The sequence below is a fragment of the Lepus europaeus genome, chromosome 3 (assembly GCF_033115175.1).
Source record: "Lepus europaeus isolate LE1 chromosome 3, mLepTim1.pri, whole genome shotgun sequence".
Lineage (NCBI taxonomy): Eukaryota > Metazoa > Chordata > Mammalia > Lagomorpha > Leporidae > Lepus > Lepus europaeus.
Window position 1 is genome coordinate 34,020,428 of NC_084829.1, and position 68,737 is coordinate 34,089,164.

The window sequence follows — 68,737 nt, forward strand, 5'->3', positions numbered from 1 at the left end:
TGTGCTGCTTGGATTAGGGTGTGTGTGTGTGTGTGTGAGAGAGCCCCATTTTCCCCCTCCCTCCGCTCTCCTTCCCTTCCTCTTACCTTTCTGGCTCTCCAACCTGCTTCTCAGTCCCCTCTCCTGGAGTCCATCCCCCGTGACCGCTCTCATATTGCGGTGACTGTTCCTCGCCACCGCCGGAGAATCAGGCAGGCTGCCCGCAGCTTGCCTAGACCGAGGAGGGGAAGTGCGCCACCCGCCACTCAGCCTTCCCCAAACCTGGGGGACAATCAGGCGCGGTGTGGAGCCCAGTCGAAGCAGGGCCTCACTTTATTGTAAAAGGGAGGTGTGTATACAGCTGAGGTACAGAGCGGATGGTACAGAGGGATGAGCGGATGCGGGCAAGGGGTGGGGTGTTGTGATGCAAAAGGTCTTAGCCACTCCTATCATACCACCTTAACGACCCTAACACAAAAGCGCCCTGGGGCTGGGGTGTTTGCCACCAGGGATTTGAAACTTAAAGACAGGTTTTCAAATTCCAGGCAGGCTCAGGAAGTTTCCTCTTTGCCTCTCCCGATTCAGCCTCCCCCACATGGTATCTTTCTTCCAGGCACCCTGGCGCTTTGTGTAATGACAAATGTGCTCTCTTTTCTACCCATACTAATCTGGCTCCCAAGATTCTGGGACACCCTATAGCACTTTTTCCTGTTCCTTGCCTGGAAGGGGACAGCTTTCCCTGTAAAACAAAAGAATCTACAAAGTCAGAGCAGAGCAAAGTTGACACGGGCAATCTCCAGAGTGAGAACTGGAAACGGCTCTGTCGCCTGACTCTCTCCTTCTTCCCCTGGGTTCCTGTCCCCTTGATCCCCACTGCTATGATGAGATCCAGCCCTTCAGATGTGTGGATTCCCCTTCAAAACCGCCCAGGTGTAGACCAGAAGCCCCATGCTCAGACCCGACTGGACTTTCAAAAGAAATGTGCATTGTCAAACATGCAAATCCAAACACAAGCACAGTGAATGAAAATGAAATATAAAACTGGTAAAAATTGTAGCCATTCATTTCTGATCCTACATTTACCAACTAGTTTCCCTAACACACAGTATGCTTCTTCCTGTCATCTACGGGCTTGCCCAGAGAACAGCCATTTGAATTCACGAACAGTGTCTCTGTGACTGCTCCTGTAAATTCTTCCCAGGAGGGATCCTTCCAGAAAAGCCATGGATATGGTGGAGACCAATTCATGGGTTGGACAAACAATGAGCACTTACTTTAGGCATCAAGTTTACATGAACAAGGTTACCCCTGCCTTCTCCAGACCCCTATCCATTCAGCAACAGTTTAGGGACGGGGGATTCTAGCCCTGATGACCACCCCTCCTTCCCACCCACAGCTACCTTGGATAGGAGCCCACACAAAGATCAACACACAATCTGTCTTCTGACCCCTGCCCCCAGCTCAACGAAGCTGACCCTGACCTTCCGTGTTCCTACACAAATACCCCCACACAGACCCACATCCAAAGCCTTTGTTCTCCCTCCACAGTCCTGTTCAGTTAGGCTCCTGCAGGACTTGTCTTCATTTATTTTCCGTCTTTGCCTGCAGTTAAGTACCCAACTCTAATTCCACGATTTCACAACCTAACTTTCTGTGTCCAGCAGGTGTCTCCCCTCTCTAGAAAACAAGCAGGGTAAGATGGTGTCCTCTCTCTACAGTGTGAAATCTACTCCCCAGCAGTGGGTGCCCCTTAGGATTTACATGCAAGAGAATCAAGGAGTGGCCCTCTAAGGAGGGTGATCACCAGCATGAGGGTCTTCAGAACAAAGAAATCTACTTATTTCCAACCCAGGTAGTCAAACACCCTACTGAGAATTTGTTCTTGGACCTTGGATCTTGCTTCCTTCATCTGTGACACACAGGCAACAATCAGTTCCTTACAGAAAAGAAGAGGATGCAAACATAAAGTATTTGGCCCAATGCTGAGTAAAGGATAAGCACTCAAAATATGTCCCTAGGGTTTGGAAGATATAGCTTTCTAGAACACAAATCTGGAGGCAAACTCTGAATCCTGACTATCTCAGAGTCTGGTTCAAAGTTGTGAAGAGGAGCAAATAAAATAATAAAGCAGGGCATCTGGCCCCAACGTCCGGCTCAGAACACTGAATAACTGATACTAGCTAGTGTCACTACTGCAGGCTTGCTGCTATGTGTCTTCCCCATTGACAAGTAGAACTCACTGAACACTCAAAAGACTTCCTAAAGGTGAAGTAACTATTGGTTCCCTTCATCTCTCTCACTCCATGACTCCATCTAATCACAGTTTTCTGCTTGTAAATGACAAATCCAAAAAGGGTCCCCAGTTTTGCTATGTCCAGATGGGAAAATGAGAGGAGGCACTGACTCCTCCACTCGAGTGAGAAAGAATCAACCTCAGCCCTGGCTCTGTAGGATTCCTCCCCCAGGACTCCTGGAAAAAGATACAAAGCATAAAATATGCACCGGAGTTTATTCCCCAGAGACAGTCACCAGTGACTCATCACTCTCTGTGGCACACGGGGAACCCAGGAGGGCCTTAAACTTCCCTCTCCAGATTACATTTACCAAAGAAATACAATTTTGGATGATAAGTGGGTACGGAACATTCCCAGGAATTAGTTTCCTCAAGCTACAAGGTTTACACTGGAGGTGGGGCTGGCACACTCAAAGAACTTGGCGGGCAGGAATCCAAGAAAACTTGGAGGTGTGACGATTTCGGGGGTGGTCACGGTGTCACCTTCAGGAGTTTGCACGTACAGAAGTCTGCCTCTAGGTAATGTGCCGTCCTGTAAAAGAAATACAAAGAAGTCAGTGAGGCTTCAGACCAACTGCCCCCAACCCCCTCTGCGCATTGAGAATTTTAGGTCACCAGCTGAGACGAAGAAACCTCCTTCAGTCCCTGCCCATAGACACCCTGTTGAGTAGAAGAGGAGGATGGCGCCTAATCCCAAAAACAGCAGTTTAAAGCATGCCCTTGGCCACATCTTCATGCAAGCTCACTCCTATTAAGCACCATTGACCAAACCCAACAAGGACCCCCACCCTGTAACTTCCACCCCTCTAAAGGACCCCCAACCAAAGAGACCAAAAGAGGTGTTACCTTCCGGATAATTGAACCCAGGGAGGGGAGTGTAGCCTAGGAGAGAAACACACTTGATTAAACCAGTCTTTGTGGATCAGAGTATCTAGCGTTGTTCAGAGCAATCAGAGGAGGAAGGAGACCATCAGCCACCATCAGAAGGTGAGCAGAGACTGGGAGCAGGAGTGGGGCCAGGAGCTCAAGAGGCACTCACTAGAGAAGCCGTACTTCCGCCAGCAGATCAAACCAAGGGAGAAGACGATGAAGCCCACACCCAGAGTCACTACCGACACAGCAACCTTCACCGTCAGCGTGGGGGACAGCCCAGGTGCTGCAAAAAATAGAAAATTACTAGGACTCACTCTCAGAGAAACTTAATTTGCTGCAATCCCCACACAGAAGATTCAAAGCTCCTTTACCCCAGTTCAAAGGGTCTAGTTCACACCAACCTACTCCAAGAAAATGACCTTTCTTCAAACTCCTACCCTGCAGACCTCCACACCAAGAACAACTGTGAGAAGCAAGCACCCCAACTTCCAGTGCCTCTCTATGAAAGTGAGGCATCTCAAGACATCTTTCTTGGGGCCAATGCTGTGGTGTAGCAGGTAAAAGCTGCCACCTGCAACACCTCAATCTCATACAGGCACTGGTTCGTGTCCTGGCTGCTCCACTTCCAATCCAGCTGCCTGCAGCAGAGGATGCTTGAACCCCTGCCATCCATTGGGAGACCTGGATGAAGCTCCTGGCTTCAACCTGGCTCAGCTCTGGCTGTTGCTGCCAGCTGGGGAGTGAACCAGCAGATGGAAAACTTCTCTCTTCCTCTCACTCTTTCAAATAAATAATAAATCTCTGTTTTTTTTTTTTTTCAATTCTCTGGTTTTTAAAAGACATCTTTTCCCAAGGGCATCCACACTGGGATAAGGGGTTCCTCAGTCGCCTCTCCATTGCCACTGGTTTTGTTTGTCCCCTTACTTGCTCCAGTTGAGCAGTTTCCTATCCAGTGTTTTTCCATGTTTCCTGATCTCCATCGGTTCCATTTCATGACTTATCCTAGTTATTGTGTGTCTTCTATATCAAAATTTCCCATTTATCTTCAGGACTCATCTCTAGCCAACCACCCTCCCAAACGTCTTAGAGCTGATCCTAATCTGAATCGTGTCCCACTCCAACACCAAGGGAGACTCCTGGTGTACCCTTATTGGAGCCTTTCCCCCCAGGAGAGCTCAAGTGAACGTAAGAGTTTCAATCTCTTCTCTGTTCCCTGTTTTCTGGCCAGCTGCCCAGGAAGCTGTGACTCCCCCACAGAGTCTGGGACACTGTGCCCTAGTCCTTTGTGGACAAAACCCTTCTTCTTCCTCATTTCTTCCTCTTTCACTGGGAGAATTCTCTCCCAAGAATCCTCACATCCATATATAACTTCTCCCATGATCTTTAATCCTGGGGTTCAGTGATAATTAGTTCCTTACCTATTATCTCCCAAGCACACACAGCCAAGTATCTACTATCCAGTATTATTACCCCAATGTGCTTGAAAGAGCAGCCCACATTCAGGACTGCCCCATGCCAGGATAAAGTCTCCCTTCTTCTTCAACCTTCATGATTTCTTCATCTCTCATTCTTGGCCTGACCATAGAAAAGTGGAAATCTGAGGAGCCTTGATAGCAGATCACAACTCTGAGTTCTGAAAATGAGCTTACCAAATCTACATCCTCTTTGTGGTCAATCATGTTCCTCTCCCACCCTCAAACACAGACATAGCAACAGCAGCCACAACACAAAAACAGTAACTTCCCACTGCTCCATCTCACTGCCCCTTCTCTGCTCAAAATTACTCCCCTCTCCCACCTCCTCCAGACTCACTGTGCATGGTCAGCATCTCCCTCTCTATCGGGAAGTTATCCATATCTCATTCCCTCTGCCAAAATATTGATGCACAGGGATGTTTCATCCACCAGCTTCCAGCATCTGCCTGCTTTAACTCTACTTCCTCCCACACACTTACTCCAGTTCTGTAGGATGGGCTCAGGTGCCCCAATGTGCTCCACCACACAGGTGTATGTATCCCCGTAAGAGGGAGTGAGGGCTAAATGAGAGAGGGTCTGGTATGTCCAGTCTCCATTGGGCTGCGCAGTCTTCTCCATACTGCTATGAGGGATGACAAGTTGCCCGTTCTTCATCCATGTGATGGTCACATCTGCTGGGTAGAAGCCCCACACGTAGCAAGCCAGCATCACGGGCTCCCTTGTGTTAAAAGGAGTAGTTTGGGCTACTTGTACAGTTGGTGGTCCTACACAAGAGAAAAAAAAAAAAAAGACATGATCAGGAAGGAAGCTGGCCTTTTGGCCTTTTCTCCAACCTGACTTCTCTTCTATTACAACTGTTCACTGACTCTGCCAACCTACTTCCCGGCATGCACATGACTGTCATTACTTGAAAGTGAGAACTTGGAATTTATTCCTGTTTCAACTCTTTCTCTTTCACATTCCTTCACTGCCCTTTTATATCTCTTCTCCTTCAAAATCATGTTTGATCACAATTCATAAAAGCCATATATAAACTTGAAGTTGTTTCAGAAGTCACTGTATTTATTCCTGGGGTGAGCACTTGGCATGCTTGGGATGCACACATCCCATATGAGAGTACTTGAGTTGGAGTCCTGGTTCTGCTCCTGATTCCAGCTTCCTGCTAATGCAGACCCTGGGAGGCAGCAGGTGATGGCTCAGGTAGCTGGTCCTCACCACCTATGTTGGGGATCCAGATTGAGTCTCCAGCTCCTGGCTTTGGCCAGGACCCACCCTGGCTGGTATTCCTGGCTGCTGCGGGTATTGGGGGAGTGAACCAGCAAATGAGAATCTATGTCTTTCCTGTCTTCTCTCTCTCTCTCTCCCTCTCATCTATCTACCTTTCAAATAAATAAATAAATTTTCAAAGAAAATAAGTCATTGTATTTATGTCAAGTGCTTAAGCCTGAAAATGTATAACCTAGGGGCCGGCGCTGTGGCATAGCAGGCAAGGCCACTGCTTACAGTGCCAGCATCCCATATGGATGCTAATGCTAATACAGTTACAAATTGGGATTTATAAAGGTAGGGAAAAAATTTCCCAGCTATTTTTTAACAAATTAATTTGCTAAATAAAGCCTTTTCTCCTTGGATAGTTTAAGGAAACAAACCTAACTCAGAACCATTAAATTGGTGATTAGAATCATCCAAATCAATGAGATTGCTAATTTATTCTCCTAGATGACCATCCTTCTAATTAATACCTTAGTATACTTCAGACAAAATCTCAAATAAAGATTCCAGGAAATTATGTGGAAATGCAGGTTTTCCAGCCTGTATCCCCCGATGTTTTCGTTGAATGGCTCTGGAGTGGTGCCCAGGGGCTTACATTTTTAACAGGCCCCTCCCCGTTCAGAAATCATGACTGAAGTCTCACTGCTCTCCCCACAGAGAGCTTCCAGTTTGTTTTCACAAACCTCAAGCCATTCTCAGTGCAAAGGATTCAGAATCAAAGCGAATGTATGTCAAGCATTCCCACGCTTGGATCCACCCAGATCCAGAACACCAGCAACTGGGATAAAGAGCCACAAACACTAGGAAAAGCCACTTGGCTCCTCTGACACGAGCTCAGTGAACCTGGATCTGCATCCTGGCTGCTCCGGCCTCTGCCTACTCTTCCCCCAGAAGCTTCTCACAGGTGCACACATCACCTCCTCTTTACTCCCGGTCTGTCTCCCTCCACCACCTGGGTGCCCTTGAGCTTCAACCCTTCCTCTTTCAACATTCCAGGTTCCCACACTTTCTTCCCTGCCCAAACCTCAACCCTGTTCCTGCTGAGGACTCTTCCCCGGCCTCCCTCTCCTAAATGTGCTCCCCAACCGCCCCTCTGCGTCCATCCCTCCTCACGTGTTCTGTGGGTCAGTGATTTCCAGAAAGGCTGAGTGTGTGTGCCACAGTTCTTGAGCCCATTGCGCAGGCGCTGCAGCAGGGTATCACTTTGGTTAAGGTACTCTGAGATGCTTCTGGCCAAGGGATTCAGTACCCCAAATTCAACAGGGGTTAGTTGGTCCTTCTGTGGATCCCAGCAGGTTAGCAGATCCTTGTTGAAGGAGATACAATATGTGAAATCCCTTGGAGTCCCATCATCATCCAACAAACAAGTGCTTTCCACGTGAGCCACAAAGCCACCTGGAGGTGTGAGAAAAGGGAGGGCAGGTCAGCGACATAATAAAAAATACCAATCTGGGGACAGGGGTTTGACACAGTATTTAAGTTACTGCTTGGGATGCCTGCATCCATATCAGAAACGCTGGGTTAGAATCCTGGCTCTGCTCTCAGCTCCAGCTTCCTATTCATGTACACCAAGGGACCAGCAGATGATAACCAAAGTATTGGGTATATGTCACCCAGTCCTGGTTGGAGACCTGGATTGAGTTCCTGACTGAAGCATGCATTTGGGGGAGTGAACCAGCAGGGATGGGATTCTCTCTCTCTCTCTCTCTCTCTCTCTCTCTCTCTCTCTCTCTCTCCCTCCCTCCCTCTCTCTCTCTCTCTTTCTCTTTCTCTCTCTCAGATAAATAAATACAAATTTAACATATATTTAGTCTCTGCACAGAGCTCCTAGACCCTAGTAATTTCCTGAGTGATAGGGTGTTAAGCACATCATTTTTCTAGTCTTCTGTTTTTGTTTTCACCTGGGTTCCAGATACAGAACTCCTAGTCCCTTGGAATTCCCTGGTGACAGGCGCATCTTCCATCCTAATGAGGTGACTCCTGGTAAGCTCCTGATGGGAGCTAGTCACCAGGAAAATCAACTCCATGATTCCATGTTCTCCGGGAAGGGGAGAGGGCTGGATGTTGAGGGAATATCAGTCGTGTTTCTGGAATGAAGCCTCCACTAACATCCCTGAACTACTGAGTCTGGAGACCCCAGTCCACGTGCACGTGCTGGGAGCGTGGTGCACCCTGACTCCGTGGGGACAGAATCTCGCACCTGTGGCCCCTCCAGACCTTGCCTATGCACCACTTCCTCTGACTCTTCATCTGTGTCCTTTAAAAATAGCTTTTTGCAATAAGTCAGCAATAATAAGTAAGCCATTTGGGGAGGAGGGTTCTATGAATGTCTAGCAAGTTATCAAACCCCAGGAGGGGGTCATGGGGACAGACCCCAAGGCCACCTTGGGAACAAGTTGTACAAAAGTGGGCTGCTTCTGCTTGTGACTGGTGTCTGAAGTGAGAACAGCCTCCTGGGATTCGGCCCTTCACCCTTTGGGCCTGTGTTAACTCCAGTTCGTGTCATTGGATTGAACTGTCGGCTACCCAGCTACATAGGAGAATCAAGCAGCATGGGAGTAAAGCTTCCACATCTGGTGGCAGACATGTGGAGCAAGAACGTACAAAAGAGAAAAGCATTGGTTTTTCCTGTATGCAGCTGGCGACCCAGGCCTCAGCTATGCCTGGTGAATCTGGCACAGATTTCCCGCCCCGAGCAGGTTTACTGACGCGGCTCACAAGCCACAGTCTCTGAGACCCTCGGCTAAGGAAACAGGTGGCAGTGGCAGAGAAATCGTTAGAACTGGTTTCCTTCTGAAGTGAGACTCAGCGTGGTAGGAAATTGTCCGGGGTTATTTGCATGTTTAAACAGGACAGTTGACCCAGAACCCAGACCTTTGTCAAGCCAAGTTGCTGGGAAGGAGAAAGGGCTCCACCAGGCAGTGCCAGCCTCGCTCAGTGCTGGAAATGGCATGAAATAGTTCACCCCGCGCGCATTCACAAAGTGCCTGCGCTGCGCCGGGAGCTAGGGACCAAGCAGTGAACAAGACCAGCGCTGTCTTGGCTACGTGCCAAGACGGGGAGCTCCATCAGTCAAATCATTACACTGCTGAAGTTCTACTAACATCGCTCCAAAGAAAGGTTGCAAAGTGCTGTGAGAATATACAACAGGGAGACAAACTAGTCTCGGGTGTTCAAGTCCAGTAACAAAACTGAACGCCCTCCGCGCCGAAGCAGACGCAGGGGAAGAGAGGGGCCGGGAGGAAACAGTGCTTACCTGCTCCGGTGCAGCCCAGGCTGAAGCCCAGCAGCAGCGGCAGAAGGGGGCTCATGCTCTGTGAAGATGTGGGGAGCCCAGTCCCCCGGACCAGCGCTTCCAGGGGCCGGGGGTCCTCTCCTGCCCCGGAAGCCCCAGCCTGGGTGACGATCGCCAGACGCACAGCAGAATACGGCACTCCCCAGGTCCCTTGGTCTCCGTCAGATGAATGAGTCGGCCCTACCCAGCTCCTGTTCCCACGGGCTCGGGGTCCACTGTCCCAAACCGAGTTGCCAGCTCGGTAGGTAGGCGGGGAAAGACGCAAGGACAAATCATCGAGTGCCTTAGTGCAGCATCATCGGTTACTAGGTAAACCTCACCCTGCCTTCGCCTTAGACAACAGGCCTCCTGATCCCTTTCTTCATTCTTTGTGAAGCAGCCGTTCTGCAGGTGGATTTCTCTAGGTCGGCAGAGAGAATACACTGAACATTCCCAAGTGCACGCAGCCCCTCTGCTCTGGTTTACCCTTGCACTCCCACATGGCTAGGGCCACACAGCCTCCCTTGTTCCTTTAAGGGAGGATTCCTAGGCCATTCCGTGAGTCCTGGCTCTGTCCTGTCACCCGGAGGTGGGAGGACACGGGGAGCTTCCCGGGCAGGTCAAAGAGGCTTCTGGGCGGAAGGAGTGATCTGGCCTCAAAGCAAGACTAAAGGAAGCCGTTCTACCTCGGCGACCAGGGCCAGGGGCCTGGAAAATCCCCCCAGGGCCTCCATCACTTCTGTTCTAACCAGTCGAGCTTCATTCCCTCTCAGCTATCATAGCTGCTCTCTGGAGCCGGGAAACCCTGTCCTTCCACGCTGAGTGGCCTGGGGGGGAGGCCAGGGGTAACTCCACTGAAATCCTTTGACAAACAGCTTGTGATGGGCCAGTGCCCCAAAGCTCACCTTCTTCCCCACACAAAACTCCCTGTGTGCTTCCCCCGTGGTCTCCTTTGTCCAGGGCCCATCCACTAGAAGAATGAAATGAAGTTTCCCTCCCATTGCTCCCCTGGAGAGACTGATTTTTTTAAGTGGCAACTCTTCTGTGCTATCATGGGCTACCCAATGGATGGACGTCATTAACTTAAATTGGTTTTCTTAAATTGGCTTTCTCGGGCTGGCATTGTGGTGCAGCGGGCTAAGCTGCCACCTGTGATGTCCACATCCCAGGGCTGGTTCAAGCTCCAGTTGCTCTGCTTCTGGTCCAGTTCCCTGCTAACTTGCCTGGGAAGAAGACGTAGCCTGAGTCCTTGAGACCACATGGGAGACCTGCCTGGAATTCCTGGCTCCTGTCTTCAGCCTGCCCCAGCCCTGGCTGTTGAGCCATTCAGGAAGTGAACCAGAAGATGGAAAATCTCTGTCTCCCTCTCTCTCTCTCCCTCTCTCTGTTGTTCTCCCTTTAAAGTCAATTTTTTAAAAATGGACTCCTTCTGCTCTCCAATAGGCTTTGGGTTGCCTTTTCTCACCTTAGTTTCTGTAAGCTCTTGGATTTGACTCAACAGGGAGTTGGGCAAAAGAGGGTTGAGGGGAGAAGCCCACATTTGCTTGTCCTCCCCCAAAGTCCTTGACCCCCAGAGAAGCTGATATTTATGAAGGAAAGAGGAGGGAGAACACATGTGCCAAAAGCTAACACAAAAATCAATATCAGAACCAGAAGACTTGTGTGGTGTGACTCACTGATGTGGCCTGACTCTCTGCTCCTGTTCCTCAGCCCCCTACCCCTCACCCTCATCTGCTCATCATACGAGCAAACTTCAAAAAGTTCCTGGAAAATGGAATTAAAATATAAGTTTATTTTGGTGCAAAACAAAATAGAAATCTATGCACACTAGGGGTCTTCACAAAACTCATGGTAAATGAGTATTGTGAAAAAACTATGCATAGGGGCTGGCGCTGTGGCATAGCCGGTTAACGCCCTGGCCTGAAGTGCCAGTATCCCATATGGACACCGATTTGAGATCTGGCTACTCCACTTCCAATCCAGCTCTCTGCTATGGCCTGGGAAAGCCATAGAGGATGGCCCAAATCCTTGGGCCCCTGCACCCATGTGGGAGTCATCGAGGAGGCTCCTGGCTGCGGATCGGCGCAGCTCTGGCCATTGCGGCCAACTGGGGAGTGAGCCAACGAATGGAAGACCTCTCTCTCTCTCTCTCTCTCTCTCTCTCTCTCCTCTCTGTGTAATTCTGACTCGAAAATAAATAAATACTTAAATCTTTTTTTTAAAAAAAAGAAAAAACTATGCATGAATTTCAAAAATTCTATACCAAAATAAGTCCATCTTTTAATTCCATTTCCCATGAACTTTTGAAGTGCCCTTATATACTTTGTCTCTTCTAATGAACCATCAAGGGTGCTGGAGTGGGCAGAACATGGTGTACACTACAAAATTTGCTCAGTTTCAATTTTGTAACAGACCTTGTTTTGTTGTTGTTGTAACAGACCAATTTTGTAAATAGACCCTTTATAGGCCATCTCATGTCATCTTAAGACACAAGTTAATTGTCCTCATTTTACAGATTTGAAAACAGGTCCAGGGGCCAATGTTGTGGCACAGCAGGTTAAGCCACTGGCTGAGATGCCAGAGTCCTGTATGCATGCTAGATCAAGTCCCAGCTGTTCCACTTCCAATCCAGCTCACTGCTAATGCAACCTTGGAAAGCTGCAGAAAATGGCCCAAGTGCTTGGGCCTCTACACCTATGTGGGATACTGGATGGAGTTCCAGGTTCTTGGTTTTGTTGCTTTTATTTGGGGAGTGAACTAGTGGATGGAAGAGCTCTCTCTTTTAAGAAAGAAAGATTGATTGATTGATTTGAAAGGCTCAGTTAACAGAGAGAGGGAGAGAGAAAGAGAGAGAGATCCTCCATCTGCTGGTTTACTCCCCAGGTGGCTGCAATGGCCAGAGCTAAGTGGGTCTGAAGCCAGGAGCCAGGAGTTCTATCCAGGTCTCCCATGTGGGTGTCAGGGGCCCAAGGACTTAGGTCATTTTCTACTGACTTCCCAGACACGTTAGCAGGGATCTGGATCAGAGGTGAAGCAGCTGGGACTCAAACCAGCACCCATATGGTACACTGGTGTCATAATTGGTGGCTCACCTGCTACACCACAGCACTGACCCAAATCAGTCAACCTTAAAAAGAAAAGAGGTCCAAAGATTCACATCCAAGGTCCAGAGGCCTTAACTCTTTTTCTTATACAACTACACACACACACACACACACACACCGCATGCTACAGTGTGCCCCCATACATACTTGCTACAGTGTACACAGACACACACACGTGCTACAGCATGCCCACACACACACACACACACTACATTCTACATCTTGAGACTGAGAGAAACCAGTTAGTGAGGTTTCTATTAAAAAGAAGAGAAACAGAAAGGCCACAATCTACCACCCAATCCATCCAAGATTCATCTTTGCTGTTCTGAAAGTTCCTTCCTCTCTTAGACTCTCTGTCCCTTCCACTTTCTGTTTGGACAGCTTCTAAACCTGTGACTTCTCGGTTCCCCAGAACCACAGCAGCACACGCACACACACACACGCACACACACACTTCCCCTCACATTCCTCCCCACCTGCCTGGGCAGGCAGCGATCCTAGGCTGCTGGAGCCAGGCCTTGGGGCCCCTTCTCAATGCCGGCACAGCCTGGGCCTGGCAGGGGGCTGCTGCAGTCCTGTGCCAGCACCGGCGGTTAGGGTTCCCTCTTGCATCTTTCTGCCCTGGCAGTCAAAAGAGAAGTGAAACCTCCTATAAGGCGGCAACAGGAAGCGGTGGGAGAAGATTCACTTCTCTGTTATTGCGGGAGATTTTAGAATAGAGAAAACCCAGACCTGTGTTCAGCGAAGCAGGGTCTTCCTTCCTCTCCCCCTGCCAACCACACTGCTTTCACAGAGGTCTGTCTTCCCACCTCTGCCCAGTTCAAGAGAATGTGTCAACTGCTCTGTCCGTGGTTGCTTACCCGATAATTATGTATGCGGCACCAAGGCTGAAGAAGTTATGGACCCCAGCCAGCCAGGGTCCCCCTGCCACTGCCACTGCACAAGGACCCAAGGCGTGAGTCCTCTCCCGTCCCACAGCCTCTTCCCCAGCTGGCCGCCACGCACCTGCAGAGAGCTGAGCCCTGGGCAATCCCGTAGCCCCCACCTGCCTCCAATCAGAAACACAGCCTCTGCCCCCTCGTCACTTCGTCACTTCGCTTGAAGGTCAGCTGGGGAGAACAAAGCCCTGTAAGGAGAAGAGTGCGTGTTAAAGCAAGAGAGCAGCGAGACTCAGGGCAGAACAATTGGAGCCAGCAGGATGCATGGAGCTGAGCCTCGGATCCTGGCCGGAAGCACGTTGGAGCAGAGGGAGGCAGGGAGCCTCACAGAGCCAGCACGTGGCTCCCCAAGCCTGGCAGTGATGTGAGGTGTTAGCCGAGGGGTGCGCGGAGCCCAGGTCAGCTAAAACAAAAACGAGATGTGACAGCATCGCTGCGGCACATTACAGGAAGTCACACAGGTGATCTCATGCTTGCCCTGAGAGAACAGCTACGGCAATACATCACTCCTAGGCACTTCCCTAAGCCGCTCTGTGCAAGCTCTCAGGTTCTCTTCTGGCCAGAGGCTTTTAACTTAAGCCTTCATTTTCTAAATACAAAAATTGCTCAGGCAGTCAATCATTTGGAATCTAAAACCAGTAGCATGCGACCACACTTATGACTTCCTTCGGTGTCTTTTTAAAACTACATGTACCGGCCGGCGCCGCGGCTCTCTTGGCTAATCCTCCGCCTGTGGCGCCGGCACCCTGGGTTCTAGTCCCGGTTAGGGCGCTGGATTCTGTCCCGGTTGCCCCTCTTCCAATCCAGCTCTCTGCTGTGGCCTGGGAAGGCAGTGCACCCGCATGGGAGACCAGGAGGAAGCGCCTGACTCCTGGCTTTGGAATCGACGCAGCGGCCATTTGGGGGGTGAACCAATGGAAGGAAGACCTTTCTCTCTGTCTCTCTCTCTCTCACTGTCTGTAACTCTGCCCGTCAAATAAATAAATAAATAAAAACCACACGTACCTATAGCCTCACTTGCTGAGTCTGCTCAGTACACACACACACACACTCAGCCCCACCTCACCTATCTCCACACACACCCCTTCCCCATCAGGATTCTTGCTGTGTCTGATTCACCATCCTTCTATCCTTCAGCCAGATTATGGAACTGCGAGGAAACATTCCACCTAGTTTGCTGTCACAGCTCACAAATGTTATCCCTGTCCTACCCAGGAGGAAACAGAGGCAGACGGAGGTTAAGGGATTGCACAGTTTCACACAGACACTAAGTAATAGAGCCATGATTTGAAGTCAGGATTTATGATTCTTTTTTTAAAATATTCATTTTATTTATTTGAAAGATAGAGTTACAGAGAGGTAGAAAGAGAGAGAGAGGTCTTCCATCTGCTGGTTCACTCCTCAAATGGCCACAACGGCCAGAGCCATGCCAATCTGAAGCCAGGAGCCAGGAGCTTCCCCCAGGTCTCTCATGTGGGTGCAGGGGCCCAAGAACCCGGGCCATCCTCCACTGCTATCCCAGGCCACAGCAGAGAGCCGGATCAGAAGAGCAGCAGCTGGGACCAGAACCAGCGCCCATATGGGATGCCAGCACTTCAGGCCAGGGTGTCAACCCGCTGTGCCACAGCGCCAACCCCTAGGATTTATGATTCTAAATCTTGTACTCCTACTAAGCAATTAGAAAATAACTTGCCATTTATAATAGCAATAAAAACCATAGCATATTTAGGAATTAACATGTGAAAGTATAAGAACTTTATTAAAAAAGAGAGAGAGAGAGAAAGCCTTACTAAAGTATATAAATGAAGATCTGAGAAGTGGAAAGATACCTCTGGTTCATGGATGGGGAATCCTAACATATTGAGAAACACAATAACACAATAGCGTCTCACACCTGTAACATAAATCATAGCAGGATTTGAGGAGAATTTAACACATTGATTCTAAAATGCACAAGAAAATGAAGTCTATGGTGTCTCTGACAATTTTGATTTGAAAAAAAGCAATATGAGTTTTTTGGAAGGTTGGCTGGTAAAGGAATGGAGACTAGCTCTACCAAATTCTAACACATAAGAAAGAGCCATAACAATTAAAATGCTATGACACTGACATAGAAACTGGCAAAGCAACAGAACTGAATAATCCAAAGGCAAATACATGCATCAAGGGGAGCTCAGGATAGAACTCTTGAGAATAAATATAATATTTGATGAACGGCATTATGAAGATCAATTTTTTGGGTAAAGGAAATGTGTACCTTTTCTCCCTTCATATTTAAAAAATTAAAAGTCATAACTTCCTGTTAATTTGCCTGGGATGGCAGCAGAGGATGACCTAAGTACTTGGGTCCCTGCCACCTGTGGGGGAGACTCAGATGGAGTTCCTAGCTCCTGGCTTCAGCCTGGTTAAGACCTAGATATGTGGCTACTTTGGGACTTTGGGAGTGAGCCAGCAGATGGAAGATTCTCTCTCTCTCTCTCTCTCTCTCTCTCTCTCTCTCTCTCTCTCTCCCTTTCTCCTTCTCCTCCTCCTCCTCCTTCTCCTCCTCCTCCTCTTCCTCCTCTTCCTTCTTCTTCTTCTTCCTCTTCCTTGTCTTTCAAATAAATATTTTTTTTAAAAATTACAAATCAATAAAGATCTAACTGTGAAAGAAAAACAATGCTAATAGAAGAAAGCATTGTAGAATATTATAAATAGGCAGATAAATGTGAAGTAAGGCTTTTTACCTAAAATTATTCATTGGGAAAGAGGGAATTACCTTAAGTATAAGTCCTTTTTTTTTTTCCAAATTATGGGCCCTCTACCAAAGTTATTTGGGGAAGATGCATTATCCAAAAATGATCTCAGTGATTAAATATATGAAAAGAATTAGAATAAAATGAGTTTATGATATGCGGAGGTAGAAATGGAAATGTGTGCTCACAAACATTTTATGTTATACTTGTAAAATGTGATTTTAAATTTTTGAGCTGCGGACTAATAAAGGTAGTGAGCAGACAATTTTCTTGTCACTTCTATACTCCTAGAACTTTACATTTGAAGCTGACCAAAAACTTTTAAGATGTTCTCATTGAGAAAGTAGAGAATTACTCTATCCCATTTTATATTCCACCAAAAACAATTTAAAAATAACTCGACTGTTTGGGGATAGAATTTCCTAAGTTCAAAAAAACACAATCCATAGGGGTTTTGACTATAAAACTAAGTAATTCTACTCAGGGAAGGAATTTATATAAATTTTAACTGTCGAGCAGAAAACTAGAAGGCATTTGCAAAATCCACCTGACACAAGACTTCTGTATAGAATTCTCAAGAAAATGACAGAAATTGTACTTTCACGCTAGGCAAGAGAAGGGCAGGTTTTTGGCACGATGGTTAAGACACTTGCGTTTCATATCAGAGTGTCTGGGTTCAAATCCCACCTCCACTTCTAATTCCATCTTCTTGCTGATATGCATCACGGAGGCAGCAGTGAGGACTCAAGTACCTGGGCCCCTGCCAACTGTGTGGGAGGCTTGGATTGAGTTCCTGGCTCCTGGTTTCTGCAGGGCCCAGCCGTGCCTGTTGCAAGCATTTGGTGAATGAGCCAAATACCTCTGTGTGTGTGTGTGTCTGTCTGTCTCTGCCCTTCAAATAAACTTAAGAATAAATAAAAATTTAAAAATAAACTAGACAAAATATATTAATCAGCAATCCACAGAGCAAGAAACGTGAAAAGATGCCTAGGAGAGGCAGGCACGCGAAAACCACGAGATGCCGCCCTGCATCTGCATTGGGCAGCATTTGAACATCAGTTTCAAATGTGAACTCGAAAGGAAAGGAAACCCCTGCTCTCTCGGTGGGAGTGTAAGCTGCTTACGAGTCCTGAAGGACAGCAATTACAAGCTGGCTGCGTGAAAAAAAATTAGCGTGGGAAAGGAGCATATCCTTGAGGGCAAAGCCGGTCAGTTAGAGCCCGGGGACTAGGGGCAGGTCCGTGGAGGAGGCTGAATGTGAGTTGGATCCAAAGAGCTGGGGAAGAGGGGAAGGAGAAAGCCTCTTCAAGAGGAAGGAGCCCGAGCTGGCACCCAGAGGCAAAGGCAGACAGGCTACCATGCAGGAAGAGTGGGACCCTGCAGCTCAGCCAAGAGCGGGTCTCCTGGGAGCAGGGAGTAACAGCCTCCACTAGAAGAGAGCCCCAGTCCTGAGGGTCTCCGTGCTTCTGGAGTGCTCAAGTGACGGCACCACAGACCAGAGGGCAGCTAGTCCAAGCCCAGTATTTCAGAGGCGGGGACATGCTGGGGGAATGTCTTTCCCAAGGTCACACAACCTAATAAAACAGTTGTCAATCACAGCTGGCAGGAAATTTCTGGATAAGTTGAAAAATAGGGATTAAAAAAGTTAGGAATAGGCCGGCGCCGTGGCTCAACAGGCTAATCCTCCGCCTTGCGGCACCGGCACACCGGGTTCTAGTCCCGGTCGGGGCACCGATCCTGTCCCGGTTGCCCCTCTTCCAGGCCAGCTCTCTGCTGTGGCCAGGGAGTACAGTGGAGGATGGCCCGAGTGCTTGGGCTCTGCACCCCATGGGAGACCAGGAGAAGCACCTGACTCCTGCCATCGGAACAGCGCAGTGCGCCGGCCACAGCGCGCTACCGCGGCGGCCATTGGAGGGTGAACCAACGGCAAAGGAAGACCTTTCTCTCTGTCTCTCTCTCACTGTCCACTCTGCCTGTCAAAAAAAAAAAAAATTAAAAAAAAAAAGTTAGGAATAGAAAGAAAGGTTAGGTTAAAGGAAGAACATACACTACCCAAGGTCAACTCAAAGTACGTTTCAGAAAAGAAAGAAGTCGGCTGGGCGTCTGGGCGGGTGGTTACGAGCCTGCATCTCACATCAGAGTGCCTGGGCTGGGTCCCTGCCTCTGCTCCCACCTCCAGCTTCCTGTCGGTGCAGACCCTGGAAGGCGGCAGGGGTGGCTCCAGTGATAGGGCTCCTGCCCTCTACATGGGAGACTCAGATTGAATTCCTGGCTCCTGGCTTCAGCCCTGGCTGTTGTGGGCACTTGGAAAGTGAGCCAGAGAATAGGAGCAACCTCTCTCTTTTTTTTTTTTTTTTTTTTTTTTTTTTTTTGACAGGCAGAGTGGATAGTGAGAGAGAGACAGAGAGAAAGGCCTTCCTTTGCCGTTGGTTCACCCTCCAATGGCAGCCACAGCCGGCACACCGCGCTGATCTGAAGCCAGGAGCCAGGTGCTTCTCCTGGTCTCCCATGGGGTGCAGGGCCCAAGGACTTGGGCCATCCTCCACTGCACTCCCGGGCCATAGCAGAGAGCTGGCCTGGAAGAGGGGTAACCGGGACAGAATCCGGCGCCCCGACCGGGACTAGAACCCGGTGTGCCGGCGCCGCAAGGCAGAGGATTAGCCTAGTGAGCCGCGGTGCCGGCTCTCTCCTATCTTAAATAAATGAATGAATAATGGAGAGAGAGAGAGAGAGAGAGAGAGAGAGAGAGAGAGAGAGAGAGAGAGAGAGAGAAATGTTTGTTAGAAAAGAGAAAGAAGTCCACAGCGCTACGAAATTATGTGAGCGCCAATGCTAAGCCATTGAGCACATTTTCTATGTGCCAAATACTGTTCTAGCACACTACAGATGCTAAGTGCTAAGGTTCACAAAAGCCCTATAAGTGGACATCACCGTTATCGTCACTCTTTTACAGACAGTGATCCCGAGCCACAGAGAAGCTAAGTAACTTGGTCAAGGGCACACAGCTAAAAGCTGCTGATTGTGACTGGATTCCCAGCAGTCCAGCTCTAGAGCTCCTACTGGACCAGGAGTTCTCCACCAGCCCATGAGCGCTTTAAGAGTTCGCTGGTCTTAGAAATGAGATGGTTCAGAGGAGGCGCCAACTGCTGGGGAGAACCACCTATTCTCCCCAAGGTTAGAGCCTCCCACACTGCGAACAACAGGGACTCTCTCACCAACACCAAAGTAATTTCCCTTTTAACTTTAATGCACTCTCATTCATCAAAGCCCCCGGACCCTATGGAGAGTAAGAAATAAAGCACACGCTGCGGAATTCAGCACCGGACGCCCTGAGCCCCCGCTCCCACTATCCACCAGGACAGCACCGTCCCAGTCCTCCCTGCCCGGTTCACCCAGCCAAAGGGCAGGTCGTTGGGAGGAACGCGTAGCCCTTCCAGGCTGCTCCCACTCGCTCCTGGCATTTGACAGCTCTGTTGGCACAGAACTGCTGTGGCTGAGCTGGAACAGCGCCTGGGGCTCCGTCTTCCCATGGCTGAGCTCCCACTTCCCAGTTACGGTGCGGGTCGTACATTCCTCCAGGCAGCCTCTTCTAAACATAAACACAGTCACAGACACTAAATAAAGTGCAACAGACACACACATGCACACACACATACACACCTATGCACATGAACACATACACACATGAATTCACACATGCACACACGTATGCAACATGCACACACACATACACACACCCTCCTCAACCGCTTTGCAAGCACACTATCAGAAAACAGGTCTGCCTTCAAGTCTCACCTATTCTGCACAAATGGTTAGGAGGAAAGTCATCTCTTGGTGCTGAGCCCAGGCCCTGGAGTGAGGGGTTTCCCTACGCTCTCCCTAATGAGGGCCAGCTGTGCTCAGGTTACAGCTGAATCGGAGAGAGCAGCCATCCAAGCTGAGACATCCAGAAACAAGCATCACGAGTCAAGAAAGAAGCCAAGCCACAGTGACACTGAGAAATGACATTTATTGCCTTGAAGTTGGGAGGGATATGACCACCCTGGGCTGCTCCAGACGCAAGGCCAGGGACAGCAGAGCCCTTCCACACCCACAACCACACCCACCCACCCACACACACACACACACACACACTCGGTGGGGGACTCTGCTCCAAGAGACATCCTGGGCGGGCTGTGAGAGCCCTGAGCACCCCCTGCTCGGACTCTGGAAGCTGCTGGCATCTGGTTCTGGTCGGGGAATCAGGCTGAGGAGAGAGCGGGGTGGGGGAAGGCCGTCACTGGACCCCCACCTGCAGCATTGCCCTGCAGAGGTGTGCTCCTCGTCCCCAAGCACCCCCAAGCAGCTCTTCGACAGCTCCCAGACAGAGCCACTCCGGTGGGCCATGATCATGTGCGTATCCCCAGCGCCCCAACCAGGAGCACACAGGCCCCACGCCCAGGGGTCTGAGGGTCACCCTCTGTCCCCCACGCCAGAGGGACACCCTGACAGCCTGCCCAGGCACCCCATCTCCAGCTCCCTGCACATGACGTACCCCTTAGCAAGGCCTGCGGAAGGAGATGATGAGGGCAGTGCCCACACTGATGCCCAGCACCCCCAGGCCAAAGGCCAGGCCACACAGCACGTTCTCCAGGAGGGCCGAGGGCAGCGCGTTCTGCGGCACTAGAGAGAGGCGGGAAGGCGGAGGCGGGCCAAGATGACACACACAGGCCCCGTCCCTGGGTCTGCCCGTCCCTGCGCACCCCGGAGAGGGACAGCCTGCAGGGAGAAGGGCCTCACCCCAGTAGGCAATTGCTGTGTAGCGGTCGATCTCGTGAGTCACGATGCAGGAGTAAAGGTCGGAGGGCTGTGGGGTGAAGTTTAAGTACGAGAAGGCCTGGAAGCTGAGTCCCTCGACGGCCGAGACGAAGGTGGGCCCAGCTCCCTGCACCGGCTCCAAGTGGTGCTGCCAACTCACGCTCAGCATGGGCGGGAAGAGGTTGCTGACAAAACACACCAGCGTGTTGGGCTTGCCAAACTCCAGGGGCCTCAGCGGGAACACCTCTGCGATGGGGAAGCCTGGGGAGAGGGGCAGAGTGAGGACAAGGACGGGCTCGTGTGGACGGTCACTCAGTGTGGAGAGTGGGTGGCACGGGCGGACGGGCAGAGAAGGGGTCCACGCGCCATGCTTGGGAGCAGGAGGTGAGCAGAGAGCTGTGGCCCCGAGCGAGGTCTTCTTCCAGACAAGAGGCGCAGCAAGAGCCGGAGGCCGGGCCAGATGCAGGCCACTGGTCCCCACCCCCACCCCTGCCTCTGGTGGCGTTTCCTGTCTAGATCTCCCACGGGCACCTGATCATAGACTGACTTCTCATCCAAACACAAGCCTATCACCGGCTTCTGCCACCGTCCCCTTCCATCCGGCTGAGCACGGTTTCAGGAGCCCTAGTATTCAGCAGCAGGCGTCAGTTAGCCCCTGTCAGACTCATCAGTGCAATAAATAGATTGGAACACCTACTGCGTGCACAGCACTCTCTTCTGCCCACAACAAAATACAGGGTGCAGACTGAGGTCCCGGGGGGAAATGAAGACCCTTAGGGAGAACCAGAGGCGGGGAACCAGTGCGAAGAGGAAGTGCTCTGGGTATAGACGAGGAAGAGCTCAGGGTATAGACGAGCAAGGGCGAGACCGAGGCCCCGGGCTCCACCCCTGCAAACCCCTGACCTCGGGACACCGGGATCTTCCCTTCAAGATGTGGGCCCACATCCTGGACCAGCTTCTGGCAGAACTCTTTGTCAAAGAAGATGTCAGAGGTGTCACTCTGGTCCTTGGCCCAGTCAGCAAATTCCGGCAGGCGAGGCACACGGGTTCTCTGGGAAAAGTCGAAGGAGAAGAGCAGGTCCGAGTCATAGGCTTCGAAGAGCCCCTCGGAGGGACTCCCGATCTGGCAGAAGACCGTGTGCAGGAACGTGTGGTTTTGCAGCTCATCCCGCCAGGCCGGAGCAGCCACTGCAAAGGAAACAGGGTGGGATGCAGGAAGTGGGCACCTCCGGCTCCTCTGTAACTCAGAAGGCAGCAAGGCCTGCCTGCGGGAGCAGGGGCAGAGGTGGCCACGACCCAGCCTGTGTCAGTCACTTAGCAGTCAGAGGGCTCTCTGAACTCGCCCTACCCAGAAACAAGTCATCCGTGTGAACTTGTGAAAGGCAAGAAAGGTCTACCGTGTGCGCATGTGCTGACTCACTCGGTCGGCAATGCAGCCTGCGCTCTGCTCAGCACGCCCCGCGCCCTGGCACCGAGCTACCGCCTCTGAAAGGGGATGCCTCCGCGTAATTCACACAAGGCGAGCACAAGGCCAGGGCTGGGTTCCCCAGTCTTAGAAGGGAAGCAGAAGGAATGGTCACGGCCTCCGTAAGCCATGGACGATACTGCCATCCCCCACCCCTAACCCACCCCACCCCAAGACACACGTGGTGAACACAAGGACCAAGTCTCCAGACTTCACCCATCGGCTCCAGGCCTCTCTGAACACCTCTCTGCCTACCTTAACTCCCCAAATGGCAGGTGTGGGGGACGTGAGCCATCGCTGCAGGAATAGCCCCTCTTCTCTGAAATGCCTATCCCTCCGACAACAGAAATCCCTCTACCCAGTGCCCAGCACAGAACGACAGACGTTTAGAGTAAGAAAAAACTTCAGGGCCGGTGCCATGGTGCAGCAGGTGTCGGAGCCCCGGCTGGAGTCTGGCTGCTCTACTTCTGATCCAGCTCCCTGCTAATGCACCTGGGAAAGCAGCAGAAGATGGTCCAAGTGCTTGAGCCCCTGTACCCACTGGGAGACAAGACAGATGGAGAGTGAAACAGCAGATGGAAGATCTCCCTTTCTGTCTCTCCCTCTCTCTGTCACTCTGCCTTTCAAAGAGTTTTTAAGGGGTGGGGGCAGCACTGTGGCGCATCAGTTAAAGCCCTGGTCTGAAGCAACAGCATCCCATATGGGTGCCGGTTCGAGTCCCGGCTGCTCCACTTCTGATCCAGCTCTCTGCTGTGGCCTGGGAAAGCAGTGGAAGATGGCCCAAGTCCTTGGGCCCCTGCACCCATGTGGGAGACCCGGAAGAACTCCTGGCTCCTGGCTTCGAATCAGCGCAGCTCCAGCCATTGAGACCATCTGGGGAGTGAACCAGCGGATGGAAGACCTCTCCCTTTGTCTCTACCTCTCTCTGTAACTCTGTCTTTCAAATAAATAAAATAAATCTTTAAAAAAAAAAAAACCTTCCAGGTTGGTTTTCCATTCTGTCCCATCCTTCACAGAGAGGGAAACCAAGAACCAAGAATCGTGAGATGAGCTGACAGAGTGCAGGGCAGAAACCTGCCCCCAGGAATGGAGATAAATCCCAGTGCTACTGCTTTCCGGCTGTGTGACCTTGCACAGGCTACTTAAATTCTGAGTCCCATTGTGTTCCTCTGTGAAATGGGCAGAACACTCTGCTTCCAGAGACGGCTCTAAAGGGAACCTGCCAGGCACCGCCACTGCTTCCACAGACAGGAGCTCTCTGCCAACTCCACTCCCTCCCACAGCCTTCGCACCACCCTCAAAGCCTCGAGTTCTGCGGGCAGTGCTCAGGGCGGGCTCCCCGGGCTCCAAGGCGGCAGGATGCAAGGAAGGGCGAGGCGCCTTCTTACCTGCAGGGCCGGCCCAGGAGCGGGGCAGCAGCCACAGAAGCTGCAGCAGTTGCAGCCGTGCAGCCCCCTGGCTCTGCCCAGGATCCATATCCTCGCTCTGCACCGCAGGTAGCAGCTGCCAACCCAGGTCCCCCGGCTCCGGGAGATTCAGCTCGCGTTGCGCCAGCGCCTTACCAGGGATCGCCCTAGTTGTGTTGGTTCAGCCAATCACAGAAAAGCACTGTTCAACATCATCCGTCACCGGGAAGAGACCCGGGGCCAGCAACCTCCTGGAGCTTGGGCGCTTTGGCCGAGCGCGCCGAAGTAACGGGACCGGCAAGGCGGGCGCAGGAAGGTGCGCGCCGGTGGAGCGCCCCCTGCCGTCGCGGGCGGGCGGTGAGGGCAGCGCCGCCTAGCGGCAAGAAGCCAGCTCGTCCGCCCCCGCGAGCGCCCGGCTCTGCAGACCCCGCCTCCTCCCGCCCCGGCCCCCTCCGCTTTCTCCCCCAGGCATCAGCTAGGATTCGTTCTGCAGACTTGTGCTGAAATTTTAGTAAGTGCTGGGCATTGGGCCCCGTGCTGGAAATGCAGAGCGGGGTACAGACGCCGCCCCTTATCCGAGCTTTCACTATCAACACTTTCGCTTTCAGTGACCTGGGATCACTTGCGGTCGGAAAATACTAAACAGAAAATCCCAGGAGTGAACGGCGAGACTTACACTGGGCTCCGTTCTGAGTGGCGCGATGAGTTCTCCCGACATTGCGCCCCACTCTGCCCGGAACTTGAGGTTTCCCCCCCCCCCCTTGCTCCAGCGCACCTGCACCGGCTGCACTGCGCGCCTGTCACTTAGTCCGGAAGTTGTCAGGGCGAGGGTTGTGGCATGGCAACGCCTTATTTTATTTTATTCTATTTTTAATGATGTATGTATTTATTAGAAAGGCAGATGGAAAGGAAGAGACACAGAGATCTTTCATTCGCTGGTTCAGTCCCCAAATGGCCCCAACTTTTGGAAGCCAGGAGCCGAGAACTCCATCTGGGTCTCCCACCCAAGTGCAGCAGCCCAGGCACTCGGGTCAACTTCTGCTGCCTTCCCTTCCCTGGGCAGGGAGCTGCATCCCAAGCAGAGCTGCGGGCATCCCCAAAGCACGGGCATAGTAAAGTTGTCATTCAGACTTAACAAAGTGAAGTCATAAAGTGCTTCCTTTAAGTGAAAAGGTGAAAGTTCTCAACCTAAAAATGCAGGGAGGGGAAATCGTAGGCGATTGCTGAGCAATGAGACTTTGAGAGAAAGAGGCAGGGAGCAGGAGGGAGGGGGAGGAGGAGAGAGTGAGAGGGGAGAGGAAAGGAGGAGAGCAAGAAAGAGGGAGGGGAGAGACAGCGCAGGGAGGGGAGGGAGGGAGGAGTGCAGGGAGGTGGGGCAGAGAAGGATGGGGAGGGAAAGGGGGTAGTGATGGAGCGGTGGAGGATGGAGAGAGACCGAAGGGAGGGGTGGGAAGAGAAGGAGGTGGAGGAAGTGAGAGGAGAGGGAGGGAATGGGGAGAGGCGGGGAGCGGAGTGGGAGGGAGGGGGCGAGCACAGTCACATAACTGTCATTACAGTATGATGAGGTTATTCTATGTTATTATTAGTGTTGTCACTGTTTTACTCAGCCTGATTTATAATTAAACTGTATCATAGCTGTATATGTATAGAAAAAACATGGTTTGTATAGGATTTGGTACTATCTGCTGTTTCAAGCATCGCTGGGGATGTAAATCCCAAGGATAGGGGCTGAAGATGCATTCTAAGGCATGCTCCAGCCTTCAGGGCTTAAAGGAGGGGTGGGCAGTGTTGCTGAGTAAGTAATTACACAACAATGTGACGTATTCAAATTGCTAAGTGCTTTGGAAGCAGTAATTTTATAAGGATGGGGGAATAGGTGGGACATAATCAGGCAGGCTCCTAAGAGTCTTGGCCAGCAGAATTTCCAGGTAAAGGGTGGACAGATGTGTTGCAATCACAGGCATCCACGGCTCTGGGCTACGGAGACCCTGAGTCCTTAACAGTTGCTCATGTTTTCCCAAGTGGCAATGGAGAGAAAGGAGGTGTCATGATGAGCTAGAAATTCAGGCCAGAGTCAGATCACATCGGCCCTAGTACCCCTTGAAGAGGGTCTGGCTTTCACCTACCAGGTGACAAATGTTAACTTGGGGAATGGGGGCCAGCATGATGGCGCACCTGTCCAAGTCCTGGCTGCACCTCTTTGGATCCAGCTCCCTGCTAATGTTCCGAGGAGGGCAGCAAAGGATGGCTCAAGTACTTGGGTCCTTGCCAACCATGTGGGAGACCTGATGGAGTTCCTGGCTTCAGCCTGGTCCAGACCTGGCTGTTGTGGCCATTTTGGGAAGTGAACCAGTAGATGGAAGACCATTTTCTCTCTCTTTCCCTTTTCTGTGTTTCAAATAAACAAATCCTTTGTTAAAAAAAAAAATACTAGGGAATGACACAATCATTTTAGCATTTTAGAAACATTTTTCTGATAGTTAAAACAATGGACTTGGAAATAATTGAGGCAAATTTGCTGATTAAAGTCTGTAGCATATTATGTCAAGATTGAAAAGTTGCACATATACACACCACCCTCTTACAGCAACACAGCAATGATTTAAGGGAGAGATGACAGGTGCCTGAATTAAATCACAGTCACAGAGATGGGAAAGCTAAGCTGCTGATTTAATTAGGAATTAGAATCTAAAGGATCTGGCTACTTCTTAAGTGTAGGAAGGTGAGAAGATGGGTAATACCCAGGTTTTGTGAGAAATATCCTCACCTGTCCACTCAAGAGATGGACTCGAACTCAGGAATTACAGTGAAAGCAAGTTGATTTTCGGTTTTGAAAGATCAGGTGTCTGATGAGCAGGCACACCCTGAGCAGTTACAGCAATTTATATCCTAGCATGCAGGTCCCTCCCCCAGTTCCTCATTGGCTGAGTACTAGGCTGTGTACAACCTTCCCAAATGTTGCCTCTGTTACAAAGTTACCTTCCTCCTGCCTTCTCTGAATTTATTTTCTTCTTGTGAGTTGGCTACTCCATACATCCTCTTTGCCTAGTGAGTTTTGTGCATCTGCAGCTCAGCTAACAGTAATTTTCCATTCTGTGTTGAAAATGGACCACTAGACATTTTCCTAGAGGTTTCCAGCAGGGGTGACTGGGTGGGTGGTCAGTGACAGATTGGATTGGAGCAGAATGGAGGGCTTTAGGAGGTTTAAAGAGGAAGAGAGTGAGCTTGATCTTGTACCTATTGAATTAGAGATGCCAATGGAACAGCCAGCCCAAGCCACACTGGAAGCTGTGAGGTGTAGGAATACAGAGCCCAGGTGCAGGCTGAAGAACCTGACCTTAGGAGTCGTCGGCACAAATGCTGAAGCAGAGCCATGGGTAAAATCACTCAATAGACCACGCAAAAAGAGCACGAAGTGGAGACAAGGACCTAGATCTGCAGGGTTCAGACCTCAAGTCTCACACCAGTTATCAACCAGAACACATTGCCGCTCAGGGTACTTAAGAGGGGAGAAGTTAATAGAATTAGATACAAAGGTGTTACAAGGGCAAGAAGCACAAAAGGGAGAAGGGGACTTGGCTGGAAGAGCCAATGGAAAGGTGGAGCCGAGATCTGAAATCAGATGCTCCTATGGCCCCTGAGCTAGAATCCCTGGGTCTACACCTGCTACTGCCCTGTGGGAGACACCACTGAGCAGCTCTGATCTAGTGAAAAGGTGCCACTGAGGTTGGAATCGTTGCAAAGATCTGGCTGGAGTCCAGAATCACTCCTTCTTTCAGATGCTACAACTACCAGCAATTGCCAGCGGCTGTCCCCGGGTTAGAGGCTGAAGCAGGAGGCCCCCAGGTTTCTCCTGCCTGCTGATCTACCAGTGCCCCTGTGGGCAGTCTCCAACAGGAAGTCAGCAGGCCAGGAAGTCTGGGAGGCTGTACCTGGCTGACTGGTCTTAGGCAGGGCAGTAAAGAACAGGGTACAGAGGGTGGGTGTGGCATTGAGAGACAATAGACAATACCCAGTACAATGGAATATGCTCATTTGTAACAGTCTAGTGGCACCAGGAGAAGACAGAGCACCGGCTCAGAGAACAAGGAGATCCGAGAAATCAAGAGGGCGATATGCGTTACTAAGGCTGCTCACAAGTCCAGGAAGGACTGGAGAATGCGACGACGGCTGACAAATTTACTGAGAACAGTTTCAGTGTTGTGGTGGGAGTCGACTCCAGATTGTGGTGGGCTGAGAAGTAAGTGGGAGGTGAGGAAGAAACTGTGGTGGATTTGCTCCAAGTTTGATAGGGAGGAGAAGACAGAAGGTGGGGGAAGAGGCAGTGAGAAAGATCTAATGTGGCAATTAAGTAAGAAGTTAATCTGTACACATGTGTTCATCGGTTTTCCTGAGACTTTCAGAAACTGTACCCCTTCAGTAAACAAGTAACAGCAGCAATAACAGCCAAAAGGAGAAGCAAAACAACCCCGTGCTCTTCTGCATACTCTGTACCGGCAATGTGTATTTATGTGTGTGTGTGTGTAGCTGGGTGGTGGGGACAGGCGTCAGGGGAGGGGGAGGGCTTAGAAATCATTTCAACATTCCAGAAAACCAAAGAACGTCTTTCCTGTGGACTAACCCATCAGTAGTTCAACGGGGAGACTCCGGCCCTTTGGACATTGGACAGGAAGCCTAGGGCAGCCCCAGGGCAGTAGGGGAGACTGGGGCACACAGCCACCCCTGGTTCTGTAACAGGGGTCCACCAGCTCATTCTATAAAGAGCCCTGAAGACTTGCAGGCTTTGTATGTTAGCCAGTCTCTGTCCTGAGTATTCACTGTGGCCAGAGAACAGCAATGTGGAAGTCGAAGAGTGGCCATGTTGCTAGCTCCCTCCAAGCTTTCCCTCCTTCTTCGTGGGCAGCTCCTTATGTCTCCCTTCTCTCTGCGGGTTTTTTTTTTTTTTTTTTAGATTTACTTATTTCTCTAAAAGGCAAAGTGACAGAGACAGAGAGAGAAGCACAAGATCTTTCATCTGCAGGTTCACTTCTCAAATGTCTGCTATAGCCCCGGCCTCAGTCCAGGGCCCTGGACCTCCATCCGGATCTCCCATATGGTGGCAGGGGTCCAAGAACTTGGGCCATGTTCCTCTGCTTTCCCAAGTGCATTAGCAGGGAACTGGATGGGAAAAGGAGTAGCCAGGACTCGAACCGACGCCCCATATGGGCTGCCAGCGTTGTAGGCAGAGGTTTAACCTGCTGTGCCACAACACAGCCTCTCTGCTCCTCTTTAAATATTGGTGTTCTTTGGACTTTTGTCTCTAACACACTTTTATCTGTGGACATTCCATTTTAAATTTCATATAATCTCCACGTGTTATAAAATATTCTTTTTTCAACCATTTAAAAAATGCTAAAACCATTCTTAGCTCTTAGGCTATGTAAAACAGGCAGTGGGCTGGAGTTTGCCATAGCTCGCTGAGTGCTGTCTATGTGTGGTCAGAATTGGGATGGAAACCTGAAATAAACCCACCCTTCAAAGAGGAGCCCCGGGACCGTCAACTGGGTAATGAACACTTGGTGCCCAGAGAATGTGGGTGGGGTGGGAGGGCTTAGGAACAGGTGGAGCAGCAGACACTGTGATAGCTCAGGTGGGGGGAATGAGACAGAGGGCTGAGTTCTCCCGAGAGCAGAGTGTGAGGTGTGGTCAGCTCCCTTGTCTCCCTTCTATTGTCCCAGCTTGTAAGTAGTTTTCTTTTTTCAAAGATTTATTTGGAAGACAGAGTTACAGAGAGAGGCAGAGACAGAGAGAGAGAGAGGGGTCTTCTATCTGCTGGTTCACTCCCCAGATGGCTGCAACAGCCAGAGCTGCGCCGATTGAAAGCCAGGAGCCAAGGGCTTCTTCCAAGTCTCCCACATGGGTGCAGGGGACAAGGACTTAGCAGAGAACTGGATCAGAAGAGGAGCAGCCGGGACTAGAACTGGTGCCCATATGGGATGCCGGCGCTTCAGGCCAGGGCTTTAACCCGCTGCGCCACAGCACCAGCCCCAGTAAGTGGTTTTCTGTCCATGCACCTCTTCCTACAGCAGGACCTCCCAGCAACCTCCAGCCTAGATCTCTCAGAGAGAGGCTCTCGTCAGCCTGGGGAAGTGATCATCGTGGGCAAGAGTGGAGCAAGGCAGCCAGTTCTGCATCTCGGGAATTCCCTGCTTTTGCATTAGGAATGTGAATGCCCGGCGAATCCAGGAGGCTGTGGCTGTCAACGCTCAGCTCTCCCGCCCTGTTCCGGCACGGCCCCACTTTTTTCTCAGCAGAGCCAAATTTCTTGAAAAGGTCATGGGCAGCCGTGACCCTCGTTTCACACTTGCCAGTTAATCCTCAACCCTCACAATGAAAACTGTCACGGATATTTTGTGTGGCTAAAGCAAACGGACTCTTGACAGCCTCTGCAATATGGCCACGGCTGGCTATGCCCTCTCTCCTAAATAGGTCTGTTTGCTGGCCCGCGGACGGCACTCTCTCCCACTTCTTGAGCGTCCCCTTGTCAGGCTGCTCTCAAGGAAGCTTTCCTTTCCCTGGGGTCTTGTCCTCAGCCTTTGCCCTCCTCGCACTGCACACTTGCCCTGCTCCTTCTCCTTTACTCCCCAAGGCTGCGGCTCACAGCCACTTCCCAACATCTTCCAAACCCACTCTTCAGCTCAGCCCTGCTCTCCACTCACACCACCCCACGCCCAGTGCACCCCATCATCTCCACCTGGACGTTGTGCAACAGCGGTTCTCAAACCACATTCTCCACAGGATAACAGTGTTCCTCAACCATTAAAAAATACGTAAGTTTGGGCCTGGCCCTGTAGCGAAGCAGGTTAGTGCCCTGGTCTGAAGCTCCAGCATCCCATATGGGTGCCGGTTCAAGTCCCGGCTGCTCCACTTCCAATCCAGCTCCCAACTAATGTGCCTGGAGAAGCAGTAGAGGATGGCCCAAGTCCTTGGGCCCCTGCACCCACATGGGAGACCCGGAGGAAGCTCCTGGCTCCTGGCTTCAGAATGGCATAGCTCCGGCTGTTTCGGAGATAGAAGACTCTGCGTGTATATGTGTGTGTGTGTGTGTGTATGTCTCTACGTCTCTCTCTAACTCTTTCAAATTAATAAAATAAATCTTAAAAATGTAAATTTTATGGTAATAATCTTTCATCTTAAAATCCATTTCAGGTGCCGTGGCTTAACAGGCTAATCCTCCGCTTTGTGGCACCGGCACACCAGGTTCTAGTCCCAGTTGGGGTGCTGGATTCTATCCCGGTTGCCCCTCTTCCAGGCCAGCTCTCTGCTATGGCCCGGGAGTGCAGTGGAGGATGGCCCAAGTGCTTGGGCCCTGCACCCACATGGGAGACCAGGAGAAGCACCTGGCTCCTGGCTTTGGATCAGCACGATGAGCCGGCCGCAGTGGCCATTGGAGGGTGAACCAACGGCAAAAAGGAAGACCTTTCTCTCTGTCTCTCTCTCTCACTATCCACTCTGCCTGTCAAAAAAATAAATAAATAAAATCCATTTCAACATAGACAAAACACCAAACATTCATACAATGTTTTTTATTATGAAATAATTTATTACATTCAATATGGCAATTTACATGCAAACAATAGAAACCAATTCTGGCTAACTTAAATTTTTTTTTTTGACAGACAGAGTGGACAGTGAGAGAGAGACAGAGAGAAAGGTCTTCCTTTTCCGTTGGTTCACCCCCCAATGGCTGCTGCGGCCGGCGCATCGCGCTGATTCAAAGCCAGGAGCCAGATGCTTCTCCTGGTCTCCCATGTGGGTGCAGGGCCCAAGGACTTGGGCCATTCTCCACTGCCTTCCCGGGGCACAGCAGAGAGCTGGACTGGAAGAGGAGCAACTGGGACAGAATCCAGCACCCACACTGGGAACTAGAACCTGGGGTGCCGGCGCCACAGGCAGAGGATTAGCCTATTGAGCCGCAGCACCGCCCTAAAATTTTTTTTAAAAGATGTAAAGGCTTGGGGCTGGCACTGTGGCACAGCAGGTTAAAGCCCTGGCCTGAAGCATTGGCATCCCATTTGGTCCTGGCTGCTCTTCTTCCGATCCAGCTCTCTGCTATGCCCTGGGATAGCAATAGAAGATGGCCCAAGTCCTTGGGCCCCTGCACCCATGTGGGAGACCTGGAAGAAGCTCCTGGCTCCTGGCTTCGGATCGGCCCAGCTCCAGCCATTGCGCCCATCTGGGGAATAAACCTGTGGATGGAAGACCTCTCTCTCTGTCTCTACCTCTCTCTGTAACTCTGTCTTTCAAATAAATAAAATAAATATTTTTTTATAAAGATGTAAAGGCAGAGTGACAGAGAAAGGGAGAAACAGAAAGAGAGAGAGGGAGAGAGAGGTCTTCCATCTGCTGAATCATTCCCCAAAAGTCCAACACATTTGGGGCTAGACCAGACTGAAGCCAGGAGCCAGGAACTCCATCTGCATCTCCCACACAGGTGGCAGGGGCCAAATACTTGGACCATCATCTGCTGGCTTCCCAAGTGCACTAGCAGGAAGCTGGTATGGAAATTTTTCAATGGAGAGTCATTGGAAAGAAACTGAGCTAGCTCCTGGATTCAGGATACCCACAGGGGCCTCAGCAGCCGGAGTTGTGTTGCCAGTGATACATTCCCCTGCAAAGGTTTCCAGCCTTTCTGTCGTTCAAGCTCCCCATTGCTGGGGGATAACTTGACCAGCTCAGCTTGCGCTAGGTGCAGTCTGCTGCATCTATTAGCTGTGACCAGGGATGACGTCACCTCAACCTATCAGGGCTATTCCTAGAAAAGGGAGAATCGTTATCAACCAAGCAAGCACTCAGTGCAGCTGTCTTCAGCAGATGGCATCCCAGGCTGCATGAGGTCATCTGAGGCACAAATACGAAGCTGAATCTGTGTGAAGGTGTGGGCGTTTGCTCAGCAGTTAAGACACCGCCTGGGATGCTGACACTGCCCACACCCCCACCAGAGTACCTGGGCTTCGGTCCTGGCTCCTGTCCTGATTCTGGCCTCCTGCTGATCCTTAGCACCCCAGGAGGCAGCAGGTGATGGGCTCAGGTAATTGGGTTCCTGCCACCCGCGTGAGTGACCTGAACTGAGTCGCAGGCTACCAGCTTTAGCCTGGCCCACGCGTGGTTGCTGCATTGAGGAGTGAATCGACAGATAGAAGATCGCTCTCTGTCTCTCCGCCTTTCCAATAAAATGAAAAAAAATTATAACTCCGTGTTTCAATGCCCAGATCACATTTCCCCACCAGCTGTTTGACTGACACATGTCATCTACTTGAGGATCATTGCTCTGTCATATCTCTTACCACATGTTTAAAGTATATGTATTAGATGATTCAATATTAATTTAGTAATAAAATGAATATTTATAATCCACCGACTAATTTGCTTTACAGCTATCACTAAAAGAAGTACTTTTTGCTTTTTTAAAAAATCATTTTGCTATGAAAAATTTCAAACATAGACAAAAGAGAAGAACCTTATAAACCCAAATGTATCTATATACGTGGTTTTATTTTTATTTTTGCATCAAAATAAAGTTATCTTTTAATTTCCACAAACTTTTTAGGTACCTTCATATTTTCACAAATTTTAATAATTGCCAACATTCTAATAATTCTTCCATTTTCACATATTCTTCTGTTCTGCAACTTTCTTTTTTTCCTGGCATATTTTAAACAAATTCTGTCAAGACATTTCAGCAGCAAATACTTCTAAGCATACCTATAATAAATGTTTCTTTTAACATAACTATAATACCATCACCCCAACCAACAAAATTAAAAACAATTGCTTAACTTCATTTAACTCAATCTGTGTTCATTTCCCCTAATTATCTCAAAAATGTCAAAGAGAATGAAGTTTTAAATGAAAAGTAGCATCTTGTGGCTTTCAAACTCTGCCTTTGGTTAACAAACAAATTGATGCCTTTCAGCTGGAACCGCCATCTTCCAGTAACTCACCAAGACGAAAACTTGAAGAGGAGAAGCACCCACTACTGTTCTCCATAGAAAGCATGGAGCTGTTCCTCTGGCCACACATACACACGCGTCTACACTGCAGACATCAGCGGAATGGGCACTGCTCAGAAAGGACTGCGTATGTTACCAGGGCAACACTGGAGGAGTCTTCCTTGAGATCCAGCATGCTGTTGGCCTTACTGGAAACAAACCACTCAAGGGCAAGATTCTCACCAAGAGAATTAATGTGTGTGTTGAGCGCATTAAGTACTCTAAGAACAGAGACGGCTTCATGAAACGTATGAAGGAAAAGGGTCAGAGAAAGAAGGAAGCCAAAGAGAAAGCTACAAGGGTTCAAGTGAAGCGTCAGCCTGCTCTACCCAGGGCAGCCCATGCTGTCAGAACCCACAGAAAGGAGCCTGAGCTGCTGGAATCCATTCCCTATAAACCCATGGCATAATAAGTGTAAAAGGGAGATCCATGGGGTGGGGCAGCAGGTTAGGCTGCTGCTTCTGATGCCTGCATCCCGGAGTCCTGGCTGCTCGGCTTCCTACCCAGCTTCCTGCTATTTCACCTGGGAAAGCAGTGGGAGATGGCCCAAATACTTGGATCCCTTCCACTCACGTGAGAGACCATGATGAAGTTCCAGGCTCCTGGCTTCAGCCTGGCCCAGCCCTGGCTGTTGCTGCCACTTGAATGGAAAATCTATTTCTTTTTTCTCTCTCTCTCCCTCTCTCCACCTTTCAAATAAATAAATCTTTTTAAAAGATTTTTTTTTATTATTTATTTGAGAGGTAGAGTTACAGAGAAAGGTAAAGACAGAGAGGTCTCCCATCCACTGGTTCACTCCCCATATAGCTACAACAGTCAGAGCTGGGCCCATCTGAAGCCAGGAGCCAGAAGCTTCTTCCAGGTCTCAGATGTGGGTACAGGGGCCCAGGCACTTGAGTCATCCTTGGCTGCTTCCCCAGGCACATTAGCAGGGAGCTGGATTGGAAGTGAAACAGTCAAGACACAAACCAGTGCCCATATGGGATGCCAGCACTGTAGGTGGCAGCTTTACCTGCTACGCCACAGCACTGGCCCCAGATCTTTATTTTTAAAGTATAAAAACGTAATAAAAGACCTCTTGGCTATTAAAGTAAAACCAAATTGGTGAGTTTTCTATTTTATACTATGTCTCATAAATCTTAGTTTGATAATAAATTCTAGTTTTAGAATTCCATAGGCAAGTAAGTTCAGGAATCGCTACCCCAAGTGTATCTCCAACTCAAGATTTACAAAACTAAAGTGATCCCTTTCCTTCCCCACATCTTCCAGCTCCTACAGTTAATGCCTCTGTAAATAACAACTGTGTAACCAGTCACTGAGCTACAAATGTGGAAGTCATCCTTGATAACTCCACCTTCCTCAGGGTTCCCCTCCAAACGGCCACCAAATCTTAACAATTCTGTCTCTTTAAAACCTGTCCTTCCTTCTCTTTCTTTTTCTAAGATGTCTTTATTTAACTGAAGGGCAGAGAGTCAGAGAGAGACTTTTCATTTACTGATTCACTTCCCAAATGACCCCCACCAACCTGGCCAGGCTGAGGCCAGCAGCCCGGAATTCCATCTTGGTCTCCTACATGGGTGGCAGGGGTCCAGGTACTGGAACCATCACCTGCTGCCTCCCAGAACACATTAGCAGGAAACCCGTATCAAAAGCAGAGTACCTAGAACTCAAACTGGTACTCTAAACCGACGCTAGGGGCACAGCAGCGGCTTAACTAGCTGCCCTGAGACGCTGGCTCTCGGCCTTCTTTTTCTTTCCAAACCCATCGGTCCAGGCTCTCATTTGTTTTTTCCTTGGATTCTTGCAACTTTCTTTCATTTGGTCTCTCAGCTTCAAGTTGCACTATTTCTCATATGCTGCCAGAGGTAATTTTCTGTTATGCATATTTGGTAATACTGTACTTTTACGTGAACACAGTGATTCCCCACAATCTGCTGTCCTTGGCATGACCCTTAGTGGTCTGCACCCTTCTCACCTACTTCCAAATGTCTCACCTCCCCCAGGAAGCCTTCTGAGAACCCAGAGTTCAGATTAGGAGCCTCTGCAGTATGTTTCCATAGTGCTCTGTGCCTGACACCATCATTCAAAAAAAAAAAAAAAAAAAGATTAGTATATTATTTCTTTGAAAGGCAGAGTGACAGAGAGAGAGTAAGAAGAGATCTTCCTTGGGCCGGAGCTGTGGCTCACTTGGCTAATCCTCCGCCTGTGGTGCCAACATCCCATATGGGTGCCAGGTTCTAGTCCCGGTTGCTCCTCTTCCACTCCAGCTCTCTGCTGTGGCCCAGGAAGGCAGTGGAGGATGGCCCAAATGCTTGGGCCCTGCACCTGCATGGGAGACCAGGAAAGAAGTTCCTGGTTCCTGGCTCCTGGCTTCAGATCAGCGCAGAGCCGGCAGTGGCAACCATTTGGAGAGTGAACCAATGGAAGGAAGAATTTTCTCTCTCTCTCTCACTGTCTAACTCTACCTGTCAAATAAAAAAGAAGAAGAAGAAGAAGAAGAAGAAGAAGAAGAAGAAGAAGAAGAAGAAGAAGAAGAAGAAGAAGAAGAAGAAGAAGAAGAAGAAATCTTTCCATCTACTGGTTCACTCCCCAAACGCTGCAACAGCCAGGTCTGGGCCAGGCTGAAGGCAAGAGCCAGGAACCCCCTCCCAGTCTCCCATGGGGGCGGCAGGGGCCCAAATACCAGGGCCATCATCTGCCTCTTTCCCAGGTGTGTTAGCAAGGAGCTGGATGAGAAGTGGAGCTGAGACTCAAACCGGTGCTCTGATATGGAATGCCAGCATTGCAGGTGGCAGCTTAACCCACTGCCAGTCCCTGACAACATCACTGTTATTGCAGCGTTCCGTTCTGTGTATCAGTTTGCTTCACAGTCACCTCACCTCCACTGCAAGGTCCTAAAAGAGCGGTGTTTGCTTTTTTGTATTCCCAGTAACTACCAAGCAGTGGCCACTTGTTTGGTGAACAAATGGATTGCCAGTCACTGAAGGTGCTGAGGCTGAAACAGGAAGAGTGTTAAGTATTAGAGGGTGGTGGACTGTCCCTTCTTCTCCTTTTTTAAAATATTTTATTTATTTATTTGAGAAGTAGAGTTACATACAGTGAGAGGGAGAAACAGAGAGAAAGATCTTCCATCCACTGGTTCACTCCCCAAATGGCCACATGAGCCAGAACTGGGCCAATCTGGAGCCAGGAGCCAGGAGCCAGCAGCTTCTTCTGGGTCTCCCATGAGGGTGCAGGGGCCCAAGGACTTGAGGCATCTTCTATTGCTTTCCCAGGCGATAGCAGAGAGCTGGATTGGAAGAGGAGCAACCGGGTCTCAAACTGGTGCCCATATGTGTTGCTGGCACTGCAGGTGGAGGATTAACCTATGAACCACAGCACCAGCCCCCAGACTGTCCCTTCTAAAGATGTTTCAGTAATGAACCTCAGTGGGCACATCTAGTGGCCACCTAAAAAACACCTTGGTGGCCCTCACTGCATTCACAATGCACCCCACCACCCTTCCAATTCCATTCTAACTCCCTCCCAGATTCCTGGCCCACTGCTATGCCATCTCCTACTTCAGAGGGCAAACCTAGCCACCCAGGTCCTCATTTCCAGTTCAGTTTCTCTCTCCAAATTTGTATTCATCTTTCCTTTTTAGCCGTAGTAATATGAAGTAGCAATCTTCACAACCACTTTACAAGGTTAGAACGTATTATCCTCAAATAAACAAGAAAACTATAGGGCTGGCATTATGGTGCAGCGGGGTAAGCCACTGCCTAAAATGCCAGTATCCCATAGGTGCGCCGGTTCCAGTCCCAGCTGTTCCACTCTGATCCAGCTCTCTGCTAATGAAGCTGAGAAACTGAAGGAGAGGCTCAAGTGCTTGGTCTCTACCTCCCATGTGGGCAACCCAGATGGAATTTCAGACCCCTGGCTTCAGCCTGGCCCAGGCCTGGTTGTTGCAACCATTTGCAGAGTGAATCAGCTGATAGAAGACATCTCTCTCTGTCTCTCTTCTATTGCTCTGCCTTTCAAATAAATAAGTAAATAAATATTTTTAGAAGTCTGCAGCTAAAGAAGCGTCATTCATTTAGTTACTTAGTAAATATGTATAAGCCATGCTCCATGTGCCTGTCAGTACACTGTGCATCAGACACCTGCTACCATTAATCTTACATTCTTAGGGAAACAGGGACATTAAACATGTAAACACACACATCTATACTAGTAAGAGATACTATCAAGGAAAGGAACTGAAATCCTCAGACAGACTAACCAGAGTGGGGAGCCTGGGCGACTTCAGGTGAGACCCGAAGGGTGAGCAGTGGTTAGCCAGGGCGAAGGTGGGCAACAGAGCTCCAGCTGAGAGGAGGACACACGCGAGGCCCTGAGGCAGGGAGTGGACCAGCTCCTTTAGGGAAATGAAGGCAGACCAGTGCAGCTGGAACACAAGCTTGAGCAGGAGAGGACAGCAGATGAGGCCAGATAGGCAGAAACCAGGCCACGTGAAGCCGTAGGGATCACAGTGGGAAGTCTGGGTTCTCTTCTAAGCACCACTCATTTCGATGCTGTGTCTGTTGCTTCTCATCTCCTGGCTGAGTGCACGCTAGGTTCCTACCTGACCAACCTGTACTCTCTCCAAAGCCACTCCACAGTTGGCAACGAAAGGGAGAAATTTTACAAAAAAAGTTTCCTACTTTCATTTCCCCTCTCAGAAAGCATAAATCCCCTTTTGACTATATTCAGCCTGAATGACTTAGCCTGGGTTTTAGGTCCTGTGTGTTCTGTTCTGGATTCTATCCCCAGACTACAGAAATTGCTATTCAGGGGGCCAACACTGTGGCATAGAAGGTTAAACCTCCACCTGCGGTGTCAGCATCCCATTTGGGCACCGGTTCAAGTCCCGGCAGCTCCACTGTGATCCAGCTTCCTGCTAATGCACCTATGAAAGCCATGGAGGGTGGCCCAAGTCCTTGGGCCCCTGCACCCATGTGGAAGATCAGGAAGAAGCTCCTGGCTCCTGGCTTTAGCCTGGCCCAGCTCCAGCCATTGCGGCCATTTGGGGAGTGAACCAGTGGCTGGAAGATCTGTCTTTCTCTCTTTCCCCTCATCTGCCTTCTCTCTCTGTATCTCTGCCTTTCAAATAAACAAATATATTTAAAAAAAAAAAGAAATTGCTATTCAGTATCAATAACGCCCCCCATTATGACCTCTCTTAATCTGTTTTTCTGTTGCTATAACCAAATGCCACAGGCTGGGTAATTTATGCAGAACAGAACTTTACTAAGCTTACAGATCTGGAGGCTGGGAACTCCAAACGCATGACACCATCCTCTGCTCAGCTCAGCATCTGGTGAGGGCCTTTCACTGGGTCCTGACACGGCGGGAACATGGCACGGCAAGATAAAACTACACAGGCGGGGGGGGGGGGGGGCTTGCTTTAAAAAAAAAAGATTGATTTATTTGAAAGTCAGAGCTACACAGAGAGAGAAGGAGAGGCAGAGAGAAAGAGAGAGAGAGAGAGAGAGAGAGAGAGAGAGAGGTCTCCCATCCGCTGGTTCACTCCCCAATTGGCCACAATGGCCGGAGCTGCATTGATCCAAAGCCAGGAGCCAGGAGCTTCTTCCGGGTCTCCCATGTGGGTGCAGGGGCCCAAGGACTTGGGCCATCTTCTACTGCTTTCCCAGGCCACAGCAGAGAGCTGGATCGGAAGTGGAGCAGCCAGGATTCGAACAGGCGCCCATTTGGGATGCCGGCACTGCAGGCGACAGCTTTACCCTCTAAGCCACAGCGCCAGGCCTGGTTCCACTTCTTAACACCTCACAATGAGGATTATATTTCCACAGGGATTTTGGTGGGGACACTCAAAGCATAGCACCAACCAGTGAGTTTTTCCCTTTTCTTTCCTTCACAGCTATCTATAGACTCTCACTTCCTCTTTCAATCAGAACTGATCTTTTTTTTCCCTAAAGATTTATTTGAAAGGCAGAGTAATGGGGGTTGGGGAGGCAGAGAGATAAAGAGAGAGAGAGATAGCATCCATCTGGGAGCTCACTCCCAAATGGCCCCAACAGCCACCTTTGGCTAGACCCTGAAGCCAGGAGCTAGGAACTCCATCCTGGTCTCCCACATGAATGGCAGGGATCCAAGTACTTGGGCCATCTTCTGTTGCCTTCCCAGGTGCAGTAGCAGGAAGCTGGATTGGGAACAGAGTAGTCGGGACTGGAAGCAGCACTGTGATAAGGGATGCTGGAACCCACTGTGCCACAATGCTGACCCTAGGACAGGGATTTTTTATTTTATTTTATTTTATTTTATTTTATTTTGCAGAGTGGATAGTGAGAGAGAGAGAGAGACAAAGAGAAAGGTCTTCCTTTGCCATTGGGTCACCCTCCAATGGCTGCTGTGGCTGGCGCATCTTGCTGATCTGAAGCCAGGAGCCAGGCACTTCTCCCGGTCTCCCATGCGGGTGCAGGGCCCAAGGACTTGGGCCATCCTCCACTGCCTTCCCGGGCCATAGCAGAGAGCTGGCCTGGAAGAGGGGCAACAGGGATAGAATCCGGCGCCCCGACCAGGACTAGAACCTGGTGTGCTGGCGCCGCAAGGCGGAGGATTAGCCTGTTAAGCCACAGCGCCGGCCCAGGACAGGGATTTTTTAACCTACAGTCCACACACCCTATAAATCAGAAGTCCATGAATTTGGATGGAATAAAAAATAAGTCATCTTTATTTTCAATAAACTGTAACTGAAATTAAATCTTGTGATGTAGAAAATAAACCTTAGGAGTAGAGGCAGTACATATGACATTGTCATTAATAGAAATTACCATCAATTAATATTTTCAAATCACATTATAGTTGTTAAAACATTTAAAAATGGCCAGCGCCGCAGCTCAATAGGCTAATCCTCCGCCTGCGGTGCCGGCACACCAGGTTCTAGTCCCGGTCGGGGCGCCAGATTCTGTCCCGGTTGCTCCTCTTCCAGTCCAGCTCTCTGCTGTGGCCTGGGAGTGCAGTGGAGGATGGCCCAAGTGCTTGGGCCCTGCACCCACATGGGAGACCAGGAGAAGCACCTGGCTCCTGGCTTCGGATCAGTGCGGTACGCCGGCCGCCGCGGCCATTGGGAGGTGAACCAACGGCAAAGGAAGACCTTTCTCTCTGTCTCTCTCTCACTGTCCACTCTGCCTGTCAAAAAAATATATTAAAAATTTTTTTTTCAAAATATCTCTACTTTACAGTGATGGGAGATGTTAAGCCAGCAAGTAGATCATGACTTTAAAATTTTATTGTTTTATTTATTTAAAAGGCAAAGATCTCCCATTCACTGGTTCACTTCCCAAATGCCTCCAGTAGCTTTGATTGGGCCTGGCCAAAGCCAAGACTTAGCAACTCAATCTGTGTCTCCCATGTTAAGTGGCAGGAGCCCACTCTCTTGTACCATCGGCTCCTGCCTTCCAAGGTTTGCATTAGTCGGAAGCTGGATTTAGGAGGGCTAACTCAATCATGTTATTTAATGTTTTAGTAAAGAAATAGTACAATAGTACAAAAATACATACTGCTAGATGAATACACATTTCTTTAAATATTGTGATAAATGTATTTTATATTTGATTTTATGCATTTGATTTTTATCCAAAGCTCAATCCCTGACACTCAGTTAAATTGTTTTATACTTCCTTATATCTCATCTATCTTCACTACCTCAAACACTACCTCAAAGATGACTCTCCAATATACCTCTCTTAATTTTTTTTGCTCCAACTTCAGTCCTGGATCTTAACCTCCCTGCTGTGCTAACCAGGATAAGATGCTATGCAGAGGCAGTCTGCCTGGGTTCGAGTCCCAGCTCTGCCACTTACCAGAAGTGTGCCCCTGTGTAAATGATTTAACAGCTCATATTGCAGTTGCTTCATCTCAAAAGGAGTTAACAATAGTATCAACTCATTAGCATTATCAGAATTAAAAGTCAACATGTGCAAAACAGTTAAAACAGTGCCTGATGCATTTTAAGTACTCAATAAATGGTAGCTATAACAAGGCACATCTTCATCAATCCCGATATATTTTTTGAAGACATCTTTATTTGTGTATTTGAAAGGCAGGGTGACAGAGAGTGGAGAGAGAGTGGTGGGGGTAGAGAAGTCTTCCATCTGCTGGTTCACTCCCCAAATGGCTGCAACAGCCAGGGGTGCACAGGCTGAAGCTAGGAGCAAAGAACTCCATCTGGGTCTCCCACATGAGTAGCAAAGATCCAAACACTTGACCACGATCTGCTCTCTTCCCAGGACAGTAGCAGGAAGCAGAGCAGCCGGGACTTCAACTGTCTGATATGGGATGCTGATGTCCCAAGTAGCAGCTTAACCCACCTTGACATTTAATTTGATGTTATTAACAAGTACAGTGCTAGGCACTGGCAGACACAGTTCCAATCTAATGACAGAATTCTGATGAAGTTATTGCTTCAAAACTTTCAATGTCTCCCCTACCGGGTCCAAACTTGGCAGCCTTGGAGACCCTCCCTAACATGGCCTCCACAAATAAATCTGCTTTCCCATTTTCTCATCTCCTGCTCTACTTCTTGTAGCTTATGTTCTGGCCAGATTGGACTGCACTGCTTTGAGAATAACCTGTGTTATTCTATTTCTGTATTTCCTCACACATTCCAATGTCTCAAATATGTACCTGAAGGCAAAGATTTCTATGATTATTTCCTTGTGCTATGCACGATGCCGTAATACACATAACTGCAATCTTACCTGAGTCACATACTTGCTTCCTTCAACCTTTACTCAATTTGTGAGCACTTCATATAGGCCAGGCCCTGTGTCAGGTACTTTCAAAACAAAAAATAGAAGAAAATGAGGGTACTTCAAAAAGTTAATGGAATTAAAAGATGTACATTTTAGTGCAAAAATTTTTGAAATCTATGCATATAAGGAGACTTCAAAAAAGTCATGCAGGGGCTGGCGCTGTGGCACAGCAGTTTAAAGCCCTGGCCTGAAGCACCGACATCCCATATGAGCTCCAGTTCGAGACCCGGCTGTTCCACTTCTGATCCAGCTCTCTGCTGTGGCCTGGGAAAGCAGTAGAAGATGGCCCAAGGGCTTGAGCCCCTGCACCCACATGGGAGACCCGGAAGAAGCTCCTGGCTCCTGGCTTTGGATCAATGCAGCTCCGGCCATTGTGGCCAATTGGGGAGTGAACCATTGGACGGAAGACCTCTCTCTCTCTCTATGCCTCTCCTCTCTCTGTGTAGCTCTGACTTTCAAATAAATAAATAAATCTTTTAAAAAATTATGCAAAGGGTATACTATGAAAAAACTGTGCATGGATTTCACGATATTTTGCATCCAAATAAACTTATCTTTTAATTGCATTTTTCCACAAACCTTCTGAAGTATCCTTGTACATACAACACAGCTGTGCTCTCAAGGTCAAAGTCCAGTACTGGAGTAAAACATAATCGCATACATGTCCTTCCCTGTGAAAGGTACGATCAGAACAGGAACAGGCATCAAGAAATGAGCACTCAGAGATGTTGGCGTTTGGGCCTAGATAAAGGAGAATATGTGTAAAACAGAGGTATGAAACAATGTCTGGGGGCCAGCGCTGTGCCGTAGCGGGTAAAGCTGCCGCCTGCAGTGCTGGCATCCCATATGGGCACTGGTTCGAGTCCCAGCTGCTCCACTTCTGATCCAGTTCTCTGCTATGGCCTAGGAAAGCAGTAGAAGATGGCCCAAGTCCTTGGGCCCCTGCACCTGCATGGGAGACCCAGAAGAAGCTCCTGGCTCCTGGCTTCAGATCAGCACAGCTCCGGCCATTGTGGCCAACTGGGGAGTGAACCAGCAGATGGAAGACCTCTCTGTCTCTGCCTCTCCTTCTCTTTCTGTGTGACTCTTTCAAATAAATAAATAAATCTTTTTTTAAAATGTCTAGAAAACAGTTCAATACAGCTGGAGTTCAAGGCCATACATGAAGCTGGAGAGGCAGCAGGGCTTTCTGGCAGGCACAGGAATTTGGACTTATCACACAAGTAATGAGGAAATGGGGCTTAAACAACAGCGTATGGCCAGTTGTTGTTTGGAAAGCTCACTCCTGGCAGTATTGTGGCAGAGAGGAAAGTCCAGAGCAGCAGCACCATCCAACAGAACTTTCTGTGATGACAGGAACTTTCTATAATCTGTGCTAGCCCTTAGGAGAGCCACTAGCTAGCTGCCTGTGGCTACTGGGAACTTGAAATATGGCCAGTGTCCCTGCTGTCTGAACCGAAGAGACAAATTAGAGAAGCTGTGGCCCATCCAGTGAGATTAGCTAGAGGGGAACAGAATTAGAAGCAAGCGGGCAGAGTCCTGGCAAGTTTCAAGAAAAAGGAGGCTTGTGGAGAACAGCTTGACAAGTAGGTAAAGGAACGGGGGCGAATGGTCACAGAAGTCAAGTGTGACCTATGTCAGGAAAGAAGCACGATCAAATGTCAGATGCCTCTGCCCGGTCACGCAAGGTGAGAGCTGAACAAGCTGACTTTGCCAACTGGGAGGGCCCTGGCGATCTCTGCCAGAGCAGTTTGGGTAGTGGGAGCTGAAGAATGGGGACAGCGAGGGAGAGAAAGAGAGAACGTTTAGGTGAGTATAACTTTAATTCCAGGTCGTAGCTGTGCAAGGGAGCTAAGTCTATACGGAGGTTATGGAATTGAGAGGGTTTTGTTCGGGGCTGGGAAAACAGAAAAGAGGTTACAAACGCCAAAGGGCAGCGAGCGGACAGTCTCAGAGTAATACAGGAGTCTCAGTGGGTCAAACGTAAGGGGATTTCCTTGAGCCCAAGGGAGGATCCCTCGTCCAAGGCGGCCCGTTCACAGGTGGGAGGTGGGCAGGGGCATGGAGGTGAGGCAATGCGCAGTGAAATCTGGACCAAGCTCTGAGGGTTCCGGGAGAGGCGAGCGGCTAAGAGCAAATTAAAGAATTGCTTTCCCCGCAGTATCTCTGTGTGAGCGTGTGTGAATCACCTTAAACAACCGGCACCTCTATTTTTATGGCGTTGGCTCAAGATTGAGAGTAGAGGGCAAAGCGTAATAAGTTTCAACTTCAGTGTTCGGCCGCGGGATCTGTAGACAAGCCCAAGCCCTCTGTGCAGCGATTAGTGACAGACAGGAGCACGGCGCCTAACAGGCTTCGACCGAGTGACCAGGGTAGGTGCAGGGGGCGGGAGCCCGCGCTACACTAAGGCTAAGAAGCCGGAACAAAACGCCCACGTCTACAGCGCGCACCTCCTCGCCCCGGCGCGGGCACCACCAGGGCGCAACACGCCGGGGAGAGGCCCCACCCTGCACACCCCGGGCTCGCCGGTGCCAGGCCCCGTTCTCCCTCTCTGACAACAGCTCCCAGGCGCGCGCTCCTGCTGGAGCCAGGCCAGGACGTGCCAACCTGCGACTCACACCCGCAGAGGCGGACCCAGGCCGAGCCGCCCCAGGCCGCCGACGAGGCCGCCCGGGGGGAAGGGCTGCCCGGCTGGAAGGTCGGCGCGCGCCGCCGGCTTCCGCCCCACCCACTGCGCGCGCTCCCAGTCCGGCCCCGGGAGCCGCGGCCCCGGCTCGGGCGCCTGCGCAGCGCGGCTCTGCCCGCGGCCTCTGGCACTCCTTTCCCCTCCCCCAATCCGGTCGCACCCTTGCGCCTGCGCTGTGCGTGTTCCGGGGCTGCGGCAGCCATGCTGAACCCGTACCGAGAGGCGAGTGGGGGGGATAGGGTCGACGACAGCGGGCTAAGAAGCCGGGGATGTGGAGAAGCGGCAGCTTTAGAGAGCTCTGGGTCTCGGGATTTAGGCCTGGGCCACATGGCCCCCTTGGCCCCCTGCGCGACCCCCAAAAACGTACGGGAGACTGGCCCTCGTGGCGAGGGGGGGAGGAGGGGAAGCGGACACGTGACCGCGGCCAGCCAATCTGGGCGCTGCTGACGTGGCCGCGCGGCCGGGGTGCTCTCCCCACCCCCCCCAGCCCGCTTGGGAGGGGAGGGGCTGGGGGCTACGCCCCCTCCCCCAACACAGCTTCAGTTTCCGGGGGGGGTTGACACCCCGGATTACATTCTCCCCCCGTACCAAGCCGCGGGCAACATTGGAGCCCCCCTGGAAGGTGCCAGGATCCAGGTGAGAAGGGGCCTTTGGGGAGGCGGGGATGTCAGTTCTTAGGTGCTTAACCAGTGGTGGGGAGTCCGGGAGGGGGTTCTTGGGGTGCAGGAGAATTCTGAGGATGAGAAGGCCTGCCTGTCTAACACTTCAGTGACAATGGGAGCGGGGAGGGGAGCGAGCGAGAGAGGGCCTCTGATGGGGGGAGGGGATGGCCAATCTCATGCCACATGGCAGTTGGAGGGCAAAAGGACGAGGGGGCGGTGTGTCCCCCCTTCCAGTCCTCCCCTGGGGGTACGGGAGCCCAGAGCCAGGTGAGAAGGGATCCTTTGGGGTGGCTGGTGGGGGGTGGCCTGGCAGGCTGAGGAATGGGAGTGGTGGCTGTAGTTGCTACCCTGGGGTGTGAATGCTTTTACAGTTGGGAACTGGGGGTGTTCCCAGCTGCCAACTCCCTTTCCCCCCGAAACCCTGGAAGGAGCATTTCTGAGCTCCCTTTGTGTCGGGGTAGGAAGCTCGCAGTCATCACATGGCCTGCTAGAGGTTACGCTTCGAGTCGCTTATCGCATCGCTGTGCATTCACGTGGACACGGCCTGTGGGGCCTTCTGCGCAAACCCGCCTAGGGTCTTCGCTTCACGCTAGTCTGCTCCGAGCTAGGGAGGGTTCGCAGGCCGAGAGGCTGGGGTCTGCTTGGGAGTCGGAAGCAGGCCCAGCCTGGGCGCTGGGAGGGGGCTTAGAAAGCACGGCTCGAGGCGCGAGGAGTCTGGCCTTGGAATGCTCTCACACTCCCAAGGATTCGGGGTTCTCCGGGGTGGCCTCGTCTCTGGCCGCCTCCGTCCCCTCCCCCAGGCCTGAACAGTCCTCTCCTTGTGTACTGCGGGGGAGGGAACGGAAAGGAGGGAAGAGTTACTTTTCCAAATTACTGAGTAGCAGTAGCCTCCCCTGTGACTCATGTAGGGGAAGGGAGGACGGGGAGGGAGCCGGGAGCGGTGATTTTCCGGAATGCAGGGAAGTAAACGAGAGTCCAGCCTGGCGGCCCTTTCTCTTTCTGGGCTCAGTATTTTCTCAGCCTCCGGAGTTTGTCTTCCCCTGGCCGGCCCCCTGGTGGGCCTCTGTCCTGACCTGCAAAGCCCCGGGTGGAGGGAGGCGGCCGGGAAGGCCGGGCCGCTGGGGGAGGGGAGGAGGCCTCTGCAAAGTTGCTGTGTCACTGCCCTCCCCGCTGCAGCCGCCCGGGCGGGGCCCGCGCCCGCTCCCCGGCGTGGGGGCAGGGGACGGCCGTCCCCGAGGCGCGCTCCCCTCGCGCGGCTTCTGTGTGTGTTGGGTGGTCGAGAAGACGGAGGCCGGCGGCCATGTTAGATGCAGTGACCGAGGTTCGGGTTCAAGGCTCCTGCGAGCGAGGGAGGGCGGCGGGGGTTGGGGCTCCAGGACCTAGGCCCTTTGAGACCTCCCGAGGGAAGGGAGAGCTTTTCTTGCGTTAGTTCATCTACAGGAACTCCTTTCTCAGGCGCACGAGTCTGTTGGCTTCCTTGGGGCGAGGGAAGGGGAAATGGGCGGCCGCCGCCCCGCCGAAGCCCAAGCATGCTCCAGTGGCGGGAGCCCCTGTGCTCTCTGGCTAAGGGGCTGCGGACGGCAGAGACGCTTTACTGCCTGACCTTGGCCCTGGTTCTTTATTCATAGGCTGCTACCCCATGCAGATAACCAGATCGCGAGGAAGACTTAATAGCGAGTTGGGGGAGGGGGCGAAACGGCTCCCAAAATGGCTCCTGCCCCTCCTCGGAGGCGGACGGCCCGGGGGGAGGGGAGGAGGGGAAGAAGGAGGGGGAGGGCTGGTCTGAGCCGCAGCCGCCGCCTCCTCCGCTCGCCCTCCTCCCTGGCGCTGACCGATGGACGAGCCGCTCCGTGGGGAGGACTCCGGACCCTGGTGGGGGGATGGGGGCTCTTCCGCCCCTGCGACGGGGGGACCCGGCGAGGGGGGCGCGGACCCGCCTGGGGAGGGGGCGGGGAGCATGGGGAGAGAGCCGAGCTCGCCTGGGAGGGGGAGGGTGTTTCCCGATTCGCCCCTTGTAGGACCTGTTTTTTCCGCCCTGAGCCAGACGCCGGAATGAAGTTTTGGGAGGAGGTGGGTGACATTTTGTAGGGCAGGTGGGTGCGTGTGGCGATTTTGCCTCCACTTCAGGGCTGCCAAGGTTTTGCCGAGCGGCAGATGTGTGTTGGTAACTGAAGGCGTGATTGGGGAGGGATTGGAGAGGTGCTCGGGCGTACGAGTTTGAGGATGTGGTCCAGCTTTGGTGGCCTTGTTAAAAGAGCCTTTGGGAGTTAACAGATGAGAGTGTCTGTCTTTGGACTGTGTGGTTTGGGAGAGGGAGGGGAGGCTTTTGAGACTCTGGAAAGCCGGTGTTGTGGATTGGGGAGGATGGCAACGTTCGAGCCCTTCGTCGCTGCATTCGGAGCCCTTAGCTGTCCGCAAAGACGAGCAGGCCGCGGCTTCTAAGATGGCGTCTTTCTCGTTTCAGAATCTCCTGCAGCGGCCTCACTGCCGAGAACAACAGCCCGACGGGCGTCCTGCCGCCACGCCCCTGGCCGCCCACGCCCACGCGACCCCTCCCGGCTCCCTGCGGTCTGGCCAATGGTGGAGCTACGAATGGCACGACCTGCTCAGGCCCGGCAGTCGCCACTCGCACCGAGCTTGGAAGACTGGAAAGACTGTTGGAGGGGGAGGCGGGGAGAGGGTGCTGGAGGCTCTGGGGAGATGGCTTCTGCACCCCTTCCAGCCTCCCTCTTTCCCTGGAGTCGCCGAGCCGCAGCGCAGCCAATTGGCTCGGGGATATGGCGGGCTGCCGCTTCCCTGTGGGTCTATGCGGCACTCTTGCCTGGTGACTGACGCCTTGGAAAGGAGGTTTATGACGTCATTGCATCGGCCGACCAATGGAAAAGGCTCCCGCGGAGAAGCGTTCCACCCCTTTCGACTTGGCCTCTTCACGCGCGTGAGCGAGCGAGTGCGCGCGGAGGGGGTGGGGGAACTCTCGGGCAGGGTGGCGCGCATGAGCGGCGAGGCTCCTCCCCCCCGCCTATATATAAAGGGCTGGCGCGGAGCTCGGCGGCGCCATTTCGCGCTGGAGTGGAGCAGCCTCTAGAACGAGCTGGAGGATTCTGCCTACAGAAACAGAGCTTTCGAGTCGTCGGGGGCCGCCATTACAATCCACGTCCATCCACTTGGAAATGGCCTTCGGCTCGGCCTATGACCGGTCCCAGCGGACAGTACAGACCCTATAGAAGCCCCCGGAGCTCCCCTTTTTCGGGCCCCGCCCAATCCTCGGAGTCTGTCCATCCCCTCTACTCCGCCCTCAAGAGGATTTCAAAGATGGAGGCGGCGGCTCCCTAAACCACTTTTCGTGTTCATCCGCCTCCATCCGAGGTCGAAACGGGACTTCGTCCATCCCGGACGATCCCGACAGGAAGCGGGGACCCCTGCAAACCAGCAGCGGGCTGTATTGTCGGCGGTGTCTGGGATCGGGGCCGTCTTTGGGTTTGAAGAGCGCGTCCCCCGTTGCTCGCCCGCCTGAGCTGAGGCCGCCGCCATTTTCTTGCTGTCTGCCGCCTGCGAAGCGCGCCAAGCTGCCGGGAGCTCTCCGAGAGGTAGCGGAGGAGACTGTGCGTGTGCCAGCTCGGCGGAGGGGTTATCGCCTGGAGGGCCGACGGCAGCGGCCTCCCCCCCACTTCCCGGGTTATGCCGGGCCGGGCGGTGAGGGGAACCGAGGCCACCCGGACTTTCTGCGGCTGAGGGCAGCGCCGGTTCCCCGCGGTCAAGATGTTGCAAAACGTGACTCCCCACAACAAGTACGTCTGGCGAGTCGCGTGTGGGTCGGGGACGTTGGGGCGGCCGCTGCGGGGGGAGCACGGAACGACGCCGGCGCGTTGCTGGTCGGCGGCGCAGCTGTTGACTCGGGCTCGCGGGGGGTGGGGGAGGACGACGGTTTTGGAACGGGGGCGGCGGCGCGGTGGCTGCGGACGGGGAGAGTGCAGGTTGTCACTTTGTTCATTAGCTTCCCGCCGGGGCCCGAGCTTCTCCGAGGCCGAGGGAGCGAGCTTGGTGGCAGAGTCGTGGGGATGGGGAATTTTAAGTGGGCGGCGGGCCTGGTGCCCAGCGACGGTTTGCCATCGCTGTCGGGGGGACTCACGGCCACCTCCAGTGCCATTTAGGGTTGCCATGGTGATGGAGCTTCGGGCATTGACAAGGGGGGTTCCCAGCAGAGGGGAGAGGGAGCACTCGGCCGGCTAGATTGTATCCTTAAGTTCCTGCTTGTCTTGGAGTGGCTGCATGGGATGTTTTGGGGGTTGCATTGAGAGTTTCATTCAGGGCGGGAGGGTGGAGCTAAGGTTTCCTTAGCTCTGCGGATGTAAACAATGAGATTTCGGCGGTGGGAAACACCTGGTCCAGAGGAGCTCCAAAGGGACTGTAGACTGGAAGCGTTACTGGTGTTAGGTAGCCGAAGGTGGAATCGGATTTTCAGCGAGGCGGCGATGGGGCTCTCACACAGCGAGAGGAGACTTGCTGACCTTGACTGTTGGAACTGTTCTTACTCCTTGCTAGAAGGAGACTTTTCGGGTTGTGGACCGGGGTTCAGGCTGTGTTCTGGTGTCTGAATTTGAGTTGGTATGATTGTTGCGTTGGATTTTTGAGTCCATTTCCTAATGTGGAGTTAACTATTCGGTTTGTGGAGGAGCTAATGACCCACCTAGATCAATTCTTGGGTATCTCATTTTATGAAAATTTCCTCCTTTATTCTTCCTGTTTTCACCGGCTTCCCTCAGGTCCAACACCATGGCAACCACCAAACCCCTAGTGATGAGGAAGCTTGGGCTTGAGTTTTTGAACTCCACCCATTTTATTTAAGCGCCATCCCCACAGGGCTGTAGTTCCCAGATGCTCTGCTATCTTGCAGCCCCAGTTTCAGCTTAATGACCTTTCTAAGGTCTAAAGCACAGAGTCGGGCATGTAGTGTAGATTACGCTTTTTCCTGATGGTGTTTGTATGTCGCGTGTGTGCAGGGGCGAGGGCAGAGAGGGATTACTACATGTAATTTTGTTTCTCATCTTACAGGCTCCCAGGGGAAGGGAATGCAGGGTTACTGGGGCTGGGTCCAGAGGCAGCAGCACCAGGGAAAAGGATTCGAAAGCCCTCCCTGTTGTATGAGGGATTTGAAAGCCCTACGATGGCTTCAGTGCCGGCTTTGCAACTGACCCCTGCCAACCCACCACCCCCGGAGGTGTCTAATCCCAAAAAGCCAGGACGAGTCACCAATCAGCTTCAGTACCTGCACAAGGTGGTGATGAAGGCTCTATGGAAACATCAGTTTGCCTGGCCATTCCGGCAGCCTGTGGATGCTGTCAAATTGGGTCTTCCGGTGAGTAGAGACGGGATTGGGGGGTAGGGAAGTGAGCAAGAATGCGTGTGAATGGGGGTGGGCAGCCTAGTGTAGGTGCTGCGGCCCCTAGGGAGTCCCCACTTCACCCTGTAGGGCAGCTAGCCACAAGAGCTTTGGATTCTTGGTCCTTTGTGATTGCTCCAGCGCTTGCTCTCTTATCTTGGCATCTCTTATTGCGCCCTCCATGTGTCCTTCCTTAACTTTTGTGCCCTGGCTCCATTTTACAGATTCCCACCCCAGGTTGGGAGAGGACCACGGTGGCCAAAATTCTTAGCTTCTTCCTTTCCCTCATGCAGTCCATGGATAGCCAGCCCCAGAGGTAATGTCACAGGATGGGAAGTTTCCAGAGTGGGAGGGAGGTGGGTGGTTAGAGAAAGGCAGTAGGGGCCTCCCAGTGGGTGTTAAGAGTCCTCCATTTTTTTTTTTTCCTGTCCTGTAGTTTTATTAGGGGCCGCAGTTTAGGAACTATATTCGTTTGATGCATAGAGGGGAATGTGTGAGTGAGAGTTGGCTGGTAGTTTCTGTAGGAAAATAAATGTTTTTTCATGGCTCTGATTTGAGATTTTGTTGTTGTTGTTTAGGACTATCACAAAATTATAAAACAGCCTATGGACATGGGTACTATTAAGAGGAGACTTGAAAACAATTACTATTGGGCTGCCTCTGAGTGTATGCAGGATTTCAATACTATGTTCACCAACTGTTACATTTACAACAAGGTGAGTTTTTCTTGGTTCACTTAACGGTGGAGAGGCAATATTGCTGTTGCTGGGTGTTTTGTCCATGTAGCGCTTTGTGTGTGTGTCCGTGTTTTAACTGTGGAAGGTGTTGCCCAAGTAGTCAGGGTTCTAAAAAACCTGAGGTGCAAGTGGTACCTACTAAACACAGTGGTTGTCTTCAGAGAGCCTACACTTAAAGGTTACTTAAGTAGAACACATTTTATACTTGGAGATGGTGGCCCTGTTTCTCAAAAAGCTCTGGAGACCAAAACAGCAAAATCTCTTTTCTTGTCAGCTCTCAGTTCCCTGGTTTCTGAATTTTAAGGGGCAAAGACAGTGTGGCTTTGGGATTTGTTAGTGGCCTTGTGTAGGTAATTTTCAGCATTTGATGATGAAATGCCAAGGGGGTTGGTGACCTGGGACTAGGAATTCATCAGAGGTAAGTCTTTTCAGCAGACTTTTGAACCTTATTTGTTTGTGTTTTAGCCCACTGATGACATTGTCTTGATGGCACAAACACTGGAAAAGATCTTCCTACAGAAAGTGGCGTCGATGCCACAAGAAGAGCAAGAGCTCGTGGTGACCATCCCTAAGAACAGCCACAAAAAGGGGGCCAAGCTGGCAGGTAGGGAGAGTGAGTTTTGCAAACAAAAACCTAAGCATAGGAAGGAGAATTTTAAACTAAATTTTTCCTCCCTTTTTCTAGCACTCCAGGGCAGTATTACCAGTGCCCATCAGGTGCCTGCCGTCTCTTCTGTGTCCCACACAGCCCTGTATACTCCACCGCCTGAGATACCTACCACCGTCCTCAACATTCCCCATCCATCAGTCATCTCTTCTCCCCTCCTCAAGTCCCTGCACTCTGCTGGCCCTCCGCTCCTTGCTGTCTCCGCAGCTCCTCCAGCTCAGCCTCTTGCCAAGGTATAGATCAGTGATTTCTTTGGGAGTCGGGAGGGAGAGGTTTTGAGTGAGATGGACCTGAGGTAATAGGATTCTGTGTCATTTTTCTCTGCAGAAAAAAGGGGTTAAGCGGAAAGCAGATACTACCACCCCTACACCTACAGCCATCCTGGCTCCTGGTTCTCCAGCTAGCCCTCCTGGGGGTCTTGAACCTAAAGCAGCAAGGCTTCCCCCCATGCGCAGAGAGAGTGGCCGCCCCATCAAGCCCCCACGCAAAGATTTGCCTGACTCACAGCAGCAACACCAGAGCTCTAAGAAAGGAAAGCTCTCCGAACAGTTAAAACATTGCAATGGCATTTTGAAGGAGCTACTCTCTAAGAAGCATGCTGCCTATGCCTGGCCTTTCTATAAACCCGTGGACGCTTCTGCTCTCGGCCTGCATGACTACCATGACATCATTAAGCACCCCATGGACCTCAGCACTGTCAAGGTACCCACTGCATGGGGCAGATGGGATGCTCAGGCAGTGGTTGGAGCCTAGGGATCACTAAAGCAAAAAGTCACACTTCGTTATGGTCACAAAGCAATCTGAATCTTGGTACTTTATGAAAATGGTAGGGCAAAAAGAGGTCAAGTTCTTGATGAGAGTCCATATTTCCTGGAGTTTGCTACACCAAGGATGGGTTTTTTCTTCAGAGCAACACTACTCATCTACAATTAAGTTGTACTTACTTGGAAGTGCTTAAAATTAGGGAAAAGGGTGGGAACGGGTCCAAGACCACCTCCCCCTCCCCTACACCTGATTTTTTTTTTCTAGACATAAATGTTTCTGCAACCCACCCAAATTCTTTTGACTTGAAACTTGAACTCCAGGGCACAGATCCTTAAAGTCATCCGCACTGTGCTCTCAAGAAGAGGGCTCCTCTTGTGGTGTCTGGGGTTGGCAGGGAAAGGTGAGTCTCTCTGCCTGTGCAGCTTCTGATGCTGCCTCCTTCTGCAGCGGAAGATGGAGAATCGTGACTACCGAGATGCACAGGAGTTTGCTGCTGATGTGCGGCTTATGTTCTCCAACTGCTACAAGTACAATCCTCCCGACCACGACGTTGTGGCCATGGCCCGGAAGCTACAGGTGAGTGAAGAGTTGGGCTTTGAAGTGTTACATGGGTATGGGCAGAGATTTTGTTTTTAAGTGCCTCAACCTACCACTGTGTAGAACTCTGCTCCCTGTTCTTTCGTAAACGAGTCATACCGCTGGGTAGTTGGGTGTAGTCAGGCTGTGTATTGGCATAGTTTTAAGTCTGCCTCTGTTTCCAGGATGTATTTGAGTTCCGTTATGCTAAGATGCCAGATGAACCACTGGAACCAGGGCCTTTACCAATCTCAACTGCCTTGCCCCCTGGCCTGGCCAAATCCTCTTCAGAATCCTCCAGTGAGGAGAGTAGCAGTGATAGCTCCTCTGAGGAAGAGGAGGAGGATGAGGAGGAGGAGGAAGAAGAGGAGGAGAGTGAAAGCTCGGACTCAGAGGAAGAAAGGGCCCATCGTCTGGCAGAACTACAGGAACAGGTATTTTGTCACTCTTCAGTCTTTACTGGGTAAGAGGTTAATGCCCTCCCTGCCTTTGTCCTAATTCTTTCTGAGTCTTACTTTACTGTTTACTTTACCTAACTCGTGTCTGATTTTCTTCAGCTGCGGGCAGTACATGAACAGCTGGCTGCCCTATCCCAGGGCCCAATATCTAAGCCCAAGCGGAAGAGAGAGAAAAAGGAGAAAAAGAAGAAACGGAAGGCAGAGAAACATCGAGGTCGAACTGCAGTTGACGAAGATGACAAGGGGACTCGGGCACCCCGCCCACCTCAGCCTAAGAAATCCAAGAAAGCAAGTGGTGGTGGGGGTGCCGGTGCTGCTGCACTAGGGCCCCCTGGCTTTGGACCTTCGGGAGGAAGTGGCACCAAGTGAGTTCTGACAGGGTAGGAGAAGCTAGCTTGGCTAATTCAGTCTCCAGAGGGTGCCATCTTAGATCCTTTGCATAGTGTTTCTCTAAACTAGGTTCAGCAGACTTTATGCAAATAGCCAGGTAATAGAACAGGCTTTGGCTCTCCAGGGTGGTGTGAAAGCAGTATGCAAACAAGTGACCACGACTGAGGTCTAGTGAAACTATCGGAAGAACAAGCAGTAGTGGGACTTGTTTTCTGGGCCAGTTCACTGCTGCCACCTCTAAAATTAATAAAAGTTAGACTAGTGTGTTAATAGCGCTTTAGGGGACAAAAAGATTGAGCCATTCCAGTGTATCTGTCTACACTTAGTTCTCAAAGCCCAAAGTAAATATGAAACGATTGTCCTGCCAAGAGTTCAGTGAAATGCTCTGCTTCCCTAATAATGCTCAAGGAGCCCACCTGTGGCTCAGTCATTTGTCTGAATGCAGTAACAGAAGCTTCCCCCTCTAAGCAAGAAAGGAGGACTGTTGGGTTGAACAGTGGGCATGTGTTAGAAGAGGCTCTTTCTCTACTTGACAATTTGCTTTTGCCTATAGGCTCCCCAAAAAGAGCACAAAGACAGCTGCACCTGCCCTGCCCACGGGTTACGATTCAGAGGAGGAAGAAGAGAGCAGACCCATGAGTTACGATGAGAAGCGGCAGTTGAGCCTGGACATCAACAAGTTACCTGGGGAGAAACTCGGTCGAGTTGTACATATCATCCAGGCCAGGGAACCCTCTTTACGTGACTCAAACCCAGAAGAGATAGAGATAGACTTTGAGACGCTCAAGCCCTCCACTCTGAGAGAGCTTGAGCGCTACGTCCTTTCATGCCTGCGAAAGAAACCCCGGAAGCCCTACAGTAAGTGTGATGAAGTCCAGCAGCACCAGTAGTCTCAAGCTCTGAGGACAGTTTGCAGAAGGGCAGTGGGGTGTGTGTAACGCACTTGATCAGCTCCCAGGATGTAGGGACACATTGGCTGATTCTGATGTTCAAGAAAGGAATTCAGCAACCCAGGGGCTGATGACGCTAGGGTACTTAAATAATTGTACTGAATCCTATTAAATTTTTTTTCCTAGCCATTAAGAAACCTGTGGGAAAGACAAAGGAAGAACTGGCTTTGGAGAAAAAGCGAGAACTAGAAAAGCGGTTACAAGATGTCAGCGGGCAGCTAAATTCTACCAAAAAACCCCCTAAGAAAGGTGGGTGTTGTTTCGGGCTGCTGCAGACTGTGTTCTCCTCTTGACTGCTCTCACATCTTTAACCTTCCGTCTTTGTCCTGCAGTGAGTGAGAAAACAGAGGCATCTTCTGCACAGCAAGTGGCAGTGTCACGGCTCAGTGCTTCCAGCTCCAGCTCAGATTCCAGCTCATCCTCTTCATCTTCCTCTTCTTCAGACACCAGTGATTCAGACTCAGGCTAAGGGGCCAGGCCAGATGGGGCAGGAAGGCTCCGCAGGACCGGACCCCTAACCCACCCTGCCCCGCCCCTTTCTTCTTGGTGTGACACTTCTTCATCTCACCTTCCCTCCCCCCCTGTAGGAGAGCTGGCTCTGCAGGGGGGAGGGATGCAGGGACGTTGCTGAAGGAGGAGCATGGACAGCATACTATTGAAATCCCAGCCCCATTGGGAGCACAGAGCCGCCCCCCCCCCCCCCCAGCTCAGAATTCCTGGGATGGGGCAGGGATGCAGGGTGGGAGTGGGCAACAGCCCTATTTGGGATTACCTAAGGCCATGGCTACCCTGTTCACTTCTAAGGACCCTGTTGTGAGGTTGATTGTTCTAATTTATTTTAAGCTAGGTAAGGCTGAGGGGGTTACGGCCATGATCCCCCTTAGCCTCCATGGGGAGGGGAGAAGGGGGAGCGCTTTTTTTTACGTTGACTTTTTTTTTTTTTTTTCTACTGTTTTCCCTTTTTCCTTCCGCACCATTTGGGGCCCTGGGAGTTTCAGTCATCTCCCCATTTGGTCCCCTGGACTTTCTTTGTCTGTTGATTCTAACTTGTAAATAAAGAAAATATTATTCAAGTTTTGAGTTACCTTAGTAACAGATGTTTTCATAGTCTTTCTAAAGGATTGAAGGTTTGGATCTGATCTAGTTTACAAGAATACTTGACTCTTTGCCTTAAGAGTTTAAAATTCAAGGTTTGAGGTAGACTTTGAGGTCCTTACAGGCTGGATATGTGAATTGTCTCTCAAACACAAAAGTGTGGAAGTGGGGTGGAGGTAACAAACTTGTAACTGCCTTAAGGCAGCTGAGTCTACTAAATTAAATTTCACTGCCTTCATTTCACTTTGTAGGTTTACAGAACACTTAGAACATAGCTGTCATTTTGGCAACACCCAGTAACTTGTTAAAGGGACGAGAAGGGATTATGTGGTTCAGCTAGCAGGGGTGCATTTATTCTGAGATTTGGGACTTTACTGCAGCTGTCTGACTCTGTAAGGGAGGATAGAAGACCTGAATTTGGGAGGTGAGGGAGGGCTTAGTAGTGTTAGAATAAAGCAAGTTGTTTATCGATGTTGTTAGGTTCAGGGACGGGTATGTGGCGTGAACTCTGGAAGTGAAGATTGTAGAAGTAGCAATGATAAATTGGACTGTACAAATAATAGCCCCTCTATCTTGAATTCTGAGTATTGGGGTCGGGGGTGAGCAACATGGATGCTAAAGCTCCATGGGACAGTCATGTATAATTAGGTCTGAGAACCATTGCACACCTTTTACAAAGGTTCATTTAATTGAAAGGCATAGTTCGAGAGGGAGAGACAGATTTTCATCCACTGGTTTACTCCCCAAATGGCTGCAACAGCCGCAAGCTGGGCCAGTCAGAAGCCAGGGGCCCAAAATGGGAGCATCATGGGCTGCTTTCCCAGGCCATTAGTGGGGAGTTGGAAGTGGAGCAGCCAGGACTCAAACCAGCCCCTGCACTAAACTGCATGAGGGAGATTAGTGGAGTTGGTGGATTGTTGAGAATGGGTAATTAAGAAAGCAGTTGGTCCCAGCACAAGTCAGGATGGTGTTTAGCAACCGAGAGGAAGCAGCAGGTAAATGTATAAAATGCATGGAACTTGTCCTCTAAAGGTTAACTTTGAATCTCCACATGCTAAAGGGCAGAATTTGTGTAAGGGTGTCCTGTGTCCCATCTGTGTTTAGGATCCCTAACAGAGCTTTCCAGCAGTGGAGGCTTGATCATTGATGGGGTGCTGTGTTTAGTGGCTGGTTTCAATGCAACTCCAGCGGCTTGCACAGGATCAGGATCCCTGAGGCTCCTGTGTGCCAGTGCCAGGACCTGCTGGACATGTAACCCACAATTTCCTCAATCTATTCTTGTCATTTCCTTTAGATTATTTTCCTGTAGTCAAGTTGTGAGCTTTTATTATTTTTTTTAAAGATTTATTCATTTGAAAGAGCAAAGGAGAGGCAGAGAGAGGTCTTCCATCCACTGGTTCACTCCCCCAAATGGCTGTGATGACCAGCGCTGTGCTGATCCAAAGCCGGAGCTACTGGGTCTCCCACACGGGTGCAGGGTCCCAAGGACTTGGGCCATCTTCTGCTGCTTTCCCAGGCCACAGCAGAGAGCTGGATTGGAAGTGGAGCAGCTGGGACTCGAACTGGAGCTCATGGGATGCCAGCACTGCAGGCGGCAGCCCCAGAGCCGCCTCTGTTGTGATACAGAGGATGCTAGGACAGAAGACCTTTCTAGTCCTTATCTCCCTTTATCTCATGGGGCCTGCCCAGGCTTCTCACCACTTCACTAGTTCTTGTAGTTGTCAGACAATGCGGCCTTCACTGTTCTAAAGTGCCTGCCTTAGCCTGCCTTGGTCTTTACCTTCTGTGCACCGTACTTCTAAGCAAGTTTACCCACTTCTCTGGAGACATCTCCCACCATAAAAATGTTTGGACCTTATGCTGAAGTTTCAAGTCATTTTTCCCTAAGAAGGATCCCATAAGCTTGTCCAGAAAAGATCCTCTTCCCCAAGTACATCCCTCTGAGTTCTCTACATAACACGTGCTTATGTCACACTTAACCATGTACCAAACATTCAGCACCTTTACAAAGTCCAGTTCTCAGAATCAACACATCAGTACTCATTCCTAGACAAGGAAGCGGGCTTGGAGATATTTAGTAACTTCTACAGCAGACAAGCAACAAAACCAGGGTTAGTAATGTGTCATTCTCCCAGTCACCCTGCCAGAGGCTGGAGATCTGCCTGGTCTTGCCCTCAGTCCACCTCTCCCTGTTGAGCCTTGGACTGTTATGTCTAGCTCTGTCCCCAGCAAGCTGGACTCTCACCACTGTTTCACTTACTAAAAAAATCTTGGGCCCATCACCCACTTTTTCCCTCATGCCCTGGCCCATCCTCACCACACCTGTAAAGAACCCTTCCTGGGGTACCAGCCTGTCCCTGTGAGGCCCCAACTTAAGTTGGTCAAGGTCAAGAATAGTTCCTCTCAATCTTTACTGAACTTTAAACTCCCCAAACTTCAGTATTTCTGTGTCTTTATAGTAAGAATATTTGATGTTTCTGACAAGTGATGAGGACTAGCCAGTCTTGTTAGATAAGCTGATGTTTGAGAGTAGAAGACAAAAGAGGTTTATTCTCAATAAGGATTTTTGCCAGGTTTTTAAAATTTTTTTTTTTTATATTTAAAAGTGCTCTACTAGGGTGGGTGTTTGGCACAGCAGTCAAGTCCCTTCCTGGGATGCACACATCCCAAGGGGAAATCTCTACTTCCCACTCTAGCTCCTGCTAATGCACACCCCAGGAAGCAGCAGGTGATGCAGTCACCCACAGCCTAGAGTGAGTCTGGGCACAGTTGCAGTGGCTGTGGGCATTTGGGGAGAGAACCAGTGGATAGAAGATTGCCCATATCTGTGCCTTTTAAATAAAACGAAGGTGAGTTCAATTCTTTCCTTTAAAAAGGACTCTCAGTAGCTGCAGCGGTCCTATCTCTGAGTGGGTTGCTATTGTGATAGTGGAGAGGCTGAGAAGTTAACACTGGTTAACACTTCTGTTCAACCCTGCAACTTGTGCGTTGCCCTGATCCCTAGTGGTATCTCCATGCTGCCTTTGGTCTCACAGAGCCCTGCAATGGTGGAACCAGTTATTTGAGCAGTGTGTGCCCAAGAGAAAATGGAGGGCAGGAAAGAGTAGTGGGCAGCTGTGGGAGCAGCATGGGGTTGAGACAGTAGTTCTACGGGGGAGGGGGCAGTGGCTGCTGCCACTGCAGGAGGGTGACATCTGTCCACAACTTCAGTGTCACATAGAAAACGGAAGCTTGAGGAAGAGCCAGGGAGAGTGAGGAATTGTTGCCAAGCCTTGTTCTGCTGGGCATTTTGATGGTCCTTTTCTCCATATAGTGTCCCTCCTACATGTGTAGCATTCCAGTTTTATAGATACAGAGTTATTGCTCATCTGAAAGGCAAAGTTCTAGAGAGGGAGACAGATCTTCGATCTGCTGGTTCACTCTCCAAATAGCTGCAACAGACAGCTGGGCCAGCTGAAGCCAGGACCCTGGAGTTCCATCCAGGCCTCCCACATGGATGGCAGGGCCTACTTTCCCAGGTGCATTAGAAGGCAGGTGGGTGGATAAGTGGAGCATCTAGAACATAAACACTGTACTACAATGGCCCCTCAAGGTTTATATTCTATAGCAAAGCTTTCTGGTTATATTGTGGACAGCAGAAAAGGAATTTAGAAGTGGATTAAAAGTACTGTTGACTCCATTAACCTAAAGAATGAGGCTGGGGACACAGATACACCCTTTTTTGTAAAAGAGCTTCAAAATGTGGAAAACAAAAGATATAAATTTGCCTTAAACTTTTTACAGCTCTTCTTTTTTATTGTAATTTTTAATATTTATTCGAGAGGCAGAGTTACAGAGAGAGGTCTTCCATCTGCTGGTTCACTCTCCAGATGGCTGCAACAGCCAGAGCTGGGCCGAACAGGAGCTGGGAGCTTCTGGGTTGCCACGGGGGTACAGGGGCCCAAGGCCCAAGCACTTGGGCTGTCCTCCTCTGCTTTCCCAGGCCATTAGCAGAGAGCTGAATTGGAAGTGGAGCAACCAAAACAAACTGGCATCCATGTGAGATACTGTTGCCACCGGCAGAGGCTTGACTGCTACACCATAGCGTTGGCCCCAAGTATCTTTAAATTTAGCTTCTGCCAGAATTTCCTCCACACTATAAGGATTTGATTTTCACCAAGCCGAAGTAATTGAGTTTAGTGAAAACCATTTTGGGGGCTGGTGCTGTGATGTAGCAGGTAAAGCCACCACCTGTTGTGCCAGCATCCTATATGGGCACCGGTTCAAGTCCTGGCTGCTCCACTTCTGATCCAGCTCTCTGCTATGGCCTGGGAAAGCAGTACGAGATGGCCCAATTCCTTGGGCCCCTGCACCCTTGTGGGAGACCCAGAAGAAGCTCCTGACTCCTGGCTTCAGAAGACTGCCTCTCTCTCTGTTCCATAGCATAGGTGAGGGGAACCCCAGTGGTGGCTTCTGTTGTATGAGGTAGAGCAAGGCTGATTGGAAATACCCTCTTTGAGAAGTAGCTGTGTGGACCTATTCATAGCTAACGTTCTAAGCACAGCTTCAGGCAGGCCTTGGGCCCTGGGGCTTTTGTGAAGGAAGAGGTGTGTGGGGACTTGGTTGTGCCACGTAGATGGTGAGAGAAAAGCTAGGCAGCAGCAGCGGCTGTGCATGCAGGCTTGTGTGGACCATGTGAACAACGAGAGCCAAAATTCATGCACCAGAAACAAAAATTATACTGTGTACCTTCTCCATTTTCACTATGAATCACGTCTTCTGATTGGAATTGGCAATAAAATCTCTAACATGGGGAAAGTTCGATTATAAAGGATCCTAACATGTTTACAGTTAAACTTTTTCTTGGTGCTTTGAGAATGTTTATAGACAGTGTTATATATGTTATAAATATCTTATGTTATAGACTAACTTTTGACCACAGAACATTTTTTAAAGGATAAGATATTGATGAAACAATTGTAGATCTGCCAAAATAAGAATTTTGTGCTTTGAACCTATAGTTGAAGAAAATACTAGAAGAAATGGTCAAACTTGATGTAGTTAATAATTAATGGAATAAGAAGGTATATATCCTGCTTATTTTAATTAAAAGAATAATAAATTATAAAATGTTACAGAGCAGTAGTTACTCAGTGGTGACATACATCAACTTAAAGAGTTCAGGATTCCAGTGATCATTTAATTTCCTGCTATTTCCAAGTGTGGCATAGCATTACAAATATGCACATGCTTTTAATTTTGACACTTACCAAACCTGGAAAAAGTACAAAGAAGACTTGGATGCCTATCACCTATATTCAACAAATGTCAAGATTTCGCCATATTTGATTCAACTCCATGTATGTTCTGAATCCATTTCAAAGAAAACTTACAATATAGAAGTTTAAAGCATAAAGATGTTTAAGCATAATGATGTCTTCGATGTACCCATTATGCTGAACCAAACAACTCCCTGATATTTACCCAGCCTATATTCAAATTTTCCCATTTGTCCCAAAAATGTGTTTCCATGTTTTCCCCCAAAGGTATTGTTGAGGATCATCCATTTAATTTGATTTTAATATCTCTTAATCCTAATCCTCACCACTACCCCTATCACCTAGAGACCTCAGTTACCTGTAGAGGAACCCATATTCTGAATTTGATTGTTACTTCCTGGTTTAAATTGACTTACTCCTCTACGCAATGTATCTCCTATAGACTAGAACTTGAAGCTAAAGTTTTGATTGAGTCAGATTAAAGAATTTTGACAATGATTTCACGGTTGATCCATGTACTTCATATTTCATTTCGTCAGGAAGAGATGATTAACATCTTGTCCAAGGCTTTGCTCATGGGCGACAGCCAGATCTTTTCCTCTGTAGAGGTAACTTCTCCCTCTTCTCCCAGCAAACACTGAGGGCGTGATATTGTGGCACGAGGTGACTCCAGTTCCCCACCACCTGTCTTCCCAGTGGCTTCCATCCATCCGTGATGCCTTCCTTGAATCCACGAGCATTTGTTAGCTGGCACTCATACAGAGGAAGAGCTTTTCTCATCAATGGAGTACTAAGCACACCTGGCATTTCCTGGATTGTTCCTTAGAACCCGAGTGTTCAGAGTGTTAATAACTTTTTAAAAATCAAGTAATTTTTCCTTCTAAAATACTTTACTATGTATGCCAAACATGTTTATATATCTTTATTATATACAGCAATCTGCCTTTTAAAAATATGCCATTATTTGTAATAGCAAAGATTGGAAACTTGTCCAGCAAGAAAAAACCATGACACCTACACAACGGAGTGGGTGACATAAAGCAGTTAAGAATGGGGATGAGCTCTTTGAACTGATGTGGAGGAATCTCTGGAATGCAGTAGAAAATGCAGGATGCAAAAGAATGGCTATACTCTGTGCTACCTTTGTGGTAAGAAAGCAAAGATACATATTTGCAAAAAGTCACACTGGAGGGGTCAGCGCTGTGGTGTAGCGGGTAAAGCTGCTGCCTGCAGTGCTGGCATCCCATATGGGTGCTGGTTCGGGCCTGGCTGCTCCACTTCCAAAACAGTTCTCTGCTATGGCCTGGGAAAACAGTGGAGCTCTGGCCATTGCAGCCATCTGAGGAGTGAACCAGCAGATGGAGGACCTCTCTCTCAGCCTCTGCCTCTCAAATAAATGAATAAATCTTTAAAACAAAAAGTCATACTGGAAATATAAAACAAGCAAAGCTGGTTACTTATTGAGAGGAAGAGACTGGGTCAGGGAATGGGTTTGAGGCAACAGGGATACATTTGAAACCATATATTTTATAATTTTTAATAAGAATTGATAAAAGACAGTACTGTATATTCTTAGTGCAATACATTATTTTTTTAAAATATTTACTTATTTGAAAGTCAGAGTTATAGAGAGGAGAGGCAGAGAGAGGTCTTCCATCCGATGGTTCACTCCCCAAATGGCCGCAGCTGTGTCAATCCGAAGCCAGGAGTCAGGAGCTTCCTCCGGGTCTCCCACGCAGGTGCAGGGGCCCAAGGACTTCCAGGGGCTGGAGCTGTGGTTCAGCGGGTTAAAGCCCTGGCCTACAGTGCAGGCATCCTATATAGACGCTGGTTCGAGTCCTGGCTGCTCTACTTCCAATCCAGCTCTCTACTAATGCACCTGGGAAAGCAATAGAAGATGGCCCAAGTGCTTGGGCCCCTGCACCTACGTGGGAGACCTGGAAGAAGCTCCTGGCTCCTGGCTTTGGTTTGGCCCCAGCTCCAGCTATTGTGGCCATTTGGGGAGTGAACCAGTGGATGGAAGACCTTTCTCTCTCTCTTCTCTCTGTAACACTGCCTTTCAAATAAATATTTTTTAAGAAGAACAAATAATTAAATCTTTTGTAGAAAATCAACCAATAGATCACATTCCAAGTTTCAAGACCCTGAACATCCCTTGGCTTGTCAATGAGAAAACTGGGAGTAGAGAGACTGTGGATGAGAAGCTTACAAAATCTGATGGGAGTGGTTTCAGCCTTGCACTTTATGCCCATGCAAGCTATCAAGTTCAAGAACAGAATAAATGCGCTTTCAGCTTGCACCAAGGGCAACAATGTTGACTCCCGAGGCACTTTCTCAGGGAGTTGTAAAAGAACGAGCCTCACTAAAATAACAATAAGACCCTGAAAGGGTAATTACAGGGTGCAAGAAACAGCAGAACCAACATAGAGAACAGGTAAATTCTGACAAGGATGGCGGAAGGCGTTCCCAGAACCATAGCCGTGTCACTGAGTGGGGCTACTTAAGACTGGGATGGGAGTCCAGCACTATGGCGTAGCGAGTAAAGCCACCACCTGCAGTACCAGCCTCCCATATGGGCACCGGTTCGAGTCCCAGCTGCTCCACTTCTGATCCAGCTCTCTGCCTATGGCCTGGGAAAGCAGAAGATGGCCCAAGTCCTTGGGCCCCTATACCCACATGGGAGACCTGGAAAAAGCTCCTGGCTCCCAACTTCGAATCAGCCCAGCTCTGGCCATCTGGGGAGTGAACCAGTGGATGGAAGACCTTTCTCTCTCTCTGCCTCTGCCTCTGTAACTCTGCCTTTCAAATAAATAAATAAACCTTAAAAAAAAAAAAAAAAAAGCTGGGACGAGCAGGAGGTTCTGGGAGGGTTTCATTTGATGATCAATTTGATAGAGCACCTGCTGTATCTGTTTGTACTTCGAGGAAATTTGTGATTTGTTAATGATAGGTATGAATAGAACCAAGTAAAAGGAAAGACAGGACCATGATTAACTCCAGGGGAAATGGAAAGTTGTCTAGGAAAGAAAGAGCAAGGGTGGTATACCAGATGACACGCCACTTACATGGTCCTAATAATATAAACACTAAACAGCAACCTAGCCAAAATTGTAGCATAACCATCTTAAAGGGAGTGGGCGTGGATATCTTTGGAGAGTGAGAAAAGCTGAGTCCCCCTCTTCCATAGTGGGAAGTAGAGACAGAGCCTAAAGCTGGAAATCAAAATGCAGCAACACAAGCCTAGAGCTGGACGGTCAATGCCAACAGTCTTGTGAACAGCTGAAAGGCCCTTTTTTTTTTTTTTAAGAAAAAAAAAAAAAAAGGATTGATTTATTTTATTAGAGAGCCAGAGGCAGAAAGAAGAGTGTGTGAGAGAGAAGTCTTCTATCCACTGCTTCACTCCCCAATTGGCCCAATGGCTGGAGCTGCGCCAATTCAAACCCAGGAACTATGAGCTTCCTCCAGGTCCCCCATGCGAGTGCAGGTGCCCAAGGACTTGTGCCATCTTCCACTGCTTTCCCAGGCCACAGCAGAGAGCTGAATTGGAAGTGGAGCAGCCAGGACTCAAACCAGTGCTAATGAGGGATGCTGGCACTGAAGGCAGCGGCTTTACACCTCCGCCACAGTGCTGAGGGCTATCACTATGACGTAAAAGGTTGAGCTACTGCCTGCACTACCAGCATCCCATATGGGTGGCTCGTTCGAGTTTTGGCTGCTCCTCTTCTGATCCAGCTCCCTGCTAATGTGCCTGGGAAAGCAGCAGAAGATAGCCCAAGTGTTCAGACTCCTGCATCCACGTGGGATACTTGGAAAAAGCTCCTGGCTCCTGGCTTCAGCCTGGCCCCGCCCCAGCTGTTGCAGCCATTTGGGGGAGTGAACCAGTGGATGAAGATTTCTCTCTCTTGTGCCTCTCCTCCTCTCTCTGTGACTCTTTCAAATAAAGAAATCAATCTTTTAAAAAATGAAAATGAAGTTTTTGCCTCTTGGGCAAGGAACATAGTGAGAGAGAGGCTGGAGGCAGGGACTTTTGTAGAACCATTGGACTCTAAACCATGTGTGTAGTGGAACTTCGTTAAAAATTATAACTGAAAGGGAGTGGTTAGGAGGATGCGGCAGCCCATGCCTGAGGGTCATGACCTGGAGACTGGAGTGGCTTGTCCTGGGGCTGGGTTACAGAACAGAGAGGGGAGCTGACTTTCTCCACCTGTGGGAGAGACAACACGTTTATTGTGGCGCGGGGCTGGCAGGGAGGGAGAGTTTGAGGACCTGGAAGAGGACTGGTGAACATCTATTCTACAAAGGGGTGAAGGGTCTCAGCTCAAGAATGCAGAAGCACAATTATTTTTTAAATGAAAGACTATGTGCCTTGAGACCAGAAAGGGGGGAAAAAAAAAAAACAAAACATGAGTATGAGGGCATACACGTAGATCTAAAAGATTTGGCACTATTCCATGAAGTTTCAGCAACTTCTGGTTAATCCATACATGATGACAAAAAAAAAAACAAAACTTATTTCAGTCACAATTAGACACTTCCATGACTTTATTAAGCTTTAGGACAGAACTCAGAGAAACACGTTAGCAATGGTGCATCCAGTTAGCTTCTAGGCAAAGGATCAGCAGAGACCAGGGTGTCTCGGGAACAGGTGTGTCCCATGGTGTCTGTCTCCTTAGAACCAACCCATCCTTCTCCCTCTGAGCATACTGAACCCCCACTAGGAGGCATGGCCGGGCAGCCACGTGGGTGACGTGAGATCCTGTACCCCTTCCCTAAGAGCATTGGACTGAGAGGGACAGCTGCCCCACGCTTGGCCTGATGTTTTCCAAGCCTTGTACATGGTGACTGGGAGACAGCCCCTGTGGATGTGGAAAACAGAGATGCTGTGAACTCAGGAGTTGGAAGGTGCACCTGTTAGCAGGAAAGTCAGTCCTCAGAGAAGGTGGCCAGCATGCCCAGGTGTCAGAGGACACAGACCACATGGCCCAGGGGTGCTCGGGAGGGGCTGTTCCAGGTGCTGCTGGCTTCTCAGCAGCAAGGTCTATTCCCTGCATGGCCTGGCCAAACCCACCCTTGGTGTCTGTGCACCTCCCCTGCATCTTCAGTGCAAATGCCCTGTGCTTTGTATGTGATGGTTCTAAGGGGGTTTGTGTTACAAAAAAAAAAAAAAAAAAAAAAGCCAGAAAGCTAACATGGGCTCACGCGATGCCCTCCACTTCTAGCCAAGTCTTATTGTCATTGATTTCTCTAACTTACTCTGGTGGAAGTCCACCAAGGCCCTCTCACCTCTGGGATTCGGTCTCTTCCAAAACCCAATGCTCATCATTCAAACCCCTGTCTTCCCCACACTTACTTGCATCTGATCAACTTCAACTCCGTCTCCCACTCAAGATGTCCACAAAGCCTTCCTGGCCCTCCTGGGATCTCAGCACCCCTCCCAAGGACCTCCAGCATCGCCAGACCACACCAGGGGGTCCTGGTTGCTAGACCTCAGCTTAGAACCATGCAGAGTATGTTAAAAATGACAGACTCCTGGGGCCACTGCTGTGGCGAAACAGGTTAAAACCCTGGCCTGCAGCGCTGGCATCCCATATAGGCACTGGTTCGAGTCCCGGCTGTTCCACTTCCCATCCAGCTCCCTTCTAATGGGGAGGATGGCCCAAGTCCTTGGGCCCTGCACCCATATGGGAGACCTGGAAGAAGCTCCTGGCTCGTGACTTCAGATCAGTTCAGCTCCTGCTATTGTGGCCTTTTGGGGAGTGAACCAGTGGATGGAAGACCTCTCTCTTTCTGTAACTCTATCTTTCAAATAAATAAAATAAATCTTAAAAAAAATAAATGGCAGGCTTCTGCCACCACTCCCTCCAGCTGCAAGCATCCCCTTGGGCAGCTCTGGGGGGCGCCTGTGCTTACTGGAGGGCTCCTGGGTGATTCTCTTGTGTGTTCAGGGTTGAGACACACTCATGTGGTACCTGACATACACCTCCCTGTATGGTTACTCATCTCTTTGTGTGTGTTTTTAATTTTGCTCACAGTAAAATTAAATCTTCCAGGTCACATAGTTAGAGCGCTCGGGCGGGTCTTAGCCTCTGTTTCTGCCAGAGACCACCCTCCTACCTAAAGTGATGCCATCGAGGGGGCGTCACCCCCTTCCCTTCTCTCCGCCCTTTCTTTGGCATGCCTGGGACTCTAGGAAATGTAGCAAAGGAGGGTGGCATCCCAGAGGAAGGCTGGGTGGATCCGGACAAACACGGAATCTTCCAAACTGCCGTGGGGTGCGGGAGCTGCCACAAACCGGATACTCTGCCTCCCTCTCAAGGCCAATCTGAATTCAGCAGGGAAATCTCACACAGTCCTTGTCCAACACCCACTCACATCGTAACACACAAGAAGCCAAATGGAGCAGGGCACTGATGGACTGGCTGGGACACGGCTGCCCTGCTCAGGGGTCGCCACCCAGAATCCCCTCTGCTGGGTCCCCGCGTCCCTCACACCCTGGGAGAATTAGCCAAGAGCTGGTAGACAGAATAGATTGCGAACAGCATGAAAGAATTCAGGGCTGCTAGCCAGAGCTTTGGGTGTAGCAAGAACGTGTGTGTGTGTGTGTGTGTGTTGGGGGTGGGAATGGGAGCTATGGGACGTGCTGGGGCAGAAGCAAAGGTGGTTCCCACTCAAAGCC

General features: G+C 50.3%; 4 protein-coding genes across 6 annotated transcripts in view; 1 reads left to right on the forward strand and 3 right to left on the reverse strand.

Moving 5' to 3' along the window:
- Positions 1-2,474: 2,474 nt before the first annotated feature.
- LOC133756834 (HLA class II histocompatibility antigen, DM beta chain) lies at positions 2,475-9,390 on the reverse strand. The gene is made up of 6 exons (XM_062187429.1): positions 9,149-9,390; positions 7,006-7,287; positions 5,100-5,384; positions 3,312-3,428; positions 3,119-3,154; positions 2,475-2,804 (listed from the first exon to the last, which is right to left on the reverse strand). The coding sequence occupies exons 1-6, from the start codon at positions 9,201-9,203 to the stop codon at positions 2,788-2,790; spliced, it is 792 nt and encodes a 263-aa protein (XP_062043413.1). The 5' UTR covers positions 9,204-9,390; the 3' UTR covers positions 2,475-2,787.
- Positions 9,391-19,943: 10,553 nt separating this feature from the next.
- LOC133756835 (HLA class II histocompatibility antigen, DM alpha chain) lies at positions 19,944-23,891 on the reverse strand. Its single transcript, XM_062187430.1, has 5 exons — positions 23,594-23,891; positions 21,644-21,928; positions 20,723-21,001; positions 20,478-20,605; positions 19,944-20,189 (listed from the first exon to the last, which is right to left on the reverse strand). The coding sequence occupies exons 1-4, from the start codon at positions 23,679-23,681 to the stop codon at positions 20,481-20,483; spliced, it is 777 nt and encodes a 258-aa protein (XP_062043414.1). The 5' UTR covers positions 23,682-23,891; the 3' UTR covers positions 19,944-20,189; positions 20,478-20,480.
- Positions 23,892-45,626: 21,735 nt separating this feature from the next.
- On the forward strand, positions 45,627-56,781 carry BRD2 (bromodomain containing 2). Of its 3 annotated transcripts, none has more exons than XM_062185926.1 (13): positions 45,627-45,759; positions 48,250-49,573; positions 50,838-51,141; positions 51,744-51,881; positions 52,368-52,506; positions 52,588-52,802; positions 52,897-53,271; positions 53,782-53,910; positions 54,096-54,344; positions 54,468-54,733; positions 55,312-55,616; positions 55,835-55,957; positions 56,041-56,781. In XM_062185926.1, exons 2-13 carry the CDS (start codon positions 49,545-49,547, stop codon positions 56,175-56,177), a joined length of 2,409 nt encoding a protein of 802 aa, XP_062041910.1. In that variant the 5' UTR covers positions 45,627-45,759; positions 48,250-49,544; the 3' UTR covers positions 56,178-56,781. The 3 variants fall into 3 exon arrangements, with proteins under 3 accessions (XP_062041910.1, XP_062041911.1, XP_062041912.1); XM_062185927.1 differs by lacking the exon at positions 45,627-45,759 and adding an exon at positions 47,788-47,855; XM_062185928.1 differs by lacking the exons at positions 45,627-45,759; positions 48,250-49,573 and adding an exon at positions 51,390-51,481 and having other exon boundaries at positions 51,051-51,141.
- Positions 56,782-68,038: 11,257 nt separating this feature from the next.
- Positions 68,039-68,737, reverse strand: part of LOC133756836 (HLA class II histocompatibility antigen, DO alpha chain) — a 4,354-nt gene continuing 3,655 nt past the window's right edge. The window contains exon 5 of the mRNA XM_062187431.1: positions 68,039-68,737. This exon is cut by the window's right edge and continues 105 nt beyond it. The gene's annotated coding sequence lies outside the window, so the exon portion shown is untranslated.

Excerpts from the sequence above, each read along its gene's own strand:
- LOC133756835 (XM_062187430.1), bottom strand. The coding sequence starts at position 23,681 with ATGGATCCTGGGCAGAGCCAGGGGGCTGCACGGCTGCAACTGCTGCAG. Across the intron at positions 21,929-23,593 it reads CTCCTGGGCCGGCCCTGCAG|TGGCTGCTCCGGCCTGGCGG; the intron begins GTAAGAAGGCGC and ends TTTCCTTTGCAG. Across the intron at positions 20,606-20,722 it reads CACAGCAATTGCCTACTGGG|TGCCGCAGAACGCGCTGCCC; the intron begins GTGAGGCCCTTC and ends GCCTCTCTCTAG.
- LOC133756834 (XM_062187429.1), bottom strand. The coding sequence starts at position 9,203 with ATGAGCCCCCTTCTGCCGCTGCTGCTGGGCTTCAGCCTGGGCTGCACC. Across the intron at positions 7,288-9,148 it reads CCTGGGCTGCACCGGAGCAG|GTGGCTTTGTGGCTCACGTG; the intron begins GTAAGCACTGTT and ends TCACACCTCCAG. Across the intron at positions 5,385-7,005 it reads ATCACTGACCCACAGAACAC|GACCACCAACTGTACAAGTA; the intron begins GTGAGGAGGGAT and ends TCTCTTGTGTAG.
- BRD2 (XM_062185926.1), top strand. The coding sequence starts at position 49,545 with ATGTTGCAAAACGTGACTCCCCACAACAA. Across the intron at positions 53,911-54,095 it reads CCATGGCCCGGAAGCTACAG|GATGTATTTGAGTTCCGTTA; the intron begins GTGAGTGAAGAG and ends CTCTGTTTCCAG. Across the intron at positions 55,617-55,834 it reads GAAACCCCGGAAGCCCTACA|CCATTAAGAAACCTGTGGGA; the intron begins GTAAGTGTGATG and ends TTTTTTTCCTAG.